Below are 68,666 nucleotides of genomic sequence, written 5' to 3'. Positions count from 1 at the left end.
GATTCGCCTTATTTGGCTAGTAGTGTTGTCTTCATACTCCATATCTTCAAGTGCTCTTCAGCATTGAATAAAAACCGACTTATTTCTTCAGCTCAGGCAGGACGATCTCTGTATGTTTAATAATTTGTATAACCCTTCCCCTATCACACCAATTAAAAATTGATATTTTAAATCTTGAACACATCATCTAACTCCTTGAACACACCAACTTCAAAAGCGGACGTTCTATCATTATTATACGATCTCCGAGTCACGCCTATGCCCCATATAACCTAACACAGGAAGCGCTGTTTACCGCTTAAGATCCTACTTTCACATGATAATCCATGTGAGTAAAAGTTATATGTTACATCCCTCCCAACCTCTGCTTGGTTTTCATTCATATGGTGATGTATTTGACAGCGAAAAGTCCACTTCTGCAAAGGTTTTGACCACTTCTGCAAGCGATCAGCTGATCGTAAAAACACAATTTCAGGTATAACTCGAGAACGGAGCAAATTTGATGGAAGGCAATAAGTAGGAATAGAATAGACACCCCACGGAGTATACTCTAAGAACATGGAGGCCGAAAAATGTCAAAAGTTTCATTTTTCTAAAATTGAAGAAGCGGATATTTATCCCCTATCACACCCCCGTTTTCGGGCCCTCGTTCCGAAAAGGCCCGTATCTCGCTAACGAAGCCTCGCTCATTCCCAGATTTGGCCAATTCGCGACTTGGGAAACGCGATGGGCTCTTAAGGGGGTTTCACCTCAAGTCTTTCCTGCTCTTGTTCTTGACCTTGGAGCGTTCTCTGATTTACTAACTACCAAATAAGGGCAGAAGAAGAACCGTTTTAGCCCTGTATTTTCTTAATTTGACATAAACATTCTCAAAAGGGCTGATATAACCAGTTAAACTTGGAGTTTTTTTGCCAAAATTGCTGTGTGTTACTTTACCGTTATACTATAATATAAAGACTCAGACATAAGAAATTACATTGTATAATGCATCATTGGTAAGCTTTTTTATTGCCCTTTACAATTGTACTCATTGTACTACAATTGTACTCCATTTTTATGATTTTACCTTCATGGGTACTTCATCAACTTTATACACAAACAGATTGTACATAAGAAGTAAAAACTAGTGTGAATACAATGCGAAATATAATATTATAATACACTTACATGTAGCACCAAAAACTCAAAATGGGTGGACAGAAGTCTACCATTATTTTAGAACAGTATTAAATATTCTTAACTGTCATAGTACAGTATAAGAAGCATGATACAGCCCTACTCACATAAAATAACAAACCTATAATGATAGTCAGAACATTGACAAACTACACAAGAATGACTTGAATACCTACAAACTTACATACCTGCAAAATATGGCACTTTAGATATATCTAATGTAAGAGTGACAAACCTGATATAAGAATTGTCATAATCTTAAGCAATTTCTTAACAAGATACTCTTGATTGTCTCACTTGTAAACAATACTTGGCACTGTTTTTGGAAAATATACTGTGAGTGGTAAAAAAATGAAATTGAGTTGTCAATGAGGGTATTGCCCATACATAGAATTTAGCAAAAAGCATGATTGTGGCTGTGCATTGAACATGATGTTAAATAATGTACAGTTGCACAATAAAATAGTATTGTTAAATAATGAACAATGTACACCGTACATGTATGTTAAATAATGTTTTAAGGCTGATATAATATACTTGAGTATGATTTTTTATCAGTGACTAGAGTTTAGAACCATCCTGCATAAAATACATGGCAATGAATAAAACCACCTAAAACCACACTGACCATAGATTAAAATAGATACAGAATACAAAAAGCACCTCAACTCAAACAGAATCCTAATTGTGGCTCCCCCCAACACAGTTTTGGAGACAACAATATAAACCTGAGAGCTAAACATACCCTTGGAATGCTGATAAAACATACAGAAGAGAAAACAAAAGTTAAATAAAAGGCAACAAAATAATACACAGTACGTTTCTAAGCCTTATAACTTCCTATACTTGAATAAATGACCCCCAACCTAGCTTCAACCCAGCCCCTATGTACAGAAAATACTTTGACTGGCCGGCAAGTAACGTTACTAACAGTATGATTCAGATTTCGTTTTACTGGCCTTGTCAGAGTCCGCGTAGACTGGTGTCCAATCTATCGCAGTTGGGCCTATCCTTAAGATATCTCAAGGATACACTGTATCCTGAAGATAATTTCTCAAGATTAAGCTCTGTTTCTTAGGATAACATCTCAAGAATATGTATCTTTAACACAATGCCTCAAGAATATTCCCTATTCTCGAAAGTCTCTTGTAGGTATCTGCAAATGATGTCCCAAGAACATGCCCTATGCTTAAGAGTTTTCAAGCACTTGATTTATCCTTATTATAATAAGATGTCTCAAAATACACCCTCCTCATAAGATCTCAAGAATAAGCCCTATCCTTGAGGCTTAAAGGCATCCAGTGCAGTTTTTAGGGCTTAGCAACATTTTCCAAGCCAATATTCCTGGTCATTTTCAAATTTCTGATGGAATTGATACTGGAAGGGCCCTGGGCTGCTTTTCAAGGTACCACCCTGAAAATAAAGGACTCATCTTGAACCTTGTTTCTGCAGTTTTAAATGTCCAAAGTATGAAATGCTGACTCAAATGTGCTAATGTGGGACAGTATGTGTCAATATCACAAAGATTGCCTTATTCAGAATATTTCCAGTTTTGCTGCCCTGAAATCACATTGGGTGCCTTAAGCTGCTAGAGGACAGGATGCTCTTCTGTCATGTCTCAAAAATACACATTATCCAAATGTATTCTTTGGACAGAATTTTTAGGATATATCTTTAAGATTAAGGATATATCCTCAAGATTATGTCCCAGGAATACAACCTATCCTTTGGATAATGTTCCAAGGATAACCTCCATCCTTAAGCATACGCTCCTTAATCTTAATCTCCTACACGAAAGATTTCCCTGTATCATGAGCACTCGACGATGTTCTGTCCGGCCGTCGCCTCCTCGTACAGGCGGATGTGATAGTCGGTCGCCAAGGTAACGTGAGAGATGCATCCCACGATGCCTCGGGTGTAGTGTCGCCCGGTGTCCATCACAATGTTGTTCATGCCGCCTGGAGGGGGGGAGAGAAAATTGTAGAATTAGCAAACTGACATCAAAAAAGCAAAAGATGGCAGACTTAACCCCCTTACCCTTAGTGCTTTGTGTCCTTTGTGCTTGAGTTGCAATGCTGCTTGTAGTGTATGTTAAAAAACCCTTGTCCTGCGGGGCCCATATATATATGGGTTGTACATACAGTACCATCTATATAGTGCCCTGTATATGTGTGATTTGGGGGTGTTTCTCGTGCAACGCATCACACCGCAGCAAAACGCAACGAATGCGGAAGTAACCACGCTACCACGGGGCAAAAAAAGTTAAGGGTCTGTAACCTGATTAAGACATGAAATTATTTGAAAATATTGTGTAAAAATTGCCAGCAGGACAAGGGTTAAGAATTTCAAACTACAAACATACAAGAAAAAGTCTGGGAGGGGGGTAGCAAAGAGCAAGGCAATTACATGTAGCAGACTTCACCCCTTTACACATACTGGGAAACACAGGGCAATCAGAGATGGCAGAGTTCACCCCCTTACCCACACTGACCCATCTATACTGGCCATTTAAGGGACCTGAAGAAATTATTCACAGGTGGCCACTATAGACAGGATTCTTAATGCTCGGGTCTATGTATAAAATGTTATCTAAGGGAGTAAAGAGACTCTTTTCACATAACCAAGCGTTTTGTTCACAGCCAATATTTCTGTGACAGTCTGTCAGCTTCTTCAGGGCAATTCTGACTGGTTCACATTGCACTGCAGCACAGGTGTTACTGATATAGATGCATCCCCAAGTATCTACTATTCTATAGCAGCGACACCTGTGATGCAGTGCAATGTGAACCAGTCAGAATTGCCCTGAGGAAGGTGACAGACGTCGGCTAAATAAAAGACTTGGTTGTGTAAAAAAGAGTCTCTTAACTCAGTGACTTACCAACCTGATGAAATTATTCACGGAGGTTATCTAAGGGAACAGCAAACAGTGGCTACAATAAGTGAACAAACAAATAAACAAACCAACCAACCTAGGAAGAGTCCTGAGTTGGTGTTGAGCTGCTTGAGTCTGCCTGGTGAAGTTCCGGGGACAGGGTCAAGGTCATCCAGAATCAGCACCGCATTCGGGCCGTCCCTGCATGGGCAACCAAGGTCAGCAGGTTAAAAACGACAAACAAACAAACAAACAAACTAGCAAGGCAAATGCATAACGTTTACCTGGTCTAGCCCAACAAGCTAACTGCACTGTTTATTCTTACTCAAAGTCAAATACATTTCATACATGTATGCATGGTGGGCAGGCTCTCCAGCTGTAATCTGCTACAAACTGTAACCCAACACCACATTGTGTCTGTTACAGCACAATTTACCATGGTCACAGACATCTAGTCTGGGTCATTGACTTTTTTTTGGAGAAGAAGAAACTGAGCAAAAACATGTGTTACAATCTGCGAAGGTAAACATAATATAGGACAACGAGACCAAGGAATGCCTACATGAAGAAAGGACAAACAGCACTTTATTCCAAATGTGTGTATGTGTTGCTGTAAATAAATAGACCTTGTAAATGAATAAACTAAAAAAAAATCCTATAGAATGTTTGAGGTCCAATAAACCCATCCTGACCTTCTGGCCCTGATTTTGTGCCACCTGCCGTCGTTGATGGTTGAGTTGGAGGACAACTGAGCCTCCCCACTACCCAGGTTGTACCTGTGCAAAGGTAAAAACAGACAGACCACTTCACTAATTTAAGAATATTGGATTTATGGATATTTTGTCTCAGAAAATGGTCACAGAAGTGACTGGAAAGAGAGAGTAGACTCGGTCTGGGCTAGCCGCCCGACTTGATGATGATGATTAATTTAGAGTGAACATCTTGTTTTAGTCATTATTGTGCATTTGTCGCAGATTTTGTCTCATACAATCATGCACTTTCCCTCTGATTCCCACTGAAGGAGTAACACACATCCTTATACTATCTATATAGCAAGAAACTTTTCTGGGACCTTTGACCTAACTTTGTAACAACAACAACGATTATAATGATGACAGAAATTTACACTGACCTCAGCACCACAAAACTAACTTAAGGGACAAGAGAACTTACAAAGATCTTTACACAAAAACACTACCTCAGCACCACAGCACCCCCCTCCAGCCCTATGGAGATGAAGTCACGATGTCTGCCCAAACGTTAAGGCACAAACAAACAAACAAACAAACAAACGTTACTGACCTGAGCACCACAGCACCCCCCTCCAGCCCTATAGAGATGAAGTCACGATGTCTGCCCAAACGTTAAGCCACAAACAAACAAACAAACATTACTAACCTGAGCACCACAGCACCACCCTCTAGCCCTATGGAGATGAAGTCACGATGTCTGCCCATCGGAAGTGAGCCGCTCCACAGGATCATGCCATCTGCTGTTGTCGTCTTGATTCGGATCTGGAAATCATTCCTGTTTCCTGACAATCTGGAGAGATGTGTATAAAAGTTGTTTCAGTTGCAAATGGATGTTGTAATGGTTGACAGTAAACCTAGCACAGTATATTTATCATTTCTTGATTAACAAGGTTTTTGATATCAAAATTCGTAATGTAGGGACCAGTTTTTCTGGCCCTATCGCATTAGTCTGCGGAGGATGTCATCCATAAAATTTACTTGCTGTGGCCATATCAGAAATTGCAATTTTAAAAGTAAAATTTGAGTAAGTTTATGTTACCATGAAAATAGAAGGATTGGAGGAAAGAATTTGAATCTGACAATTTTGCTCCCATTCTGACATTGCTCTGGAAGTCACCTCAGTCTATACTCAGATAATCTAGAAACAATTCATTTGTATCAAAAGTTCGATATATACCACTCTTTTATCTATTTCCTTGGTGTCCAGATATCTTGAAGCACAAATACAACAAACAGAGAAGTTTCAAAGGTAACATTGGAGACAGAAAAGTATGAACCCTTACCTTTTCATGAGCTGTGTTCCTGTGTACTGCATGTAACTGTTTCCACTGAACTTGGGCACAGTAACTGGACTTTTCAACTCTAAAACAAAGAGCATAAAAATCAATCAGAGGTTTCACAACAGGGCACAGATGCACTACGATAGGCAGCAAGAGGAAAAAGGCGTGGAAGAAAAACTATGGAGGCTAAAATCTAGTCTGACACTCTGAAAGAGAACATTCCGCATGTTGAGAGTTAGAGAGCACGTCGGCAGAACGTACTGCGTCTGCGCAGAACCCTGTATTTTCATGGTTTTTGATGGATTTTTGGTCAACGTTGCATCAGAATTTTGTCTGTTGCAGAGGATATCTTTTCCAACATAACATTTGGAAACTACAGACGGGATGTTAACCTTATATGCGCAAGTACAAGCTTATATGAGATGTTCTACCGAAGTGCTATGCACAATACATTACGGGTTTCGCGCAGGTGCAGTACGTTCTGCCGACGTGCTGAGTTAGAGGAACATCAGGACTGGAAAGCTGGGGTGACCATCGGATTAGAGGAATGTGGTTTTAGAACATGCTAGTCCTGAGAGATGCGGTCTATACTGCACAGTGTATATGCAGCATTACTTACTGTTAATTGAAATTGCATTCTAGATAAATTTTGGGAGCAAAAGATGTAAAGAATACACGTACATGAACAATGGAATTCACTGTTACAGTAACATGCACATGATGATTAATGTAGATGAAATTTCAGTATAAGTTTTGTCGCTCTTTATAACTTTTCGAATTCAGAGTAATACTAAAAAGTTGAGTCATTAGCAATCCTTTCTTTTTTTTCAACAAAAGGAAAGGAAAAGATAAAAATTTCAAGACATTTATGAAACTGGCATTTTTTAAACCGTGGTGATTGAGAAACTTAATATTTACTTAACTTTTACTAAAGGTAAACATTGAATCATACACTTAAAATTTTGGGTATTGTTGGGCTCCAGAAAATGCAAACTTTTCCCACATCTCTCTCAGGAACCAGCATTAGAACTAAAACCAGACTTGATCCATGGGAATGTCAGAAGGCATCAGTGTGATGTGAAGGTTGGAGAGTACAGCCACACACCACACCACTCCACAGCACACAACTCTTACCCAGGAGAATAATTCTATAATATTGTACAAGCATTATCAAGTCATATATACTACCATTGGCATGCTCTACTGGGATTCTGTATAGTGGGTGGGCAGGTGGAACACCAGTAAAACTGGTGTTTTCATTGTTAATATTAATGGAAAAGACTAACCCAAAGGTTCTTTCTTCATTTAAATCTTTAATATTACTTAAGACTTTGAAGATCTGAATCTTATTATTTTCAGTCAGATATCTAAGTCTTCACTCTGTAACTTTGAAAGTCACAGGTAAGAAATGAAGGTCTGGAACAAACTTTGAATCCAAGAGAGTTATTAATAAACTTTGTACTAAACTTCAAGAGTTGATAACAAGTTTCAGTTGCTGTACTGTAGTTGCAAAATAGGAAACAAACAAACCTAAAAAAATTCCTTCTTTCTCAAAGTTTGCATTTGATCTGCTTTAAAATTTGTGTTTTAAATGGTTTGTTTCTTGTTTCTAAGAATGATGTCTTCTTAATCTGTTTCTTCTGTAGGACAAACAACAGACATTTTTTCTGGATAATTAAAGTTTTCCCTGGTGTTCCATCTGCCCAGATTATTGCCACGTCCCTTTAGTACAATGTCATGTACTTCTAAGTTCTATGGAATTATTAGTTAGGAGAATCACGATGAGGAGGGATGGATATCGGATGGCTGATGGTGATCGTAGTGAGAGTAGTCCGGTGGCTGTTGTACCTGGTGCAGGGGCCGCTAAGGGGTTTTCCGAGTCGTAGGTCAGGTCGTTGTACTGTGTAACCACTACTGGAACCTTAGCTGGGGGGAGGGAGGAACGCCCAGGAGCGGGGTTAGGCCACACCACATACAGATCCTCGGTTCTTGGATGTTTTATGAATTGGACCAAAAGGACAGTCAACAACAAAATTCTAAGATTTACTTGAAGTTTTGCCAAAACACAAAACATTCCCCTGAAAGTAGGAGAACTAATTCTTACAAGACAGATTCCAAAATTTTCAAGAAGGGCATGCTTCTTTAATTATTTGAGGACATTTGCTGTTTTTTAACAGTGTCAGTTATTTGAATTTTTCTGTTCATAACAGATGAAATTTGTCATACCAAAGAATATGTGTGTTATGTGTGAAAATTTGCTCAAACATTCATTCCTTTTGCCTTTAGCCTTCTACATTTTCTTTCTTAAAAAATTGCTATAATGACAAAAAATTAAAACTCGAAAAAAAAAACTCGAAAAATATCTTTGTAGAATTTCCATTTTAAAAAATTAAAAACTCGGCTCCGCTGTCATGTTGATCTACTTGTTTTTATCAGCAATTTTTTTAATCTGAGAACCAACAGACTGCATTAGAGTGGCCTTAGCTCCTGGATTTCCCTCCCACACAATTGTGTGTACAGTAAAGTCATGTCAGAACTGGACACAAAAATGTTAATGACACAGGGACCACAGAAACACAAAAACTACAACTACCAACATACACCTTCATACCTTTAAAATAATTCTGTTAAAACAATATCAGGAATTGGAGGCTTAAGATATATTCATGTACTTTGAAGAACAACATGCAACATTTATATTATAATAATCTAACAATCATTTTCCTAAAAACAGTTCATGCTGATGTTATTACAGTCAAACCTGTATATGAGGCACCCAGAATGGCTGTTTTTTACGGTCTTCACATTGATATAAGGCCCAAACGGTTGACTATACTTGATCAGAAAATAGTTTAACAATAATGTTTTATGATCATATAATTTCTATGAAGGACAGAATTTGGTGAAATTACGACTTCGCCTAGGTGGTCACTTGTACAGGTTTGACTGAAGCAGTTAATTGTACATGCATCTGTTTATCGCAACTTGAGTCTAACCTACCTTTCTCACAGTCCATGCCGTGGTAGCCGAGCGGGCAATTACAGCTGTAGAAATCGTGATCAGGCACACACAGTCCTCCATTAACACAAGGGTCCCCCACGCATGGGTGGTCAGCGTTTGCCACATTCACACCAACAATCGCGCTGGAGATCAGGTCCATAGGACTGTCATTTATTATAATCTGTGGGTGCAAAGTAAAATGGAAACATTAAAAAGGTAAGTCTCATAACCTTTCTAATGCTGTAGAGGTAAGGAATTGTTACTCCAGGGTTGGTCAGCTTTTGCCACATTCACCCCAACAATCGCGCTGGAGATCAGGTCCATGGGACTGTCGTTGATTATGATCTGTGGGTGCAAAATTGAAACAAAAACATTGGAAAGGTAGTCTCATAACCTTTCTAATGCTGTAGGGGTAACAAATTGTTAATCCACTGTGTCTAGGGCACAGTGTTGGAAGACAGAGTCCATCCCTCTCCTTCCACTGCCTTTTACCTCCCCAACTGAAGTCAGGTACCCATTTTACACCTGGGTAGAGTGAGGAAAGAGCAGCAAATTCCCCAGGCATGTTATCTGTTATTTGGCCAATTTCTACTCTTTCCAACTGCTTATGAAGCCTGGTAGAGGCTATGATATAGATAGATAAAGATAGATAAATGTTAATGAATATTACCTTCTGTATGTCTCCATGGAAGGGCTCATAAACCCCCGAGTATTTCGCCACCTCTTCATAATCAGCGACCCCTCCGATGTAGAGGGGGGTGATGAAGCTGATCTGGGAGAACCCCCCTTCGGCTGTGCCTGTAACAGGGGGGTTGTAGTCGACCGTCATGACTCCGTCCCGTGCTGTCCTGGACAGGATGACTCGGTGCCACTCACCCATAGTCACAGGCTCTGCACTCCTGTAATAGTCAGAATAGGGAGGTTTTTCTTTTTACTTTACAGTCTGGATTTCATACATCAACATCCACAGAAAGGCATGTTTACCTGTGTGTGGATGGTGTTCAGCACCAAGGACAGGCGTATTTGCCTGTGTGTGTGGATGGTGTTCAGCACCAAGGACAGGCATGTTTACCTGTGTGTGGATGGTACCCCGGTGCTTAGACAAACAAATAAACAAACAAACAAACAAGCAAACCCACCTGATGATAGCTGGTCCAGTCCCACAGTCAAACCTAAACTCCAGAAAACCGTGATCCAACACAAGCGACAGGAAATCCCCGGATCCATCCGTCCGCAGGGCAGTGTACAGAAGCACGCCGTTTCTGGCCTGAGGTCTGAAAACCACCTCAATCTCGATGAAGGACAGAAACTTTGTACCGAGGGTCGGGTAGGCAGAGTAGGCGGAGCGAGAGGAGTTGAAGAAAGGAATGCTGAGGTCCAAATCTTGAAATAAAAAAATTTAAGTTGTTAATATTAAAAGTGTAAGTTTCAAGATCTAAATTTGTAAGCCTTTCATAAAGACTGGTCTGGAAGAAAAGAATTAAAGCTTACTTGGCTTTGATCTTTCAGACAACATTCTATTCAATAAATTAAAAGCAGAATAATTTTTCAGACAGCATCTATTTTCCAGTCATTAAAAGCAGCTTTGCTTGAACCTACTCCTTGATGCCTAATCCAGTAACCAATAGAGAATTGATAGCCAAATGGCTCTTTCAGTGTGCCAGATGTTTCTGTATCTGTATTGTATCTGTGAAGCCGGTATAACCACCCTTCGGTGTAACACACCAGCTTCAAACAGTAAACAGCACCAGTGCATCTTACTTCTAGATGGACATGACTCTATTGCAGTAACTGTTTTTAATTTAGACCAAACTTAAAGATTTACCTCAAAAGTTACCATAGATATCAACCCCATTCCTTGCTGACTGTCACACTAACTTACTTACCCCGTTCACAGCTGGTCCCAGTAAATCCCAGGGGGCAAAGGCACAGGTGTGAGTCAGCTGACCCGGCCACACACTTGCCGCCGTTCCGGCAGTACACGTAGTCACAGACACCCTCACTGCACTCTCCTGGAGAAACAAGCAGGGACATGAATGGTATTCTTAACTACCTATACATGTACATCATGTAAAAGCTGATGTCAAATGGTCATCATCAACTTGACAAACAACAACATCATGATTTTCAACATATACAAAAAAAATCAGAGGCAATGTCGGTATGCAAAGATCATAGAATATTTTCAAATGTAAAAACATCAGTTTTACAAATACATACCAAGATAACGCATTGTTTAAAATATAACAAATAAATGAAACAACAAGTTTGACCCTAAGAACACTCATAGGTTGACTTATGTTGATTGGCATATTAATTTAGTTTAGTGATCCAAAGGACAAAGATATTAGCCCCTGTTATACAAGTAGATGGAAGGATGCCTACTACTATACAAGTACTGGTTTTGGTTATTATTGTTTCTTGACAAATGTGTTGTATCTTTTACTGTCATCATTATTTTGCTGATTTCAAACCTTTTGTTTGATTTCCATGTCCAAATAAATGAGCATCGACACAATCATCTACACATACATATATAAAACAGGAACGTACCAACATTGATGCCAGACACTGCCTTCCCATAAGGCTGAGGCCTCATGTTGTATCTCTCCTTGTTCACAATCAGTTTCTGCACACAGCCCTTAAAGCCCTCTGCCACCCCCGTGTGCTCTTGGACTAGTCCGAGGTCTGGCACTCCGCCAAGGTATAAGGGAAGCCGGAAGGTGATACCATGATACAGACCCTGGGGGTGTAGATAAAAAAGCTAAAAGTTTTGAAAATTCCCTATAGTTTTTGCTTATGAGCAAAATTGACTATGTGTGGATGGTGTTCAGCACCAAGGACAGGCATGTTTGTGTGTGGATGGTGTTCAGCACCAAGGACAGGCATGTTTGTCTGTGTGTGGATGGTGTTTAGCACTAAGGACAGGTATGTTTGCCTGTGTGTGGATGGTGTTCAGCACCAAGGACAGGCATGTTTGCCTGTGTGTGTGGATGGTGTTCAGCACCAAAGGACAGGTGCGTTTGCCTGTGTGTGGATGGTGTTCAGCACCAAGGACAGGCATGTTTCCCTGTGTGTGGATGGTGTTCAGCACTAAGGACAGGTATGTTTGACTGTGTGTGGATGGTGTTCAGCACCAAGGACAGGCATGTTTGCCTGTGTGTGTGGATGGTGTTCAGCACCAAGGACAGGTGCGTTTGCCTGTGTGTGGAAGGTGTTCAGCACCAAGGACAGGCATGTTTGCCTGTGTGTGGATGGTGTTCAGCACCAAGAACAGGCATGTTTGTGTGTGGATGGTGTTCAGCACCAAGGACAGGCATGTTCACCTGTGTGTGGATGGCGTTCAGCACCAAGGACAGACATGTTTGCATGTGTGTGGATGGCATTCAGCACCAAGGACAGGCATGTTTGCATGTGTGTGGATGGCATTCAGCACCAAGGACAGGCATGTTTCTCTATATGTACTATAGATGGTGTTCAGTACATGACTCACCTTGGCTCTCCCATGTACCGTATCCTTGTTGTCCAAACTGACCCAGCCGTTCCACCGATTTCTGTAGACTGTGAGCTTGTGCCATCTTCCCAGCTGTACTGTGCTGTTGGTTGTGATGTTTGCTGGACCAGTGCCACAGTTAAACCTGCAGTTTGTGTAGAAAAAGAAAGAGGGCACTTTTAGCATCAGTATGAACCGACACACTCTCTGAATTTCTATCCAATTCCTATTGAAGCCAATGAGTATCCAGACTTTTTGTGAAACAGGGACCTTTCAGAATATTTCCTGCACTGTGTCTGTGTTAGATCAACAATGTGTTGTGCGTGGTACTTCAGCAGAATGTCTATGCTAAGAATGCATTTGCGTATATGTATTTAATGATGACATCCAGTCTGTATTGATGTTGTGTGGGCAAAATATCGTCTTCAACAGGCAAAATTCTGGTGCAACATTGACCAATCATCGAAAGAAACCATGAAAAGCTCACGCAGGCAGCTTACATTCTGCCAAAGTGCTCTGTCAACCAACTCTACACAGACTGACAAACCCACAAACTCAGCCACCCAAAACAATACTTCCGTACCTGGAGGTAAAAATCAGAACCACACACATCTGCTTGGAGGTTAACGACCTGACAAATGCTTTCCCATCATCAGCACCCTTTATATCTCTCCTTCAAACTAATAAGTTAAACGTATGTATACAACAATGGATGATATTATGTAAAAGAGTGGATATGTAATAGTAATAACATACATAAACAGGTAAGCGGAACATGGTAACTACTTTTCTATTATGCGATACTATTCTAGTCAGGCTATTAGGGTGTTTGACTAATTCTTCTCAGGAGGCAGTAGGAGATGAATTGTCCGACTCTTTGAAAAATAAATGGGTTGGGAATACTGTCCCATTATCAGAGCCCCTCACACCTCTGTGGTATTTCCTATGTAAAACCTAACAGGGGGAAATGATTTTGTTGTTATCTGTGCAATCTGTTACACCAGATGCAGTAAACACCATCCACGCTTCCTGTCATTAAGACTAAGGCCATGCTAATCTAGTTACTTGGCTCTCAGACATTATCCCAAAAATTCACAGTCACAGTGGTACTTTTGAGTACTTTTTAAGTACAAGTTGTGAATGAATTTTGGAGATAGTCAACTTTTCCAGGGCTCTCCCCAAGCAATGAAGCAATATGGTGCTCCCCTCTCCCAAAAATCCTAGCACCACTCCCAAAATGTTCAAATTTAGTGATTTCCGCTAGTATTTTCAAGTAAATTTGCTGATTTTTCACCTCTACCCTATGAATTTCTGGGGAGACCCGTTTTCAATGAACTTCTAGGATCTTGGCCCAAAATAGCTCTCCAAAATTCATTCACAACTTTACTCGATGGGAAAGTTAAGGTACAAAATATACATGTACCACTGATCCCAAAATCCCATATCAAACTGCTCTAGGGTAATGTTACAGTTTGACTGAAGGCCTGCAAAGCATGCATGGAATATGTTTGACCTAGCCTGACTTGAACCCCTTACTTTAAAACCACTTCCTCAGGAACTGATACTTGCCAAGTTTCTGCCTTAATGTTGGTAAAAACAACACAAACATAATCTCCATGTCCTTTTTTAGTTAAATGAGGAGGGTGTAGGATAAGTCTTTTAAAGCCTTTTCCTCCTTCTGCACTTTGTTGCATTTTACTAGTTCCCCTACTTCCCCTGACATCTGGAGACCTATGAAGATGGATGGGAGGATATTCCACCCTTCAGACTGTCAATTGGTGCCATCTATCTACAGAACTAGCCATGGATTTTCCATATCCCACTGGTTGGAAGGTTGTCGAATATACATGAGTTTAAATCCTCTCGATAACTGAGATTGAGATATAGCACTGGTTGTAGATTTTCTATCTCCCTTAGGTTGACAGGTTGTCAGATAAACATCCATCCAAATCTTTCCAGATATCCAACAATCCGATATTTTACTGTCAGATAACTGAGACTGAGTCAAAGAGGGTGAAAGTTCTATATCTCTGAGGTTGAAGGGTAGATTGATATACAGAGTCACATATTGAAATACAATAACTGTCACAATGCAAAAATAGGTAAATACGTAAAAGACTGTTTTGTCATCAGAAAAATATCAAAACTCATAATTAGCGTATTATATATCATACATTGTACTAAACTTGATGTTTTAGTAACTATGATGTTAAGTTTCATTTTATACCCTTTTTCTTGCTATACATTGTACCATGTACAATTGTCGCGCAATAAAGTTCTTCTGATATACATGTCAGATATCTGATATTCTGATACGGATCATTTTAAATCCCCTTAGCTATCTGTCAGTCTGATATGGATCAATTCAAATCCTCCCAGATATCTGATATTCTGATATGGATCAGTCTAAATCCTCTTAGATTACTGGGACTGATAGAAGCTTTAGGGGCTTTACATGTGCATGTAGTGTTTGATAGGGCAGGACTCAAAATACTGGGTGCATGCGCATCTTAGTGCACACAATTTATTCCTGTGGGTGCACTGGTGCACCCAAATATTTTTGTAGGAATTTCAACATTAGAAGTGTATTATTGATAGTATACTCGATATTCTTGGTCTCTAAGTATCAGAAAAATAATAAAATCTTTGTTGGAGTGATGTTTAAGATTTCGAAGTTTGCTCTCATTTTAGATTCAAGCACAGAAGAGGAGCAGCAAGACCTGCAACTAGGTTTTGTTTCATATAGACAAGTGCACCCAAAAAAATTTTTGTGCACCCAATTTTTTAGGTTGGGTGCGCCTATTCCAAAAAATGAATTTCGAGCCCTGATGAAGATCTAAGGGTGACGGTTATTGGACATGCCTGCGCTCAAGGTTGTCACAGGCTGACAAGAGATAGGCATGGGAGACTTTGCATTTAGAAAGGCAGCAGAATTGTAAAAGAGTCAGCGACAGTGCAACATTTGCAATGTGCTATTATAATGGTACCTTGAATGGGAAGACTTCAGATCTTAGCCTGTATATTTCAGACACTTCGATGAAAATTGACTTTAGTTTTCCATGCACGTATTACTTCAGCCTGAAGTTTTGTTTCTGTCCCTTGAGTCTCCACATGAACTGGTTAGAGCCAATTGAGCAATTGGGAACCCTGTTGAATCAGAACGCTGTTCAATCGTAACAGACTGACAGTTTTTAATGAGTCCAAATCACCAGGACATCATTACAACATCCCTGGTGTTCTTCTACATTTTATGGCCTCCTTTGAGGCACTATCTACAAGATAACAACCTTGTTTTTGGCAGGTTTACAAATCCTTAAAATCCAGCGAAGTCATTTGCAGTGTTATTTTAGGCATCATGTATTGATTGTCTGCATTGTGGAATAAAAATTAAGACAACAATTTAGCTGACAACACAGTTCTTAGACAACTGATTCATTCCCAGTCATCATTCATCCAATAATTCAACCATTTCATCCTCTTTTTCCAACTTCTCTGTTGGTGTCCTAATGACAAGTTATTTTTGGAGAGGAACAAACTTCTGTCGAACTTTGAGCCAGTGTTGACGTCACACATGCAAAAAAATCATTTGTCTACAGCATTGAGTCAGAATAATGATAGCTGAAGGTCGGGGAATTCCTGTCAGTCAATTGAGTTGGAGAACAGTTAAATTTTCATTAGGTAATTTACCAACTCAGATGCCAAGATTCTGCCTCTTACTTTCCTTAAGGTACATCAGTCCTTCAAGCTTCTTAAAGTCTCTCTCACCTGAATTGCACATGTCCGTTGACCAGTGCTAAAGAGAAGAAATCTCCCCTCCCGTCCCGATATTTCCCACTGAACATCAGAAGTCCGTCAAGACTCTCAGCCTCACATTTACTCACTGTCTCTTACTTTATCCAAGGCACAACAAAAAGTTACATTGTACTGTACCTTCAAACTTCTTCTAGTACTTGCATATCTTACTGAACTGCACACATCTGTTGACAAGTGCTATAAAGAAGAAGCTGTCCCTGCCACCTTTCTCACTAGGACACAACAGTGAGGTTTGCCAGGGATTTAAAACTAGAATCTTTTGTTTCCGTCAGTCAACTACCTTAACCACAAGACCACTTTGCCACCTCGATAGAATATCCAAGTAACCCACCTGAACTGCACATGCCCGTTGACCAGTGCTATAGAGAAGAAATCACCCCTGCCATCGCGATATTTCCCACTGAACATCAGAAGTCCGTCCAGACTCTCAGCCTTGAACTCCAGAGAGACGCGGAACCTCATGTTGGAGGCTACAAGCTGCGGGAAGGACAGGAAAGACTCGCCTTGGAACCTGGGGTACCGGACTTCCACCTCTGGGGGAGAAAAATGACATTGTGTAAGATTGTATAAATGAACTTTATTGTATAAATGAACATTTATACAAGGCAAAATGTATGGCGACATCTATCAAACGAAAATGCTACAAGACTCGCCCTGGAACCTGGGGTACCGGACTTCTACCTCTGTAGGGAGAGAAATGATTGAAGAAAAATGTTTAAGCAAGAAGGAATTGCTTGACAACTGTAACGTCTGTGTCCATAATATCACCAGGGTCCATAATATTGCCACCTTGAGAAACAGTGTGCTTAAAGAGATTTTTACTGCAACATACCCTAGGTATGTACATTTTCTGTGTGAAGGAGTGCATACCAAAAGTATGTTGCAGTAAAAATATCTTTAAGCACACTGTTTCTCAAGGTGGCGATATTATGGACCCTGGTGATATTATGGACACAGATGTTACAGGTTGAGGGTACAGTGTAAGAATGTAAGGCAACAACTATCAAACAACAATACTACAAGGCTAATATCGTACATTCTACCTGTTTGGAGACAAGGTAGAATGAGAAAAATGTGAGTGAATGAATGAATGAATGAATGAAAGTATGTAGAAGCTGAATAATATAATATGTGTGAAAATATTGGAGTGTGTACCAGATATATTGAACTGTGTATCTTCAATGCAAAAAATGTACATGCTGTGTATAATGTACTACATGTACCAGTTCAAGTTCTTATATCTCTTATAATTCTAGAACAGTGCTCTTGTATGCAAAGGTGATCAAATCTAGCAAAGCCTTAAGTGAGTCCACATTTCTCTACATTTGCTCAATGAACATCACCTACCTTCTTGACACTGGTATCCTTGCCTGCCCAGAGGACAGTGACACGTTGCCCCTTCACGTCCGTTGAACACACATGTCCCTCCGCCGTAACAATATAGTTCCTGACAGGTGATGACGGGAGTTAGAGGGGCAGGTGGGGGCGTCGCTCTCTCTACACTTCCTGTAGGATGCATCAAATAAGACATTGAATATCCGTGAATAGTTTCATCAGGTTGGTAAGATACTGAGTAAACAGACTCTTTTTACACAACCAAGTCTTTTATTCAGCCAACGTTTCATTGACCGTCTGTCACCTTCCTCAGGGCAATTCTGACTGGTTCACATTGCACTGTAGCACAGGTGTCACTGCTATAGACGCATATGTGTTAATATATTGTACGTTTGGGAATGCATCTATGTCAGCGACACCTGTGCTGCAGTGAAATGTGAACCAGTCAGAATTGCCCTGAGGAAGGTGACAGACGGTCACCGAAACATCGGCTGAATAAAAGATTTGGTGGTGTAAAAAAAGTCTCTTTACTCAATATTCAATTATATCATAATGCAGGGCTCAAAATACCCACTCGATCTTGCACTCGCTGTGCAAGTCATGATTTCTGTGTGAGACTTACTGGAGTGCCAGGTAGCCTGGTGTGAAAGTTACAGCTTCTGAAATAAACTAAGCCAGTTAGTGAGTGATATCTTTACAGGTGGCCTGGCTTATGAGCTCATAAATAATCGTTCAAACAAACTCACTTGTAGTGGCTAGTGTAGTGGGCTGTTGTGGCAAGCTGGAGGCTTCTTCGTTCTCGAACACGATGTCATCGTCCATGGGCTCCCCGATCCCGACGATCACCGTGGGGATCACCTTGTCCGACGTGTCTTGGCCAGCAAGACGTGTGATCTGGGATAAATCATATAAATGATTTAGTATTGATTATTGACGAAATCATCTATAACATCAATGCTTGGTACAGACCCACACCTGTGCCTTGTCTGACATGTCTTGTCCAGCAAGATGTGTGATCTGTAAGAAATAATTATATCAAAATGAATGATTTAGCATTTTTAGCCTCTGTACACTTGAAGAAGCCACAGAGGCAAAACTGGTCGTGTGACAGGTTGAATAAAAGTTCTAAAGGGGAACTATAATATGTATGCGGCTCCAATTTTGAATCCCCATATTTCATAAGTTAAGTCAAGACGAAAATAGTTTCATTCTTATCATCTTCTAGAAAATTCAAGTTACACTACAGTGTAAAACAGTCTTCTACAAATTATTCATTTGCTAAAAGACTTCTAGAATCTTATATCAAGAGGCAGCAGCCATGTTTGTTTGCTCCAAGGTCACGGTTGATGACAAGGTCATCATGGTCCACTGCCATTGTTTGGCAGCCAGTCTCCATCAGTTTGACAACTTGGGCTGCTTTTCCTCATAAACATCAGCTGCACTCTAGATAAGCGTTTATCTGCACAGGTCAGGCCAAGTGAGTCATTGTGTTGGAGTGTTTGTAACAACCGTTGCATTAACATGTCTGAGTACTGACAAAAACATCTTAATGCACATACTGAAGGACCTGAGGGCTCGAATTTTACCTGCACCATGCACTCAGAATTTAGGAAGTATACTTCATGGTGATGTCAGTCAATATAGCTTGGGAAAATACACAGTCATACACCTAGTATATTTGTGTGTAAGGCTGTAAGCCCAGTACAATGTATATGAACAACAACAACAACAACAACAACATATGAACCAGTGCAGGTTAGGTGCAAGTAGACTGTCATCAGAAATACCTGCACAGTCCCAATTTTACTTGCACTAGGATGTATAATTATGCACACAGTATTTTGAGCCCTGAATTGTGTTGTTCTGGGAGTGTTTCTAACAAGAGTCCTTCAACTTGTCCATTAAGATGTCTTCAGTACTGCTGAAACCATCTTAATGCATAGATTGAAGGACGTGTGTTAGAAACATTATATACAGTGTGTTGAAGTGTTTCTAACACAAGTCCTTCAACTTGAGTGTTTATAGTCATGGGCTGTCAGATTTTTTCAACAATGTGACTTTTAGATAGGTTCAATCTGTTTGGGTATGTTTTCCAACATCAGAATCATGTTTATAAATCAGAAAATGTCAGTTTTTCAACATTGAGACCTTAAGGCTATATAAATTTTATTTCTAGGCTCTTGGATTGGAAAGAACATTTCTGAAAGTAGGAAGATCAACAGAAACAGAGCCAGAAACAAAGAGTTTTGAAAAGGAAATACATTGGCGCCATCTTAGTTTGACTCAAGTGTTTGTGTCTTCAGCCTTTTAACTTACAAGTCTTTTAAAGCAGGGTTGTCTCTCAGGTTTTCAACATTGCGTCGAAGTGTTTCTTCCTTGAAGTTCCTCAACATGTACTTGGTAACAGACATGACTCTTTGTTGAACTTAGACTTGAGAGATTTTGTACACAATTCTCACCAGACAGAGTATTTCCTCTAAAGTGTACATGTACAGTCTGACAGTTTCTTACTGAATACAACAGATACAGGGCTTAGACTTCTAGAGGGAAGACTGACATGTTTTGTCCAGCGGGCAACTGATGTGGAAAACAGGATTTTCATGTCAAGTACAACAGAAGGCACAACACAGACAAAAGGTTTCTGCTGAAAGAAATTAAAGTTATGGCCCACAGTTTTTAATTTTCAAATGGCCTCTAAAATAATGTGAAAAAATTATTGCAGTTCCACAAGTATGATTCACTACCACAACAAGATGATTCCAGAAATGTTCTGAGGGCATCCAACTGGGTTGGAAAATTTGCTTTCCAAATTTAGCGTGACAACTGTTTATTTACTGGTTTAGAAAACAGCATGACTTCACCCCCCACAATTAGAGGAATCTTCAACTCAACAGTCTGTCTATAAAAATGTCTTCCCTTTGAGTCTTCATCATTTAAAACTGTCTTCCTTCTAAGAAAGGAGCTCCTCATTTAAGTCGACGTAGTTTGTCATGATGCTTCAACATTGAACAAAACAAATCCTTAGCAGCCACCCTTATGATTTGTATTCTGGGGCTCTCATGGTAAAAATGGGAGATCTGCTTTACAATGAGGGCCTGCAAGGGGGGGTCCCGACAACGCTCTACGCTGAATTCGGAAACCTCTTGATTACGCTTTACGATGAATTCCAAGTGGCTACAACGCATTACGTAGAGAATTAAAGCGCCGAATACGCTCTACGCAAAAATATTAGAGAGGTCCGTCTACGCTCTACGTAGAATTAAAACGGCCGATTACGCTCTACGGAAAAGGGCTTGAGGGCCCCCTACAATGAGGCTTAGTCTCTAGATAGACAACGTTGAAAAGTTTGTTTGAAGAACTAGAAGTATTCTTCCCAGTAGGTAAAGAATGCAGGAAACCTCCCTGTCATGTTTATAAACTCCAAGCCTCTGTAACTCCTACAAACACTCTTGTCAGTCTGTGCAGTCACCTGGACAGACCCTGTTTTTCTTTCTTCGACTCCGATGTTTTCTTAAAACCAAGGAGCCTTCAAGTTTGACAGTCTTCTCTGTCCAAAAAGGCTGAGACAGCAAGAAGATGTTGACTTAAGGAGGGCAGTTTTGAGTTTATGATGTTGACTCTAGAAACACAGTTTTGACTTAAAGATGTAGAATTAAAGGAAAGACAGTTTTAAGAGGTTGATTTGAAGACAGATTTCAGTTTAAGATGTTGACCCAAGGATGACAGTTTTGAGTTAAAGCAAATTGATAGGCAAGGAAAAAAAGAGCATAATACATTATACATTAGCCTAGAGAATCTACAACAGAAGAAGAAAATGCGTATACTATATACTATAAATGTTAAGACTTTAATAAGAGTTTTCTCTTTTGTTTAAATATACAAGTTAGAGGAAAAGGTACGACTTCATAAATTTTCCCAGTGACAACTTGGTTGCAACTTGGTGTAAGTTGTTCCCTAACCCCCATGGGCTCCACAGGGGGGGTCAACAAATCTCATAATGGGACAGGAGGTCAACTCATTACCTGACCCGGAACCAACTCACAGACACAGACAAATACTAATTGTATTATGCATAAAATTTGGGTGTAAATAGATAAATAAACAGTGTAGCACCCCAGCAAGGGCAGGCAGTATGTCACCCTTTAGACTGCCTGTCAAGCCTCAGTGTTCAAAACATCACATGAATAAAGACCTTACTTTTGCAGTTAGATCACATGCAAACTAATTATGATACCTCTTTTCTGACAAAATGTATTGGACAATGGGAATCAAATACAAACACACGCATGCACGTGCACACAAACACAGGCACACACACACACACAAACACACACACATACACATACACAGTGACACACCTACACACACACACACACACACGCACACAAACACACACTCACACACACACACTCACACATACACACACACACACACGGCACATTTAAATTCTTGTGGAGTCCATTGTTGGTGGCATATATCTACTAGACTCGATAATATATATAGCAGCATACAGTCATGTAATACCAGCTGAGTCTTTCTAAGCTTAAAATATCAACCACAAAACCAGGTTTATTTGGCCTTATAAGAAAAACAGAAGTCAAGGCTACACTACTGGCTTTCTTCCAAGAATGTCACAAGGCAGGACACCGCACCTTCACCTCTCAGTTTTCCTGCTTCAGTCAACAATAGCTGCCTTTGTTGTAACAACATGAGTGGAGGAGAAAATTATGTGGGACTGGCCAAGGGTTTGTTTAGACAGGTTTGACTCACATGTGGGGTTTTCAGCTTAAACTAATTTTGAGGTTCAGCGTAGGTGATCCAAAAAGAAAAGTGGTTATGGATGATCTGGTTTTGTGTTCCACGTGTCAGTCTTTGGGTTATCTCCCGCAAAATCTTGCAAACTTGCAAGACGCTATTTTGATACCTGGGGTGTTAGATTCTAGATACCACATTGGAAGGCCCCAATACTTTATTTCTGTGGTTCTCAGACATTTCAAAAGCAAAATTGAAACAAGAACTTAGAAGTCAAAATGAAAAGGAAAGATCTAGACCCCCAACCCTCCATTTTCATGTACTTAACTACTCACTACTACAAAATATACATGTATTTTTACTACAAAGTTCAAAGAACGAAGAAAATAAATTGGTATGGCCGTGCATTGCACAAAAATCTTTGTTCTGACAGAAAGTTTAAACTCTTATCATTCTTTTTGACAACCTACATTTGACAGCCTTTTCCACAACCAAGTCCATCACTATTATCAAGCAACAAGTCCGAAATATTGCGTAGGACTGCAGACAGACCGTGGGTGGATTTAGAGTACAGAGGGCAAGACTGGAGAGAATATGTTCAGATTCAAGTTTTCCTCCCTTAGCCCTCTGTTTTTATATTGTCCTCTTGTAACTTTCTACTTAAGAATATCTAAGAACCAATAAAATAGATTGGTGTGGCCTTCCTAGAAGCATATTAACAGGAATGAAAAATCTTACCAAATATGCCTGGAGGCTTGACCCTAACGCAACAACCAAGTCTATTGATAATTATCAAGCAGCAACAAGTTTTGACATCTAAGATTCCTGCGTAGGCAGCTAGCAGACAGAAGGTGGGTGGATAGAGTAGAGTACAGAGGGGGTTCAGGTGGCTAGGCTGGCATAGATCTGAGACTAGACATTTTAGAAACCTATCACACCTGTCATAGGAAAAGGCAGTCATAGGCAGCTGGCTATATTACACCGATCGTCTTGTTGCACCTAACCTTTCAACATCTAACTCTGAACACCATTTAAAGCTATCAGATTCTGATGATAATGCCCCTACTGTACTTAGTAATAGTAAGTTCCACTCTGCAATAGTGCTAGGAAAGAATGAGTTTTGAACACCTCACTCCTTGTTTGGTACTTGAAGGCATGACTATTTCTTCTTCTTTTCTGATCTGGTATTAGATTGCTGCGTAGGCACTGCAGACAGACCGTGGGTGGATAGAGTATAGAGGGGCTAAACTGGCATAGATCCAAGACTAGACACTTTAAAAACCTCTCACACCTGTCACTAGAAAGAGCAGACATAGGTTTGAAGCTCTTGGTAATGTACTGTAAAGTGCATTTTTAATTTCACCATTTGGTGGTTGTATCCAGAACTGTGCTTTATCCAGAATCATGCTCAGGCACGGTTCTGGATAAAGCATTTCCTAAACCGTACCTAAGGCAAATCTATATTCTTGGATATATACACAGAGACTATCCAGAACCGTGCCTGATTCTAACCCTAACCCATTCAGGCATGGCACTAGACAGGCTAGTCAATAGGGATACAATAGGGCTATATTTTGTAGTAAGGGGCAAACAAAGTTTTAGTGTTGTTTGCCACAAGTTTAGTACAGTAGTAAATTAGTAATACAATAATAAAGGGTTAATGCACTGCCCCGAGTTGTATATGGTGTCATAACTGCATGAGCAGCTGCCATAACCACCGAATAAACCACCGTGTGAGCGAAGCGAACGAGGTGGTTTATGAGGTGGTTATGGCAGCTGCCCATGCAGTTATGACACCATATACAACGAGGAAAAGGCAGTGCATTAAAATTATTATCATATAGCCTATCCAAACTGTCAATCAACACAATTCCTGTTTGAAATACAACAGCTTTAATATATATACATACATAAAAATACATTCGAATATATTATACGCTTTAAAACAAATATGGATAATTTCATTTAATGCAAATTGTAGTTTAAATGAAGCTAAACAAAAAAGTTTATTGGACAGAAAAATGCTACAAAGGTTTACAGAAAGAGTCGCATGCCCCTATACCCTATAACATAATGGTATCAGCCATAACACGACATGTGCTGTTATTCCGCCATAACACCACATGTGCTGTTATCGGGAAATAACAGCACGGGTATCCGGGCCTCTGATTGGTCCACGCCGTCCGGCTATATGATAATAATCATTATCATTATTTGTAGTGTCATGAATTTTCGGTGGAGGTGATCATCACAAAAATAAAACCACTTACAGTATATACCCTATCCCTGTCCTTGGTGCTGAAGTATTTTCAATTCAAATGTCTTTTACTTATTTCTTCATCCCTTGCGAGACACACATCTTAGGAAGTAAAAATAAAACCAGTGACTGCAAGAGTCTCTGCATTTATGTAACTCAGTGTAATACATGATACACAGCCATAATCTTTTAAAAGGTTATCTAATAGTATGTAGTCTATCAATAAGAAGTAAACCTTTGGCATCCATTTTTATGTAACGTACCTTGATATTTCGTTAAAGGTTAGATTTCATAACATTATCTGCAGCTCTACAATGTATGTACCAAGGTACATTTTATAAAAGGTTGGATTTCATAAGAGCACAGTGTGTAGCAAGGTACGTGTAATATTTTATGAAAGGTGATATTTTATGAAAAGTCAGATTTGATAATAAGATTATCCTTCTAAAAGGTTATTTAAGTAATCTATCAATAAAAGGTAAACCTTAGATTACCAAAAAGCATCTAAAATCTTTGGTAAAGATCCATGAACGTTTATGTAATGCAACATGATATTTTACAAAAGGTTAGATTTGATAATAAGATTATTTGTTAATAGGCAGTTATACATTGTATGTACCCAATTTTGACAAGTTACTTTTACTGTATAGATATATAATCTTGTAAAGTGTCACTTATGTAATCTAGATCAATGGAAAGAAAATCCTAGGAAGCCACAAAGCTACTTATTATATAAAACATAATCTTCTGGATGCACCATGATATTTTATGAAAGGTTAGATTTGATAAAGAAGATTATCCATTACATGCAGTTACATGCCCATCATATAATGTTACTTCTGATTTTTGAAGCCACTTGCATTCAATTTGGTTTCAGAGTTTCAGAGTGATATTTCATGATTTGACAGATTATCTGTTAAAAGACATTTACATTAACCCTTATGTAATGCTACTTTTGCAGCCCCTTACATTCAATTTGTTACACACAGTTTCTGAGGGAGTGAATTTAGTCAGATTCAACTTTGTCCCACTCGGAGAACTAAGAATTTTGACACAATAATCTTGATGCTGTTTCCAACTACATTATATTACTGACAACCAAACCAAGTTACCAACAACATTTATCACATAACCCCCTTGGCAGAGACACAAATGTAACATCTGCAGGCAACACTGTATGTTTGAGATACGATTAGAGACACGTGTACCTTGTTAGGGTGTTTGGGGAGTATAATGTGATAGAATTGGCAGGGAATCGCCAGGGCTCGAAATCAAAGGTGGTTCACTGGCAACTGACCACTAAAATTTAGGCTGGGACAACTAAAAAGACACTTTGGGACATTTTGGGGACAATATAAAAATATTCAACATCAGAATGTCAGCCCTTCTTTTGTTTATCAGGCACAAGTCCCCCCAAATTTCCTGTCTGCACTGCAATTATAGTGCACCTGAGAGTGAACATGAGCAAAATGAAGTTGACTTCAAGTTGAAGTCATACAATACTTCCCAAAAACAGGTTCTGACAGTTCATCTTCACTTCAGGACAATTGAAATTTATTTTTGGGACAGTGCTGGGACAATAGGAAGAAAAGTTAATTTCGAGGCCTGAATGGCTCTACAGAAGCTGGGAATGATTCCAAGTTTCATCAAGATTGATCACAAGTCTGCCCAACCTCAGACAAATTGCAGACATTGTGACTCTTACATCTGTTTTAGAGCTTTAGAGAAAGATTAATGATGAGTTCTAACTAGACATGAAGGTTAGGTAAGTATTAGTGTTGGCAAAGCAACAGCATAATAATGTTAGCTCTATTTGACAGTGTAAGATTTTAGTTAGACTGCAAAATTGAATAAAAAAATGTCATATTTCTAAAAATGTAGGGCCTGAAATGTTTAAATGAAGCATTTTATCTGAATGGTTTTGAATGAGCCAAAAATATATATTCTGATAGCCTGAAATGTAGTTTTATATAATTATGTGTGATGTCTTATTTTCTAGGTAGTATCTTTAAGTTCCTTTTGGCAGAATGTCTCATTTAAGGTCGTATGTTGTCCTATCTGTAGTTTTCAAATGTTGTGTCGGAAAAGATATTGTCTGCATGCAACAGGCAAAATTCTGATGAAACGTTGACCATCCAACATCCAACAAAAACAGTGAAATATTCCAGGTTTCGTGCAGGCACAGTACGTTCTGCCAAAGTGCTCCCTTCCCCTAACACCCCCTAAATGCTTCTTTATCCAACAAAAACCGTGAAAAATTTTGCACAGGCACAGTATGTTCTGCCAAAGTGCTCCCTTCCCCTAACATCCCCTAACTGCTTCATTATCCAGCGCAGGTCTAGCGCCGTAGAGTGCAATCCTTCAGCCCGTTTAATCTCGGTTATTTCTGTGCCAACACACGAGAAACTGATTTCTTCAATTTCTGAGGCAGTTAAGTCCACCCATTTGAGTCTGGACGTGGTTTAGATCACAGCCTGACACCCTATATATCTGCTCTGTCAGCTCGGAGTGTCCAGGGTAGAAATCTTCTGAGCCTGGCGATGACCTTGGGCCAAAATAGAACATTCCAAGGTCACGGTCTGTAACGTTACTTCCTGGTGTTAGAAAGCGGAATTTGTCCGTCGATTTCAAGTTCCCCGCCATCAGCCATGGCGTCACCAGCGGCCTCACCTTCATCGTCGCTGTCAGAATTCGGCTCGTCTGACTGCACGTCAGAGAGATATGGCTCAAATCTGTAGGGCATGAGAACTCCTACGACCTCCTCCGAATCTGAGTCCGACTCAAATTCCTCACAGATACATTCTACGGTAGATGAGCAGTCAGAAAAAGTCTCAACTTCGTCAGCGTCCATGGTCGGTGTTGCCATTGTTAAAACAAACAGACAATTGGCAGATAGCGGGTGCGTCCCTTGTGTTACGTCACGGCATCACGTGACGGCTTCTGGAATGGGGCTACTACGCCGGGGTCGCGGCTTTCCAAAAACGACACTTTGAGAAGCTGTATAAACTTTATTTCTCGGTAAAAGTGACTACAAACACTTTTAACTTACTGTACTATATGTATATTTTTGATATCTATGCCTATTTCAGGTACTTTTTGAGGTGGCTTCTGCCCTTTAATGGTTAGTTAGGGGTTGTCAAAATATATTGTTGGACTGAAAGACCACAACAAAAGTTTTGGATTGGTAAAGTTTCAAGCATTTTTCAAAGGCTATTTGGCTACAAAAATGCCTGAAGAATGCTAGGTGCAGTGTACACGCTTTTTTTTTTCTTAAGTGCCAAAACACATTACATGACGTACATTAGGGGTTTCCCACATTTGCAGTACATTCTGCTGATGTGCTAGTACTAGTGTCCTTTTCCTGACATCAAAGCATCTTGTGCCCTGTTCTCTGATACTCCCTACCTCAGAAATTTGTCAACACAATCTTGCCTAACATCTCTCTTCTCCCTTCTAGACTTACACCCTTTTGCAAGGCGATATCATCTCAAGGTGAAACAAATTACTTCAAGGTCACAGGAGCTGTGGCCCCCCTGGGCTTGTCTGTCACTAGTTTTCGATAAGGGCTGCTACACACCATTAGACGCCCATTTTGCTGTGCAATGACACCACTGGAACCAAATGGCACCCAAGACCCCATAGGTTAGGGCCTTAATAAGGTGCATAAGACCCCATGAGGAGTGTAATTGATGCCTGATGAAATTAAACTAGAGAAATGTCAGAGGGAAAGATTTGGAAGGTTCCTGTTTTAATGAAAAGGCAAATCTGAAAGCAGAAGAACACAAAGGCACACATTTTTTAGTCATTCACAAACTAAAAACTTTCTGTTCTTCTAGCATCTCACAGACTTTACCCACAAACAGACAACTGAGTTGCAATAGCCATATGGTTATCTTGCTGAATTTAACTACCGTCTTGGCCGAACTCCAGCAAAACAAGGAGTGTAGAGCTATAAAAAATATCGAAATACCAGCGTTTTTACGTTATACCAACACAGATGCACTTTCATGCTAAGTTTCCAAGTAAAATTTTTCCACACATTTGCCTACAAACTATCAACTCAGTTGCTTGTGCCGCATCATGGTTCAAAGCCTCCTACTGACTTCAACTACTGGTCTTGGCCAGACTCCAGGAAAGGGATTTATGTGGTGCCCTGAACTACAGCAGGGTGTGATGATCAGGAGACACGCAGGTGTTTTTCTGGAACCCTCTGCTTAGGGGAGCAAATTGATACAAGCCCGAGGGTGAGAGGGAGAAAAAACAAGTCAGGAGATTACACTGTGAGTTGGACTCAAGTCAAAAGGGAGATTTCCGAACCAGATAGCTTTCAAGAAACTCTATGGATCATTAATCCTTCATGATTTATCCAGAATTTGAAAATTTGAGCAGACTGATACAAGTGTGAGGGTGAGAGGGAGAAAAAACAAGTCAGGAGATTAAAGTGAGATTTGGACTGAAGTCAAATCGGAGATTTCCTCACCAGATATAGCTTTCAAGAAACTCTGTAGACTATTAATTCTTCGAGATTTATCAAGAATTTGAGCAAACTGATACAAGCCCAAGGGTGAGAGGGAGAAAAAACAAGTCAGGGGATTACACTGTGAGTTGGACTCAAGTCAAAGGGGATATTTCCGTACCAGATAGCTTTCAAGAAAGCCTATGTGGCCCAAGGGCTAGAAGACAGATAGGCACAGCCCATATATACCAAAAGTAATGGCAAAAATTCTGATTAAGATGTTTAAGTTATCATATAGTCTGTCTGGCATAGTCTTCTTTTAAAGTCAAAGATGTGTTTCTAATTCTTATTTCACAGGGATTTGCCCATGTAAGCTGACTCAATTACCTAGTCTAGACTTGAGATGTTCGATATGTGCCGACTCTTGATAATAATGTCACATGGACTGTTTTAAATCTGTAGTCTAAACATTAGTTTTGATGTTGGTCCCTTCATGAGTTAACCCCTGACTTATAGGAATAATTGGTTCCAGTTCTTGAATAAATGGTGCAGGAAAAAACACAAGTTGTAAAACTTGCTTGATCGGGCCAACCCAATTTGACTTCTTGGTACATGGATTTTGCAATAAATGAATGAAGTGAGTGGGGAGAAAGTTAATATAAAACAGACCTAGGCTTCCGGTGATACACCTAAATACTGCCATACAAAGTCAACATGCTAGGCTGGTTTATAATTCAAACAATAGATGTTCTACCTAATTCAAATATCAAATCAAATCAATGCATTGATAAATGGAAAAATTGTCAACTACAAGATCTTTCTTCACCAAAAATATAAGCTCCATTGGAAATCGGAACAAAATGAACCAGGCAAATCTGACAACCAACAAATAAAATTGGTGTGGCCCTTTTCTGGTATTGACTTCAATGTTTTTGACATCGTTCCAACTCACAAACTAACCCTTGACATGTTTTTGTCTACTTCACAGTTGCTTCACAGTTAGTGCCCCAATTAAATTCTTATCAAGAGTCTACAAGGATCTATAGTGCCACTTGAAGCTTACGAATTGTCTGGTTTAAACATCAAACTTTTGACACGCATCCAAATCTGGCTCAAGTCTCCACATGTTTTTCTCTTCTTCAAAGTAAATTGTTCGTGTTCTAATTCAGGAGGGATGACACCCAGTAAACGTGGCGAGTTGTTTTGTCTAGATTTTCTCATCTTGACATCGGTCCAGCTTCCATTTTTACTCCTGGACTCCTTTATCCTTAATGATTCTGCAAAAATATTGCCACATCAACCTCTTGGTGAATTGTTTTGTCTAGATTTTCTCCTCTTGACATCGTTCCAGCTTCCATTTTTACTCTTGGACAACTTTCCTTTTATCCTCAATGATTCTGAAGAAATATTGCCACGTAAAGTTAAACCTCTCCACTATCTGGTCTATAGATATATAGATTTTGACACTGGTCCAACTCCCATTTTAACTCCTGACATTGTCTTTCTCACGTTCACAATAAGATATGTTAGAATTCTAATTCTGGAAAGGGGATTTGACACTGATAAATCTAACTTATAGGAGGCTTTGCACTTGCTTATAATAAGGCCATGACCCTTTATTTCTAAGGGTTCAAGAAAAGAACCAACAAAAGAAATGGTGTGGCCTATAAAAGAAAGTAAGTTTGCATGCCAGTACGTGGCTTTAGCTCCTTGTGACTTTACCTGATGTTGCTCCCAGTATCTTTGCACTTTCTCAAAAAATGGTCCAGACTTTTTATTTTTACATGTCTAAAAAAAGAAACCAGAAAGAAATCAGTGTGGCCTAAAAAAAGAAATTAAGTTTGTGTGCCAGTACGTGGCTTCAGCTGCCTAGTTCACAACTCAAGTTCACAACCTTTCATTTCTAGGGTCCAAGAAAAGAAGAAGGAAAAGAAACCAGAAAAGACATTGGTGTGGCCTAAAAAAAACTCAAGCTTGCGTGCCAATACATGGCTTCAACTCCCTGTAACTTTGCACTTGCTCAGAACAAGTTCGTGACCTTTCATTTCTAAGGGTCAAAGATTGAAAGAAAAGAAACCAGAAAAGACATTGGTGTGGCCTAAAAAAAATCAAGCTTGCGTGCCAATACATGGCTTCAACTCCCTGTAACTTTGCACTTGCTCAGAACAAGTTCGTGACCTTTCATTTCTAAGGGTCAAAGATCGAAAGAAAAGAAACCAGAAAAGTCATTGGTGTAGCCTAAAAAAAATTAAGTTTGCGTGCCAGTATCTGGATTCAACTCCCTGTAACTTTGCTCAGAACAAATTCACGACCTTTCATTTCTGTTTTTCTGGTCCAAAAAAAGAAACCAGAAAAGACATTTATGTGGCCTTAAAAAAATCAAGCTTGCGTGCCAGTACGTGGCCTACCCTCCCTGCGACTTTGCACTTGCTCAGAACAAGGTCGCGACCTTCTGCCCTCCGTTTCACCTTTGGCCATTACTTAACCCCGTGTTGGAAGACTTGAGTGCCATTGCAAACGTCTCAAGTTCCCAAGACATTCATCATCAAGTCTTTAAGTCTTTGCCGTGATGGACAGGGCCCTTCCCACACATATCATGTGGATCCCTTTTCAGGACATGTAAAGGAAACAACCCAGCTCTGGTTCCTGAGAAGTTCCAACAGTTGACCACTAATCTAGGCCACTTCTGAAAGTCCTTGAATGAAATCTTTAAGTTCAAAACCACTGTGGTTCAAAATCTTAAAACTAAGGGTCCTTCCAACACATATCATGTCGATCCCTTTTCAGGACATGTGAACTTAAAAGAAAAGAAAACAACCCAAGTCTGGTTCCTCTTGTCTCTGAGAAGTTCCAACAGTTGACCACACATCTAGGGCACTCCTTGAAGTTCTTAAAATCTTTAGGTTTCAAAACTTAAAACTCTTAGGAAGCATCTCAGACCAAGCCTCAATGTCAGGACATGTACTTTAAACTCTCAGTACCACCAGTCATATCATTGGGGTTGAGAACTTGAACAGATTGAGGACAACACTGTCACTGACTTAGATTATTGTTATACGGTAATGATCTACTTGTTTTGGTATAAGCTTTAGTATCATACTATTAGCTTATACACAGCTATACTGTCATGCCCGTAGCCAGGGGGGGTTCGGGGGGTTCGGAAGAACCCCCCCACAAGGCTCAAAGGTCCACTTTTTGGTCCACTTTTTATGGAAAGGTCCACTTTTTGGTCCACATTTTATGTAAAGGTCCAAGTTTTTTCTTGAAAAGATGGACTGGAATCGTAGAAAAACTGCTCTCTTTGTCATTGAATAAAAATTTATCTCTGGTTTCTCTTGGAAATCCTGTCAAAAATGCACGAAATGACATTTTAGAAGGTTCATTTTTCAAAATTTTCCGGGGGAGCATGCCCCCGGACCCCCCTAGGAACCTCGCGCCTTCGGCGCTCGCCTCGCGCCTACGGCGCTCGAGGTCCACTCAAGCAGTGGGACGAACCCCCCCATTCAAAATCCTGGCTACGGGCATGACTGTTATACTCCAACCTGACTGTAGGAACTGTATTTAGTTGTCTACGGGTTGAATTCCTTCTGACTGTGTTGGTGACATAAAACTGGTGTTGTCAGTTTCCAAAACCCTGACCTTAGACTGGTAGAGTGATAGAAGCTTATACACTCAGTCAGGCTACAGAACTGAAGGATATGCCCACACCAGTCTGTTATCATGTCCTGCTTAGTAGGAAAATTCTTAAGCCATAAAGCTATAATTGAAAAGCTTAAGACTAAAAGACTGAGTAGGAACAGGGAATGGACTGTTATATTTCAGAGCCAGACATAGGGCAATGATGGAAACAGGCAGAAACCAGAGAACAGACTGTTTTTGTCATCTCAAACCCTTCCCTTGTCACCAGCCCAGTGGGGAAGCTTTCAGGCTAGCTGTTCCCAGAGCCCTTCTGGTCTTTACCTGATCTGCAACTTAGGTGATGATACTGATGGATAGCCAAGGTGCAGACAGGTCTACCAACTGTCAAAGCTGGTAACAGGTAGACAGCTGTGTACATGTAATGTGGGGTTTTTCCTTCTACTCAGTGACAGTGACTAGTATACATTGACAAGTGGCATTATAAGGAGAGTTTTTCACTAGCACTGGTTATGCAATAGATTTGTGGCTCAGAAAAATTCTTTTTTTTTTTATGAAAAAAATTAGTTTTTATGATCTCTATTCTCAGCTGAGAACTGGCCTTTGGAGATGACATTTGGAAAGGTTGTAGTCTGGAAACATTGGAGTAAAATTAATGTTCTGAAAGCAGAAGATTATGCAAGTTTCCCAAACCATTTTTTCATGCTGTTTGTTGTAAAAAAAAGACTTGCACAACTTTTCAAAACCTCCAAGTTATTCACAAGTTCTCTCCAGATTTTCCTCAGGTGAATCCCTGAGGGGGGTTCCCAGTAAAGAAAAACCTACAAGAAGTCTGGAAGTAGGCCAGCAGATGGACCTGCTGTACTGAATAAACACAGCCTGTTGGATCATTAAGAAGTCCCAAATGTGTACAACTACAATGTATTCCTGTGGCTGAAATAAGTCTATTCCTTGATTCTTAGACACTCACCAGAAAGACAAGAGCATGTGTGTGACACACATGCTTTTGTCTTTCTGGTTTTCAAAGACATTGATGCTCTCTACCACTGGATAAAGAAGTCCCAAATGTGTACAACTATCCCTGAGGCTAAAATAACTCTAATTCCTTGATTCTTAGCCATACATGCTTCTGTCTTCCAGGTTTTCAAAGACATTGATGCAAACTATACTGGATAATTATGGAGATTATGTCCAGATGTTTTGAGTGACATCCATCACTCTTCTTTAGAATTAGTCAACACTTAACAAGTATCAGTTCATTTAGTGATGTTGAATTGACTGACTGACTACGAAAGAGTACTTAAGGCCCCATAGATGCCTACATAATCCACCTGTCCTGACAGAAAGATTCATTACTTTGTTCATCATCACTGATGTTATCTCTACCCTACAGGAGTTTCCTTATAAAAAAAGTTTGGCACAGCCAAGACCCCATAGATGCTTGTCCTGACAGAAAGATTCATTAGTTTACACTGTTCATCATCATTAGATTGTTATCTCTACCCAACAAGAGTCCCCTTGAAGTTTTGGCACAGCCAAGACCCCATAGATGCCTAAAGAATCCACCTGTCATGACAGAACGACTTTCTGTTGATCATTGCTGATTCTTATCTGCCTCTTCCAAGGATCTTCCTGAAAACTTGGCACAATGAAGACCCCCTAGGGGACTAGCTAATCCTGCCTGATAGGACAGTAGCTGCTGATTATTCTACCCTGTTCATCTTCAATGATTGTTATCTGACTTCTGAGCTGTCTTCCTGGCACAGTAAAGGCCCCATAGGGTGTTAAGGAATACACATGGCTCATTAAGTTAATCTGCACTGTTTATTATTGTTGATTCTTATCTCTGTCTAACTAGGGGTTTTCTCCAAACTCTTGGCAGGACCAAACACCCTCTGATCACTGAATAATCCGTCTGGCATAGAAGAAGGGTTCGTTAAAATAATCTACATTGCTCATCACAGTTTTGTCACTACCTCTGCAAGGATCCTGATGATAACCAAAACCCACCTTCCAAGAGACATTTCAGATCCTAGATCTTGTATAAGAAACAGGAGGAGCGAGTAGAAACAGGTAAAAACCCCTGGTCCCGGGCCGGGGATCAAACCCCGGCCAAACCCGAGGACCAGTTCACATGCTGACCCTCTAACCACTTGGCTGAAATTAAGGTCTAGACCCAAATAGAACAGGAGGGTTTGACGTGTTCGATCAGGAAAGGTCCACTACACTCTACGTTGAATTAGAGCGGTCTGTCTACGCTCTACATAGAATTAAAACAGCCAATTATGCTCTACGGAAAAGGGCATGTAAGCCCCTGTACATGGCTAAACCATCTTATATACAGATACGACATGAGATATATGATATAAGACCTAAGATATATATACGTTATAAGACACCAAACTCATTCAGTACACACAAAGTACCACTCACCAGTGTGTCTGCGTTGGCAATGACTGCGTAGTCATCCACAGCCTCCGCCGCCACCCCCCCTCCCTCTGCGTCAAACGCCCCCTCCGAGTCGTAGAACCCATAGTCCACTCCGCTGGCCCAGTCTCCGGAGCTGTGCCACACTGTAGGGGAAGAAAACAACAGAAAATTAGTTCATACAATTACGTCAAGATATATTTTAGTCATTAGCCATTTCGCTGAAGCACAATCCCACAATCACTGGAGAATTGGTAGTCAAATGGCTACTTCAGTGTGCTAAAGGTTAACCTTCTCCCTGCTGCCTAACCCTGTAACAAGTAGAGAATTGGTAGCCGAAGGGCTACTTCAACACTAGTATGCTAAAGGTTAACCTTCTCCCTGCTGCCCAACCCTGTAAGCAATAGAGACTTGGTAGCCAAACTTTATTTAGTGTGCTACACTGTATCTTTAGGTGAATGAGTTGTAAACTTGCCCTGTATCTGAACTCTGCCAAGGAAGCTTGTAGTTTATATTCACAGCTTGTCGCCTTGTACTTGTGATCTATACACATCGTAAAGAAACAGGGTTGCAATTTTGTGTCTAGTATTGATCATGATAAAACTGCAGTAGTGGCTGTTACGCCTGGATACATACCATTAAACTCAGGGGAGATATCACCAATCAAATCTGTAAGTTGGTTCTCAAATTTGAAAATAAACAAGAAAGTTCCACTGCAGTTCCAGAACAAGCTGCTAGGGGCCCTAGCAGGGGCCCTGCTAGGAGAACAAGCTGTCACTTCTTCCCTAGCCCAAGAGCTATTTACCACCCAAAATTCCTGACCTTAGCATGTCCAGATCACGAGATATCAAAACCAGAAGTTCTGCTGCAGTACCAACAAAAGCCGCTAGGTGGCCCAAAATCTAATCATTTTGAGGTCTCAGAGAACAAAGGAAAAAACTGAATCTACATAATGTAAATGTACGTGTAGATGTAGAGACCAATGTTAAATGTGTATTAGACTCTTAAAGTAACTTTTGTGAATTCTACAATGTAGTTTCATACAATGGCCATGCAATGTTTACGACTTGTTATATAGTCTGGCCAATGTCCATTTTCTAGAATTACAAAGGAAGCTACAAAATAAGGCCGCATCCCACCCAATACAGTGCTAGTAAGATGAGCCATTAACTTTTGTGGGGCTGCATGAGTCATACTAAATGTAGTGTTTTAGTACGAAAGTTAGTTTGGTACATTTTGTATGTAAAGCCAGCAAGGTGTGCCTTAGGCCACACCGACTTTTTTATGGATGACATCCGCACCCGCATTGATTTTCACCTGTCGCCCTAAAAAAAAAAAAAGATCACGTCCACCGAGGCTCTGGCCTGGCCCTAGGCGTAGGTAGTCCATGGTACACTGTAGTTAGCAACAATACGGAGCCGGGCACCCAGGCTACCGAATTCGAAGCTCCACGACTCAAGAACTCAGTACAGTACAGTAACAGTTCATAAATTCCGCAAAAAGTTTGTATGTGCCGGCTTGTCATATGCGTCGCTTAGTACTGCCGCGAATTCACAATACAAGCTTTGTCAAGTTCCTGTGGTCTAGTAGCATTTTTATTTTTGGCCAGATTTGTTTTTTATTCGCCCGCGCGCACTAGTTTGGGGGTCCTCAGAGGATGTCATCCATAAAATTAAGACGGTGTGGCCTTAGTTTAGTATGTAAAGCTAGAGGGTGTTCCTTAGTTCATGCATGGAGTGTGTTTGATGTCGCAAGGCTCTTTGAAGCTTTGGAATGACTCTGCAATGATAGTTAATGGCCTGCTAAGCCCTCATTATAGTTCTGTGTGGGTGGGGTGGCCAAGTGCAAGGTCAAAAAGGTCTAGAATCATCAACTGTTGCCCCATTGAAGCATCTTGTCTAATAATTTCAGTAAAGCCTTATAGTATTGCCACAATAGCTCAATTGGTAGAGTGTTCGCTTTGTAACCGGGAGGTCGTGAGTTCAAACCCCGGCCGGGTCATACCAAAGATGGTACATACTGCTTTCTCTGCTTAGCACTCAGTATCTATGAGAAAGAGTATGGGAAGGTTAGATACACAACACTACCAGCCCCCTGCTGTAGTGCTCATAGAACTGGGACATATATTACACTTCACACTTGTAGCTGCAATTCATAGCAATAAAATTAATCTCTCTGAGTGTTCCCACTGTCACACTATTACAAATGTTGGAGTGTGCAGCACAATTTAACAGTTACTACACTTTGAAACCTATTCATTCACACCCAATTTCTGAGCATGTACAAATCTCACCGAGCTGATGTACTTTATCACAAATCACGGTGATAAAATGTTGATCTCTCTGAGTGTTTCGAGTTCCCACCACCAATTTGAGGTCAGAAATGCCATTAAATGTTATACACATTTACACCAGAGTGCTGAACACGTTAAAACTCCCACATAGAGATCTATGCAGCACTCTTTCCCGCAAACGACCGCAATAGAAAACGTTGATCTCTCTAAGTGTTTCGGGTTCCCCGGCACCAATTACCGAACAGTCCACTCAACAACTTCGCCACACTTGCACACTCGTCACTCCTGATGTAGCGGTCTGCGGCACCTGTATCGATCTTACCACCGCCTGTGGCAAACTGGGTTTATAAATCGCTACATCCCGTCCCCTAATGTTTCTCCCTGCTAGGTATTTTTACTACCCGGGAGGCCAGAAGTGCCATCCAGCCACTTAACGACCCATTTCAGAGCAATCAACTGGTCGTTTATTTGGAGCCGTGGGGAGGAACAACTGTGGATCCAGGACTGAGCGTTTTCTCATTAATTCCTGGGAGGTATAAAAGCCTGGACTTGTGGAATACTGAATCAGATGTTGTTTTTTACTAGATTCTATGAGACCAATCTGGATTGCTTGGGAATTAAAAACAGACTCCGTGGGCTACAACATGTATTCCTATGGCTGGCCAACTCCTCTGGCATTTGCCCAATTTCTACTATTTTATTATGGCAACCCATTGAAGTCTGGTTGAGATTGAAATTCTACTAGTCTTTTTGAGGTGGTAGATATAGAGGCAGTGGGTTGTTAATCCACTGGAAGTCGGAGCCCATCCCTCTCCTTCCACTGCCTTTTACCTCCTCAACTGAAGTCAGGTGCCCATTTTACACCTGGGTGGAGTGAGAAAAATTGTAAAATTTGGAACTGAGCCATCCAGTTGTTTGAAAGTGCAGTCATAGTCTCTTAAGACTGACTGACAGTTGTTGTTGGAGTGAGGAAAGTCATTTAAAGTGCCTTTCCAACTGACGCAATATCGGAATATCAGATTCTACTCTAGCCAGGAATGCCAGGAATTGAACCTGTCACCTCTTGAAGTTGAACCTAACCTCTCGGCCATTGGACGCCACTGTGTGATGATATGCCACATACTTTGGCACCCCAAGACGAAACACAGTCAAGAGCAATACTGTAATTCACTTTATGTTCACGGTAGCAAAAGTTCACGGCCTGAGAAAAATGGACATGCTCACCGAAATATATGTTCACGGTAGCGACAGGTGCAGGAAAAGGAAAGTCCAGGAATTATTTGTTAACTGTAATGATAAGTTCACGGTAAAGAAGTGACAGTGAAAACAGTGAACATAACAGTACAGTGCAAAAAATCAGGAATTACAGTACCTCACTTCAGTTCAGCCATGATATCTCTGCTCTATCTGACCAAGTGCAATTCCATGTCACGACCTTGTCTTGACCTTGTCATTCACAGTTAACCTTGGACAGCTCAAGGTTGAACTCTGACAGCACAAGGTTATTGGAGACTAACTTTAATCATGACATCATAATTAACCTTGTGGATATAGAGGTTAAACATGTGGAAGTGGACAGAAGGGTAACACCTGTATGTTCTGACGACCATATATAGCCTCTCCAGATTGGCAAACAGTACTCCTTCAGTGGGCTACCTCCCATAGCACACAGGACACAAAAGTATCTCAGTGTGCTCACTGAGATACATTTGTACTTTGTGTCCTGTGTGCTATGGGTCTGGCACCCAGGCTACATGTAGCTCCCTGGCATGTTATATGGTCATTTCTACTCTTTCCAGCTGCTTTGGAATCTGAAGCCTGGTGGAGGCTACGAATTGTATGACAATCAAGAATTTCAAAGTGAAAATTATTACACCACTTCTACATTATGTGTAACAGACCAACTGGCCAATTTGACCACTTTTTTGTGATACTTTACAGGACTCAAAATTAACTTTTTTTCCTATTGTCCCAGCACTGTCCCAAAAATAAATTTCAATTGTCCCAAAGTGAGGGTGAACTGTCACAACCTGTTTTTCAGGATGTGAACTTGAAATCAGCTTTATTTTGCTTGCATTCTGACTTCCAGGAGCGCTATAATTGTAGAGTAAAACAGGAGATTTGGGGTAGCTTTTTCTGGAGCCAAACAAAAGAAGGGCTGACATTCTGATGTTGACTGTTTTTTATTGTCCCAAATTGTCTTTTTAGTTGTCCCAGCTTACATTTCAGTGGTCACTGGCCATCGGGACACCATTAATTTCAAGCCCTGCCTTAGATCATTTTTGCCATTCACACAAGCCTTAAATGTGACCACCATCTTCTGGCAGGCACCCAACTTTGCCAGTTTCCCATGACCACGTCATGTTGTGTGCCTGATTTGTGGCAGAGGAAGGACCAGACATTAGTGCTAGTTACCGACCATAGCAAGGAGAACTTTGAAGCTACCGCTGCTGCATTCGTAATGTGGGAAGGAGCTTTATAAAGTTCTATCTGGTAGCTTGTGAGGAGGGAATAAGTCTTAGAAAAGTATATTGGGACCCTGATTTGTGGCAGAGGAAGAACCAGACATTAGTGCTAGTTACCGACCATAGCAGGGAGACCTTTCAAGCTACCCCTGCAGCATTCATGATGCTTGTGAGGAGGGAATAAGGCTTAGAAAAGTAGTACAGTAACAGTTTTTAGAAGGTAGGTTTCCGGGACTTTATTTTACAGGAGGGGAAAGGATGACTGTGTCTTACCAAGAAGGTTACACTGTCTGGCTCCTTGGTCTTACACCCTCTTTCCATTATAGACTACAACTTATGAGTAACCAATCATTTGAACAAGTTTGGTGTGTGTGTTTTTTTGTCAATTAAATTACTGTATACTTAAATTGTATCGAACATCATATTCAAAGTATATATGATTATATAATCAAGGGTCACACAAACTGCGACAAATCCAATATCAGTCACCTAAAGTGATTACTATGAGGGCCTAAGTTAAAAATTGATCTTTCTAATTTTAGTGACCAGTGTCAAGCTATCATAATCGCTCTGTCTACTTTTCCTTAGACGTTCACTTCTCCATCATTCAATGTCCTTGTTCAAGGTTCACTCTTCCATCTGGGTTCTGTCTGACTTTAGAGAACTGCCTGTAAACTGGACATGACATTCAGTTGACAAATGTCAGATCCATATAAGGCATTTGACTGCCCCACCCCTACCCCCATGTCCAGGCCACTAATTTGTGAGCTCCTATTTTTGAACCTGTTACTTCAGTGTTGAGTAAACTGAGGTCTGGTACTAGGGAGAGTTGTTAAGGTGCTGGGCCAGAGAAATACAACAAGTTGTTTCTGTATCTATATCGGTATAGCCTGTATAACCGCCCATAGGGGTAACACACCAGCTTTAAATTTGCAGGCACGTGGTGCGGCGGCAGCTGGCTATATCACACTGAATGACTTGTTACACCTAACCTTTGAACATCTAACTGTTTTATACTGTACAATATGGTATGGTTTTACAAGGACAAGATACATGTATATTTCCAAGTTACAAGTAAAATTTCTAACAACTCAGAAAGAAATCAAGTACTCCTAGCCTTCAGCAACTTTTTGAAGATTTTTATATGTAACTGTATCAAGAAATAAAAAATTTCCGAATATATCAGATTTGACCTCCTAGTGTGGTTGTTGTTACAAAGCAGAAGATGTCATATATATATATATGTTGTACCTTGCAATTGTATAATTGTCAGGCTGGGAAATAGTTGGGCTTCCTTTCTTTCTTAAGAGATAAGCAAAAAGATAATTGCTTTTAAGAACTTCACATGATAGTCAGACTCTAAACATCTATCACAGTCCTCCTCTGAAATTCTAGCTCAAAGACATTCCTGATGCCTTCCCTGTGAAACAGTGAGTTTGTTTTTGCGAGGATGGGCAAATACACCGCGCCTCGAAGGTCATACTGTAAGCAAACAGGGCACTGGCACTGTCAAATACAGCCTGCAAATACAGACCTACAAATCTGCATGGTCTGATTCTTAAGTACTTTCCTGAGAATACTGTAAAATATCTTTATTTTTTGCATATCTTATTACCTGGATGTCTAACCTTCACCGATGTACCGTAGATTATGTCATAAGAAACCTATGATCAAATGTTGTCCTTTGAGTGTCTGTGCATAGCAGCAGCCGGTTTCATTTCAGACTTTGAAAGAGAAAGACCCTAAAAGGAATTGACATATCATCAGGTGTTATGCCATGAAAAAGGGATATTATAAAATAAAAAAAGAAACCCAGCCATAAAGCCTGCTACGGAGGCTGATAACACAGTCTGTCTAATCTCCAAGCAGATCCTAGGGTGGCAAAAAGACAGTATCAAATTGGCCAGGCAGTATCCATTTGCCAGAGGGGGTCCATGTGCGACCCAAGGTGGGGTAATGAGAAAAAAAAGGGGCCATACATGTATATAAAATTGGTAACAATCTTCCCCATCAACCTCTGCTTGGAGAGTAAGTCTGTCCAAGTTCTAGGCCCACTGTTAGGACTGACCAGGCTGCCTGCTGGTCTGAGGAATTCTGCCGCTCTGAAAAAGGGTTTCTCTGCAGGGAGAAGGACCTATTTCCAGCAGGGTAAATTTGTTCTGTCTCTCAGCTCTCTGACTCACTAGGAGACCAGTGCCCTCCTGATGTACCAACTCAACTGCCTAGGGTACTGTGCAGACAAGAGGACCGTACCACTGTAAACTGTGAAAATTTTGCAGCAAATTTATTTGCAGTAGAGGGGAAATGGAGGTTTTTGTGGTGTTTTAAACTTGTGGGAACTCTTAAGAAACTCATTGAGTCTAAAACTGGTCTGCGAATGCCAGGTGTGTGAGGAAGATGTGTTTTCTTGTTTTAGGTGCCTCTCTTTCCCCCCTCACGATGACTGGCAGACTGTACTGGAGTCAGAACTTCACTAGCTGCATCTCATCAGGAAGAATGAAGAAGAAGAAGAAGAAACTTGTGGAAGAAACAATGTTCTATAGCAGAGCAGGCATACATGAAAGGTTTAATAAATTTGCAGGGGAGAGGTTACTGTAAAAATAAAATCACTGTAAATGTTTCTAGTTTTACAGTAGCTCAGCCTCCTGAGGATATGTCCAGACATGAAGGCAAGGCCAAGATGATTTCATGGATGACATCCTCACATCTGATAAGCTTGGCTTCAGGTCCCAAGTTGGATTACTTTCTATGAAGCTCAATGCTCTACTAAGGCCTAAGTTAGGTTTGACTTTTGGCACTTCGTGCTTTAGAAAGACATTTCTTTCATTACTCTTGTAGTAACGTTACATGTACATAAGACCATCTCTTTGATTGTGCCAATAAATTCACAAAAATCCAGAATGATACAGTTGTGTATTTCCCTGAGGTGCTGCTTTACAAGAGTTTCCACATGTAATAAATGATCATGGCTCTAAGCCACTCAATATCGATTTGCAACAGCTCAGTGACCTATAAAATGCCAGAGAATGGACAAAATAAACTAGTACATGGCTAGATCCACAATTTCATTAGCATCCGTAGCATGCCAAAAACTGGGGGTTTGGGGGATCTTCAGTGTCTTTTTATTATGTGCTATTTTCTGATTGCATACAGACAACATAGCCGGCCTGGTTGAATTACCCCCATTTTTTCTAGAACTGGGCTAATCAGAAAACAGCCGAAGACCACCAAACCCCCAGTTCTATAAGCCTGCTACAGAGGCTACAATTTTATAGTGTTTTATATGAGCTTACACTTGCTAATAACTGATGCCTCCCAGCAATTTATTGATTTGAACCACTTGTTGAAGGGAAACGACCACTGCCATGGATCAGTGCCCAATCTTTGATTTCTTTCCAAACCGTTTCAAGCAACAGTCAGGCCAAAATCAATCAGTTGGTAGTTGTCATAAATATTCAGTAATAACCGTCTGATCTTTCATTTCTTCAAACTTTTATAACACATCAGTTTTACAGATCTCTGCCAAGTTTTCCCTTGCTCTCTTGCTTATACATTGTGCTCTATACACAATAATGTTAATACAATCTTTTATTGCAAGTTCTTCCCTATATTACAGGACTATACAATCTGTATCTGTATAGCCGGTATAACCGCCCTTCGGCGTAACACACCAGCTTCGCAGGCACGCGGCGCGGCGGCAGCTAGCTATATCACACCGAACGACTTGCCACAATGTAGTATTGGATCATCTTTTTCATTGGGACTTTTCAGTTGGGTTCTGGAATAATCTTGACAATTCTTGAAGCAGCTAGCTATAACTGGCACAACTCCAGAGGGACATTTCTCCTAAAAGACAACTTCTAAAGTAGCCACACTTAAAGAGGTTTATGCCTCCCCTGTGGAACATAAAGAATTCCCCTATTGGAGTCAGTGACAGGGTTATGGATGGGAGATGGAGCCTGGTGCTGATTCCCTGGCAGTTTCCCTGGCTTCCAGCCAATCTCACAGACACACAGGATCATTTATATCCAGGACCGGACTCAATATGTGTCCCTGGCAGCTTCAAAACATTGATCTGGTGATGCAAGCCCATCAACTACATTGTACATAGGGTTCTGCTGTCGTGGAAACAGAACCTTGAGAAGGGTTCCGTTGTCGTGGGAACAGAACCTTGAGAAGGGTTCCGTTGTCATGGGAACAGAACCTTCAGAAGGGTTCCATTTGATACAGAACTTTGGAACCCTTGTTTCTGTTGTCATGGAAACAGAACTTAAGAAGAGTTCCATTGTCATGGGCATAGAATTTTGGAATCCATGTTCTATTGTCATGGAAACAGAACTTAAGAAGAGTTCCATTGTGATGAAGGACAACAAAGTTGTCAACTTTAGACATGGTAGATGTTCATATAGCAATATTAATAATTAAAAATTTTGATGTTATAAAGACTTTGATATTGCTGCTTCTATCTGATTTTGGAATACAATATTATGATTTTGCCAGCATGTTTTGTTTCCTTACTCCTCATCAATAATTTTTTTCATTTATTAATTTCCATTTATAATTCTCAGTTGAGGATGACAAAAAAGAAGAGAGAAGAAGACAAGGCAACTTTTGAAGAAAAAACATCAAAACTTCATTCCCTTGATCTGTGATAGGAATCTCAACTGGTAAGCCTGTTAAAAGTTTCTGTGGGACTGTAGGAAATTGATCAGTGTTGGCCTTGAGGGTCTGTAATAGGCAATATTAGGAGTAGTTTGGGCCCCTGCTGAGGAGACTGGATGGGAAACAAGCTGGTGTGTAATCTGTGTGTGGGTGGACCATCAGTTCTACCATGCAGGGCTGCAGCAATGTCTTTCCTTGGTTGTCAGAGTGAGACATGTAAAACTTTACTGAAACTGTGAAAGTCAGACATGTACACCCAGGAAAACTAGTACCAGGTATGTTGTAGAATATAACGGGGGGTGCCCTAATTCCGTGCTATGTTCCATGCAAACGCACAGACCTTTGGTAATAGTTTATCTGACCAAAAACCCGCGCAAGATGAGATATAATATTGACAGATAAAGATCACAACGATTAAAGCTGCACAGCTGTGTATTTCACTTGAGTGTAGCGGCTTGCACCCAATCGTAATAGTTCACGAAACGCACGGCAGTTTTTTGGTCATTTTGCCGGTGGAACGTTCTATCGCAACAGGGGTGCCCTAATTCCGACCTAGTGTTTAACACAGGTCGATCTGAGAAGAGAGTTTAGAAATAATAATACACAAATTATGACTAAAACTATCTACAAATGTTTTCTGTCCCAAACAAGTCCTCTTTTTACGATTACGCGACTTGCTCCAAAGTGGCTGTTTGAAAAGCAAAACCTGCATTTTTGACACGCTCGTCAACCCCCGAACAAGTGTCGAATTTACCCAGATTTTTCACTCGTCTGTTGTCGGAGTGTAGGAACTAAAACAAACTTTGTGAGATTACCGATATCAATACAAAAACATTGTCAATTCTTGTGGTTATTTTTAGGCACGTGCTCCCATGCATAACGCCGCAACAAGGATTTTTCAAACTAGTTCGGTATTAGGGATGGGTCGGAATTAGGGCACCCCCCGTTAATGTTAGACGTAGTCCCTCATACCATTGGATGAAACTTTCTGTAAAAGAGCGCTCTAAGCAAGAGGACAAGATGTTACTAAAGAGCATGTAACTTAGATTTAAGATATCTACTCTATGTTATAGGAGTAGTTTGAGCCAAATTGCCCCTGCTGACAGGACTGGATGGGAAACAAGCTGCTGTGTAATCTGTGTGTGGGTGGACCATCTACCATGCAAGGCTAGAGCAATGTCTTTCATTGGTTGTCAGACATATCAGGGTTCTCACCAAATCATTTTTGTGGGGCTCAAGATCACTTCATCCTGACATACTGATAGACAGAGGTTAATATTTAGCTGACAGACACAACAAATTATGTCAAATCGAGATTGGGCCAAGGTTGGTTCAGGTGCACTGGACTGTTATGGGAGTGATCTGTTTTGTTATCGGAGTCGATGTGTGATTATTTTCCTGCTAAAATGGAAGAGTGACTGTTGGAAGATATCAATGTAAACGTTAGATAAACTGTGCTTGCTATTATTGTAAAAAAAAAAGTGAATGAAGAGATCTTGAACCAGTACTATTTCTGGTGCCCTACATTTCAAGCATCAGAAAATTTTGTGCAAAGCATTATCATTCAAGTTTGTGAAAATTTTGTCAATACAGATTCTTTGAAGAGAACTGTAATATTACCAGTTGTCAACGTCATTCTGACTTCCCAATCTACACATCAACTCTTAGCAAGAGGATAAAATGTTACTAGAGAGCATGTAACTTAGATTCAAGATATCTACTCTCTGAAACTTTGTGTTCCAAGCAAGGTACAGACACTTCAGACTCAGTTACACAAGTGTCCGCAGTTTTTATACAACAACCGTTGTGCAATTAATTGGCTTCTAGTTCTACTGTATCAGGTTTTTGCCTGGGTCTAAATCGGTTCCAATTCCCTAGCAGGTGTTCTAGCACCTGGTACACCAGAAGGCTCGTATATATGGACAGTTTGGGACAGTTTGAGTGGGATACTTGACAGTTGTGCAATTAATTGGCTTTTAGTTCTCAATCAGGTTTTTGTAGCCTCCATAGCATGCCAAAACCTGGCGGTTTTGGGGGGTCTTCAGGGTCTTTGGGAGCTTTTATGTGCTATGTTCTGATTGCATATAGACAACATCCTGATTGAATTACCCCGTTTTTTTGTCAGAAAACAGCGAAGACCACCAAACCCCCAGTTCTATAAGCCTGCTACGGAGGCTAAAGTTTTTGCCCAGGGCTAAATCTTTTCTAATTCCCTAGCAGGTGTTGTACCACCTGGTACACCAGAAGGCTCGTATATATGGACAGTTTGGGACAGTTTGAGGGGTACTTGACAGTCTTGGACGGCTAAATGGGCCAGAACTGACAGAAAACAGACAGGTGTGGGACAGGTGTGTTGGTTCGTGAAATATTTTAGGGCTGTCTTCAGTGCTAAATTTTTGTTCCTCCCACAAGAAAATTTTTGAAATCCCAAATCTCTAAATGCTGTTTCACACTTTTTCAGAGCTAATTTTTCATTGAATTGAGCTTCAGTGCTAAATTTTTGTACATCCTACACCGAAAGGCGGTTATACCGGCTATACAGATACAGATACAGATCCTACTTATTCTTTGGGTGACTCTCCAAGGACATTTTGGACAAAAGTAAAGAGTTATAATTTTTCTTAAGTCAAAACTTTGAATGTAGTGACAGGCAAAAACCTTATTACACTTCCACTAAGTCTTGTTACAGGAGTACAGCATTAGAGTATCACATGTCAAAAGAACTCTTCTAAAGTTCTGTTTCCATGACAATAGAACCATGTATTCTAAAATTCTGTATCAATGACAACAGAACTCTTCTGAAGGTTCTGTTCCCATGACAACGGAACCCTTCTCAAGGTTCTGTTTCCATGACAACGGAACCCTTCTCAAGGTTCTGTTCCCCTGACAACGGAACACTTCTCAAGGTTCTGTTTCCATGACGACAGAGCCCTTGCATGTGGCGGTTCTGCCACTGTGACTTTTACGACCTGGAATGATCTGGCCGCTGCCCAAAGTGACCCCTCATCTCGACCTCCGACCCCCTGGCAGCCACATGTGGGGCGAGACAGTGACAGGATTGATTCTGAAGGTCGCAGGGGTCAAGACAGAGCAAATAGGGCCTGAAGTCCGGCACGGAATGTGGCGGGAGGGGGGCACTCACAACATCTCTGCCGCGTTCCTGTTTCCTGACTGAGCATTTTTACTGCAATACCACAGGGGTGAGGAATGCGTAGGAAGAGGCTGGAAGTCTGAAGTGTCTCCGCTGCAAGTTTTGACTTGCTTTGAGGATGTTTTCCATTACTGAAACCCTATATACTGTGTATATATCATAGACTATGGTCCTTGTACTGTCAGTTGTCTACTAGATAAATAATGGCACAGTATGTCTTCATTAGGACAGGTAATGGACTCAATACGGGACCAACTACTGAGGTTCACATGTGGTCATATTAAAGGCTGCACGATATGATATCTAGGTGTGACTGTATGTTATTAAAGGCCTTCTTCTAAAGATCAGATGAAATGCATAAGGGAATGGTGCCGGTAAGTCACCCTCTTACCAACCACTAAGTATCTGATACCAGCCCAGAAAACAACAAGAAACAGTGCCTTCAAATATCAGAGTTATCAACCAAGAATTGAGGTATTCAAAAACTCGTATTTCCTCAGAACTAACGTAGACTGGAACTCATTGCCACCAAGCACAGTTGGGGCATCATCACTAGAAAACTTTAAACAACTCCTGCAATCAAATGTCCAAAGATTGAGTGTAACAAGCCATTCGTTTTGATATAGCTAGCTGCCGCCGCGCCGCGTGCCTGCGAACCTGGTGTGTTACGCCGAAGGGCGGTTATACCGGCTATACAGATAGATACTCTGTGAAGGAAATATCTAGACCTTCAGGCACTGACGAAGGCAGCTGAGGTGTTTCTGAAATATTGATCAGGGCAATTTTACAAAATACGTATTTTAAAAATGTGTATAAATTGTTGTATGTTTAGTACTTATGTGGTTTTACGTTTGTACTATGGGGATAACCTGAAATAAAGTCATTCATTTACTCAGGTTGTGTCACTTAAATGTAACCTTTCACAATACAATATTAAGTTTCAGTACAAGTCCTTGCTTGTGTCCTCATGTGAAGTAACAAATCTCTCAATGAGTTATTTCTGTACAAACATTTAGATAGGCCTATTGCAAGTTATATTTCTATTACTTACTAGTACTAGTAGGGCAGGCAGATTCTTGCATGAGGTGCTCTATCTACTCTCCTTTTGGGACCAAATTTGTATGTTTCGTTCCAGGTTAGAGACTACATGTGCCTCCTGCTATGACATCTCCATGGCTCCTTCAAGATGTGAATTGGATCAGACATGTCTTCAGGGGGTCCTCAGAAGTATCCAGGGGGGTTCTTAGTCTTATCTAAGGGTTCTCTGTAGTCTGGGTACTGGTAGTTTGTAAGGACCAGACTTGGGCATGACAGACTGAAGATGGCAGGAAGAAGGGAATCATGGTCATCGGTCACAAAACACATGGTTTTGAAGGTTTCCTTGTTTCATACACATTCTTAAGTAAATATGAATCAAGCTGTCAAGGTGAAATCATAAGAAAATGTGCATCTCCAAACCTAGAAAGTGAAAAGTTATTAAGGTACAGACTTCCCCTTCAGACTTTCTGATAATATTTTTGTCTAAGATCTAAGAACCAGCAATTTTGATTGGTGTTGCTTGATAAAAGTTGAATAACTCTTGCTTAGACTAACTCATGAGCAGAAAAATGTCATAAAATTTAACTTTTTGTGTTTTGCTTAAAATTCTGCAAGGATTTTTGTGTCTAGCAGAATTTGCCAGAAAATGCTGGCAATGTGTTCGCAGGACAGTTTGCTATTTCCAGTATAAGTGAGAAAAATGTCGCGCCCACAACGTTCTGTGCCATTCCAATGTGGTGCGAAAGCCTTCGTTAGGCCTTTGAAAATTAATGCGGTGTTTCAGATTAATAGTCCAGAAAAAAAATAGGGATTGTCTTATTTTAGATTTCATCTGAAGTGCTGCAACAAGTGCACTTAAAAATATTTTTATAACAAGCTGATTTCATCCGAATCGCATTCAGGACAGTTCAAAGGGTCAATTTTTAAATTCTTAAAAAAAATTTTTTTTTGGTAGGAAGAAGCCGCCAAAAGCTCAAGTCAAGTAGATGCAATCCATCAATTATGACTTTCAATCCCATGAGGCCTTGGGCAGCTTTCTCCCCATTAATGACCTGCTGGGGGTTAATGGCCCGAATAATCACCCAGTCAATAATCATTATCCATTATCAAAAAATTCCCTTTTCAGTTTTCTTTTGTAACAATAGAAGAACAGGCCAAAAGCTAAAAGTCAAGTAGAAGCCATCCATCACTTATGACTTTCTATCCCATGAGACCTTGGGCAGCTTTCCCCCCATTAATGACCTGCTGGGGGTTAATGACCCGAATAATCACCCAGTCAATAATGATTATCCACTGGATGACTGCTGTGTGCTGTGGGACAGATTCGATTACTGGGCAATTAGACAGACCTGCAAATTGTTCTGGGAAGACCCTAACTCAACAGGAGTCAGTTTACCAACCACCAATTAAGTTCAATTAGCAGGGATGGTCTGGTAGACAGGGAGGGTGCATGGAAGGCACAACTGTGTGTGTGTGTGTGTGCATCTGTTTATGTATGACTGTAGTGCCTATGTATTAATTCATTTCTATTAATCTTTAGTGTCTAGTTTAGTAGAACTTAAAGATTTATTTTGTATTTTGTATTTCTATTTTGTACTACTGTAGTTGACTATACAAAGTCTCTGTACTCTTAAACTTTGTTGTGTCAATTGTAATGTTGGCTATCATAACTACAATGTATTAGATACCACAAGGCCGCCACATTAAAAAGCTAAAATATTATCTGTCTATTTGACCAATTTCTACCCTTTCCAGCCACTTTGGAAGCCTGTCATGAAGTGGCATAAGGCCACCAACATCTAGAAGAAAAAAGTAATTGTAAAGATATCTACAAATACAACATCAGTTATCTCAAAGGTAATACTGTGTGCGTACTTAGGTATTCAAGACATCTTGATTGCTAATATACCAAGTTGCATTATGAGACTTGGCAGATAACGTGTGTTTATGTGGGCAATCATTGTTGTAAAAAGACTGATTTAGTTACAGACATAACTGCAGTACTCAGCAGAAACCAGTTTACAAATCAGCAATTAAGTCTCAATTAGCAGTAATGCTCTAATTATGTAGAGGGGGTCTGTATTGGGGAAACAACTGTGTGTATACAATAAACGAGTGTATGGAATGAAGGAAGGAAGGATAAAATGATGAAAGAATGGAAGAAAGCGAGATACTGTTGTATGGAGGGAGAGACTTAATTATTGGCAAATTAGAACATAGGCCTACATGTACTTTGCTACAAACAGTGATTGACATTTCTAGTGATGTTTGGATCCAGATGCAGATCTAGGAATGTCTATTGTTAACATCTGAAAACCCACAAATTATAGAAAAAGTGGGATCCTTTGTCTTCCTCTGTCTTCAAAAAAGAAGTCAAACCCAGTAGTTTTTACCAGTAGTTTCTTAGTAGTTATCAGTAGTTCTATATGTACTAATTGTCTGTTTTTATACCATGTTTCTTCTGTTCCTGCAATTAGCCCTCGGGCAAGAATTTGCAATAAACAAACTTTCTACTGTTTCAGGACCCGTATTTCTTTTAGAATTGTTGTTCCTAAATTAGCCTACTTTCCTAACAAACAGGCTATTTCTGTACCTGCATGAAATCTCAATGGAGCGCAGGAAAAACCTCCTCTGAGCTCTTAAACCCACACTTTCTGCCTACACTGCAACTGGAGCATGCACATTCTGTGCTGCCAAACATCACCGATGGCCACATGAATGTATTTCTTTGGTTCTGATGAAACTAGTGGTCTGAAAATAAAACCTGACATTGAATAAAACTTCCATCTGACTATATTCAATCTCCGAAACTGTGTGCATGTACCAAGGTAAGTTCCATTGACAATTTTATCCTCCAGGTTACTTGTACCTTAAATGTACATACAGTGCATTCAAGAGATTTCTATGCACAGTTAAGATATACAAGAGTGCATTATACTGGGGGAAATTGAATTGGAGACCTCTTTAGATGCTTTTTTCAGGGTGGTGGATATAATATAATATATATCACCTGGCAGAATTATGTTTGTAGATGTTACATATATTTTCTTTCTCTGTTTTCATGTTACATGTTTTCAGTTCAACATTTTAAATCTGAGAACCAACGAATTCAATTGAAATGACCTGACAAGACACACAAGACATTTGTTCACTTTTAAAACCGGAGGTAACCAACGACTATCTGTGTGGACAGCAAACACATCAAACACATTAAACAAGAGAGCTTTTCACCGAAGTTTTGCAGAGGCGGCAGCTAGTATATTGTACCAGAAACAAAGCTCTACAATTAGTCATTGTACATCCCTGAGTGAAGAGACTGTTTTTACACAACCGAGTATTCAGCCAACGTTTCAGTGACTGTCACCTTCCTCAGGGCAATTCTGACTGGTTCACATCGCACTGCAGCAAAGGTGTCGCTGCTATAGATGCATTCCCAAATGTACAACGTCAGCTGAATGAAAGACTTGGTTGTGTAAAAAGAGTCTCTTCACTCAGTGTCTTACCAACCTGATGAAACTATTCACGGATGTACATCCCAGAGTTAGCTTTTTGGTTGGTTGAAACCTTGAGCCTAAGTTTAGACCACATTCCCTGTCCTGTGTGTCTGGCCTAAGCCCTTAGGTCAGGCCATGAGGGCACCCGGGGTCACATTTCAGACTACCTGGGGAGAGTAAACCACACTCTGGACTTGGAGAGACCAAATACCAGGTCTGAGGAAAGTCTGTATCTATACAATGTATACCTGGCATAACTGTAATTCAGTGTGACACACCAGCTTCTGTATCTGTATAGCAGGTATAATTGCCCTTCTGTGTAACACACCAGCTTCTGTATGATGTGTATCTGTATAGCCAGTATAACCGCCCTTCAGTGTATCACACCAGCTTCTACATCTGTATAGCTGGTATAACTGCCCTTTGGAGTAACACACCAGCTTCTGTATCTGTATAGCCGGTATAACCACCCTTTGGCGTAACACACCAGCTTTGCAGGCATCTGACACGGCAGCAGCTGGCTATGTTATACCAAACAACCTGTTACAGTTACACCTAACCTTTGTACATCTAACTGCAGGCATTGTTTAAAGCTATCTAGTGATGCCCCAACTGTACTTGGTGGCAACAAGTTCCACTCTCTACGATATTTCTCGGAAAAGTTTTTGTTAACACCTCAATTCTTGGTTGTGTACATTGAGTACATTTCGTACAAAGACTGTCTAACACGGACACAAAAATCACTACTGTTCTCGCGCCTTTTCATCATTATACCCACATGACACAAGACTGGCAACTGTGAGCACATCGGCAGAACGTACTGCACCTGCGCGAAACCCATAATGTATTGTGCATAGCACTTTGGTAGAATGTCTCATATAAGGTCGTACTCGAGTATATAAGGTTAGCACTCCATCTGTAGTTTCCAAATGTTATGTTGGAAAAAATATAATCTGCAACACGTTAAATTCTGATGCAACGTTGACCAAAAATCCAACGAAAACGGTGAAAAATGTGGGTTTTGCGCAGGCGCAGTACGTTCTGCCGACATGCTGCAACTGTGTGGCCTAGAAACTATGTTGACTCCTAACCGAACGCTATTCAGAAAGTGTTTTGGCAACCAGGCAATTCAAAGGACAGCATCTTTGTGGAATCCCTTTAGAAATAACACTGGTGGAAGAGTAAACAATGATATCACAATTCGGCTTCGCGTAGCTCAAGTCTTTTGCACCCAAGATGAAAAATGAACCAAAATAAATATGTTCTATTTAGACTGGATTTTTCTTATCTTTTCCAATTCATTGGTCCGTCATTCTAGCTTGGTTAAAAGATTGAACTCTTAACTATCGGCTTTCTTACACATATTTAGCTAATTAGTCCCCTGAAACTAGTAAATAGAGTTTGAAATTGAAGGTCCACAGTCAAATACATACTAGTGACCACCTCTACATAAGGACCTCCTGGCCATTGATATACAGTCAAACCTGTACAAGTGACCACCTCTACATAAGGACCACCTGGCCAATGATATAGAGTCAAACCTACATACAAGTGCCCACCTCTACATAAGGGCTTCCTGGCCATTGATATACAGTCAAACCTGAACTAGTGACCACCTCTACATAAGGACCATCTGGCCATTGATATACAGTTAGACCTGTACAAGTGACCACCTCTACATAAGGACCACCTGGCCAATTTGACCACTTTTTGGTGGCCCCTTTGATACTTTTGTCCGTAGACACATTAGCATTCAGAGTCCAGTCTGTAGTAGTCTGTTGTCTACTACAACTTTTGTTCAAGTCACTATAGTATAGACAGGTTTGAAGTCAGTTGCACAGTGTAATTTGGCTATTGACTTACATTGTACTTGAATTTGGCTAAATATCATATTACAAAAGCAAAACTTTACAGGATAGACGTATACAAAATGCGGTAACGTTTAATCTCAATTTATCAGCAATTTATATGGTTTAAGAATGATCAAATTTCTGTATTTTTGGTCCACCACCACCAGTGATGTGACCCAGACATGTGTCTGGCTGGAATGTGAGAAGACTGTTGCACAGAAACTGAGAACATCTTCTGATGTTCACTTCTCAGATTTCCCCCTATCCAAACACAGAACTGACTCATCACCCATGGCTCTTGTTAGCAGGATCCCAGAACAGTAAACGATACCTAGTCTCTACCAGAATACAAAGGGCAGTTGGTAAATAGAAGAAATTTGGAAACTGAATACTATGTGTCTGTACTTGGGGATCCTATACAGGGACCTCCCTGAACAATGGAGCAGTGGAGCTCCTCCACCCAGTCCTTATCTCAGCTCCACCCTGTTAATTTTCAAAACTAGTGTTTTTACACCCTTTTTCAGGGTTCTTTGGTCAAATTTACCGATATTTCGCACCCTCCTCCATTCTGTCCTAAATTTCTGGGGAGATCCCTGCTATACTATTGACTGCAGGTGCCAAATAATCCATAGTGAATATTATGTCCTGTAAATTGTAAAATTGTAGTCAAAATGAAACTACAGTGTATTTAAGATTTGCTGAGTACCATACACGGGTCCCATACTTGCTCCTATAAAGTATGGGATCCTGGTATACAAATAATAGGATGGCACTCAAACTACTTTTGACTACAGGTGCCAGATAATGCATAGTGAGTTCTGAGTAAAATCCAGTATGTGTGTGTATAATTAATATTCCTGAGTTTTGAACCATTTGATGACTCGTCTAATTTTACAGCAATGAAACTGTCATAGGTTTGCATCAGATCTGTTTTCTGTATTTGAGAATCTTGACTATGGTACTATTGACTACAGGTGCCAGATTATCCACAATATAAGTTCTGGGTGAAATCCAGTGTTAGTGCAAGGACAGTTGATATTCCTGTTCCTGATAAAACTTGACCGGGAGGGCAGGGAGCGCCGGGATCGATGTCAGGGGCAGAGGGGCCAATTTCACAGCACAAACATCAGGACCTAAATGTGCTAAAGGTGCTACGAGGTACACAGATAAGGCCTAGGGAAAAAATGTTGTGTTTCCTGTTTCCCGACTGACCCTAGAAAAAACTGCTAAACCCCTGCAAGGGACATGAATTTTCGAGCTTGTCGACCTTTTCTATCTCCATGATTTGACACCTGAGTGATGAAACGTTACATAATCTATTTTCCAACATTCTCATTGAAAATATAAGTGTCCTTATGCAGGCTTTACTTTGTTAAACTATATTGTATAACTTGGATCACTAGAGATCGCCAAAGTAAAAAAAACAACTAAAATGTCAATAGTAAACACAAAAGCTCTTAGATTTTTTTTCAGTCTGCAAAATTACAGGTTGCTTAATTTTTCTTCTGCAATATTGAAAATGCCTCTTCAAAATGCAGACAGGTACAATGTATTTCTAACACTGTGTGGCCACAATTAGCTGCTTTGAAATATTGTTCAATATAGCTGAGGTTATTACCTAAGGCCTACGTTCCTTCTGTGAGTGTGGGGTTATGAGAAAGTAATATCCGACTACTCTAAAGTGATTTATGACTCCACTTACAAAGAATGGAAGATTAATACGAAGGCTCAAGTTTGCTGAAATGCAATATGTTTTTACACGGCCTGGGGCTAGACTGTACATAATTCACACACACATCCTAACTCAACATGAATGATTTATTAAAGCTTGTACACTGTTCGCAATGAATAACTGAAGAAGTTTATTGCAAATCCATGCCCGAAGGCTAATTGCAAGTTACAAACATAAAAGAACTATGAAACAGAGTATAAAATAACTTCAAAATGTACATAATGAAATCTAATTGTCTAAAACTATTGCTATGTCTAAAACTATGTCTGAAGGGTTTGACTTCTCTATTGTAAACCATGGAAGACGTAATGTCCCACCTTTACGACAAATCAAACCATACCTACAGATGTACTTTCATATGTACCCTGTCAGGCTTAAGCACTAGCATACAAATATAGAGGTAGTAGTAATATACTTTGACAATACTAACCTAAAACATAGGTTCTCTAACTACTGGATGTTTCGCTTCTTCATACAAATTGGCAAGGAAAATTGTATGTAACACTATAAAAGTTGTTTCAATACTCTTACTCTGATTTCATTTTAATATCTTAATTTTTGTTGCTACCCCCCCCACACACACACACAAAACCTCTGCTTGGAGAGTACCATTTCCTATCCATCCAACAATTTGAATGTTTTAAATTAAGTATAAGCTTGGTACTACTAGTATTATCTTTTGTATGACTACAAGTTAGCATGGTAAATGTATGTACATGTATGTATGAAATCTGTATGTTTAAACAGAGCACTGTTATCAACTGAGTACACAGTAGTTAGTACTGTATATGTGTACAGGTGACACTTGACTTTTGTACACTGGGGCATGTTTCAAACAATTGGGTTAAACAAACCGACGTGTTTGACAAACTTTCTCTGGCCTGTTTCATACACATTCTTACGTTTTGCCTCTTTTGTCCTGTAATATTCTCTGTCAGACTCCAGAAGTTAAATACATGAATAGTTTCATTTGGTTGGTAAGTTAGTGACTGAGTGAAGAGACTCTTGTCACACAATGACGTGTTTTATTCACAGCCGACATTTCGGTGACCGCCTGTCACCTTCCTCAGGGCAATTCTGACTGGTTCACATTGCACTGCAGCACAGGTATTGCTGCTATAGATGCCCCGAGGCTAGAATTGCCCTGAGGAAGGTGACAGATTTTTCAAGCCTTTAAAAATGCAATTTCCCACATTTTGAGAGACAAATCTCCAAGCAGATCCCTTTCGGTGGCAAGACAGTGTCTATTATAGCCAGAGAAGGTAGCGGTGGGGGTAGCGACAAAAAAAAACAGCCATATGATATAAAAAGCTAACAACCATTCCCCCACAACCTCTGCTTGGAGAGTAGTGGCTCCTGTGCCTTGGGGCCAAGTTGTTATCAAGGCTTTTCAAAACAACATTACTGAGATGCCGGTGCCAATTGTGCATGAATTCCCTGTGCTGGGTACAGACAGCTGTAAGCCAGCCGCTGTCAGAGTGCTCAGGACAAAATGGCAGGAGATTGAAGACTGACACCTTATCTAGTCCTTAACTTCCCCTTATCAGGGAAAGGACTCTGATATCAGGACTGGGCTTAGGGCAGAGACTACCGGGCTTTTCCAAGCTAGCAATGACCAACAGAATTTAACTGTTCTTCTCAGTCACAGTACATGTAACGTTAATTACAGGAATGCTAGGAAAGGACTCTGATATCAGGCCTGGGCTTAGGGCTGAGACTACCAGGCTTTTCCAAGCCAAGAGGATGGAATAAGATGACCAGCAACTTTTTAAAAGAACTAACACAAATGTGTTATAGGTAATTCTAGGGAAAGGACTCTGATATCAGGACTGGGCTTAGGGCAGAAACTACCAGGCTTTCTGTAGAAGCTGAAATAAGATGACCAAGAATGACAGAGAATGACAGAGAAAAAACTTGAAATTCACATGTATTGAAATTCAAAGGTCCATTGTATAAACAATGAACTTCAACTTGGCGAGTGAACCATGTAGATTCACGTAAATCCATGGACATTTTATCTACTGTTTGTAATTTCAACCAGGCTACTGGGATTTTTAGAAGACTGATAAAATAACCACTAAGCTTTGACTATGGACACCTTATCAGTACGTAAAAAAGCGTGAAATTCATGTCTTACTTTTACAGGTAATTCTATTATATATAGAGCATGTAAATGCTGCTATAGAATAGACTCTGTATGAAGTGTTGCTCCAAAAGGGAGTCAGGTATCATTGTTTATAGGAAATTCAACTCACCGTGTAAATACCAATGCCAGTAAACCTGACAATGACGTCAATGAATGAAACTTTCACTTGTTGACCGACTGGTCTTCTTAATCTCTATATGTAAATACAGCACTACAAACCTAACCAGGCTAAGAGCCGGACTACCCTAACTGTAGTAGCTAACCAAGAATGTTATACTTAAAGGGGCTCCTTGAGCTAACTCAAAGATGAAACCCTAACCAGGCTGAAAGCCAGACTATTCCATGCTGTAGCCAACCCAATGATGAAGCCCTGTGCTGTAGCTATGTGCTGTAGCTAGCCCAATGATCAAACCCTAACTAGTCTGAGAGCCAGACTATCTCATACTGTAGCTGACCCAATTATGGAGCCCTAACAAGGCTGAGAGCCAGACTATCCTACCTTGTAGCTAACCCAATGATGGACCCCTAACCAGTCTGAGAACTAGACTATCCCACACTATAGCTAAGCCTATGATAAAGCCATAACAAAGCTGATGCCAGGCTATCCTACTGTAGCTAACCCAATGATAAAACCCTAACAAGGCTGAGAGCCAGACTATCCTACACTGTAGCTAACACAATGATGAAGCCCTAGCCAGGCTGAGAGCCAGACTATACCAAGCTGTAACTAACCCAAAGATGAGGCCCTAACCAGGCTGAATGCCGGACTATCCTACACTGTAGCTTAACAATGATGCCACCCTAACCAGGCTGAGAGCCAGACTATCCTACACTGTAGCTAACATGTGATGAAGCCCTAACCAGGCTGGGAGCCAGACTATCCTACACTGTAGCTAACCCAAAGATGAAGCCCTAACCAGGCTGGGAGGAAGACTATCCCATACTCTAGCTAACCCAAAGATGAGGCCCTAACCAGTCTGAAAACCAGACTATCTCACACTGTAGCTAACCCTGGTAGCTAACCCAATGCTGAAGCCCTAACCAGGCTGAGAGCCAGACTATCCTACAATGTAGCTAACAGGATGATGATACCCTAACCAGTCTGGATGCCAGACTATTCCCAGACTGTAGCCCATCCATCCATCAATGCTGCAATCCCCTGAAAGCACATCTGCTGAAAACCTGGGGGAAAATCAGGTAGCACTTCTCTGTCACATTCAGACAAGTCACAGGGTATCTGTATCTCTGTCAGATTCAGACAAGTCACAGGGTATCTGTATCTGTAAAGCTGGAATAACTGCCCTTAGGCATAACACACCAACTTCTGTAGCCAGTATAACTGTCCTTTGACGTAACACACCGGATTCTGTATCTGTGTAGCCGGTATAACCACCCTTCGGCACAACACACCAGCTTCTGTACTTGTATAGCCGGTATAACTGTCCTTTGGCGTAACACACCAGCTTCCGTATCTGTAGCCAGCCAGAGTAACTGCCCTACGGTGCAACAAACCAACTTTGAAGGAATGCAGGTGCAATTGGCTATACTGGTATTACTATTACACTATGATTTGCCTGCAAATCTATCTCTGTAAGCATTTAAAGCTATCTACAAATCTAGTAGATAACTTTGGTACTTGAAGGCAGGACTGTACAAAACTGGCTTTAAAAACAATGGCAAAAATTCTGCCATTGTATGCAAGGAGAGAGGGGATAATTATTATTCGCAATCGGTGGTGAATTTGTTATTAAAACAAATTATGTTGTAATTGTTATTGTTGTCGATATCTTCAAAACAACATAAAAGTTAGCTATTTTTCATTAAATTCTGCCACTTTCAAATAACTGTTGCATTGACAAATAATAATTACTTAATTCACCTAGCCTCCATAACATGCCAAAAACTGGGGGGTTTGGGGGTCTTTTGGGTCTTTAGGAGCATTTATCTAATTTATGTGTTATTTTCTGATTGCATATAGACAACATAGCCGGCCTGGTTGAATTACCCCCGTAGAACTGGGCTAATCAGAAAACAGCCGAAGACCACCAAACCTCCAGTTCTATAAGCCTGCTACGGAGGCTAGAATCTTCCCCCTCCTTTTTTTCTATCATCATTTCCCCTTTTAACTCCCCCAGGGGGTAAGCTTGCCAGTTTGCGGGGGGGGGGGGTCTAAGGGCGGAGTAATGAGATCATCCCTACACTGGTAGCACGCTGTGACAATGGAGCGCAAATTAGCCCTGCGACACCCCCAAATTTGTGCAGTGAACACAAGCCACAATGGCATCGCAAACAGTGGGGGTTTGGTGGCAATCTCTCCAAGCAGAGGTTTGGGTTTTTGGCTTATTTTTGGAGCATTTTTAGGCTTTCTTTTCTGAGGGTTTCTTTTTTGCACTGGTATTTTTCTTCAAATTAGGTTGGCATAAAATAACCTCAAAATAAGTCAAAAATTGGCCCAAAATAAGCCAAAAAATCAAAACTCTGCCACAATGGCAAGGCAAACAGTCCACTGTGTGTTTGGTGGCACTCTCTCCAAGCAGAGGTTCGGGTTTTGGGCTTATTTTTGGTACATTTTTAGGCTTTTTCAACAGGGTTTCTTTTTTAGAAATAGAATCTTCAGGTCAGGTATGACATCAGTCTAGCACTGGTATCATTTTTTCAGGCCAACATTAGTTAGGTTAGCCTAAAATAAGCCAAAAATTGGTGTTTGGTGGTACTCTCCAAGCAGAGTTTTGGGTTTTGCCCTATTTTTGGCAGTTTTTTTATTGGGCTTTCTTTTTTTTACTGGTATCTTTTTTTTACTCCAACAATAGTTTGGTTAGTGTAAATCAAAGCCAAAAACTGAGCAAAAATAAGCCAAAACCCAAACCTCTGCTTGGAGAGTAGAGCAAACAGTGGGTGTTTGGTGGTTGATTATTCCTACCCTACCTTCCCACTAAGGACATTAGATACAAAGCCTCAAAATCAGCCACAATTTAAAGGAAACAAACTGCAATATTTAGCCTGTATCATCGCGTATAAAAGCACCTTTGGGAAGGCTACTGTGGTAGAGTGACCTACCGAGATTTCTTTACTCTCCAAGCAGAGGTTTGGGTTTGGGGTTATTTTTGGCGTGTTTCAAGGCTTTTTTATCGGGGTTTCTCTTTTGCACAGGAATCTTATTTCCACCCAATCCAGTGCAAAAAAGAAACCCCGTTAAAAAGCCTAAAAACACGCCCAAATAACCCAAAACCCAAACCTCTGCTTGGAGAGTTGATTTCGCCAACAAAGTCAGCAAAGCCTGTAGATTTCTAGGAGACTAAAGTCACTGTAAACTACCGGTGTAGCTTGTATCAGTTAGGCCTAAAAGTCCCTTGTGGGTAAAAGTTAGGCTTAAAGTACTTATATTTTCTTGTACACAGAACGCACTTCAAGGCCTCTATACCGACAAGACTCCACCACAAAATCATAACATACCCAAGCCTTATAATTTTAACCCCCCCCCCCCCTCGACCACTAGCTGTACTTCTTTTAAACACTTGGATTATGATCTTAAGACTTTAAAATTGTAAGGTACATACCTTCAGCTTCAACTCCTTGGCCGCTGGCTCCTTGAAGAAAGAAGAGAAGGCAAGCCAAGACGATTCTTGCGACCGATTCGAGTCCAGATTTCTGCGGGGCTAGCGCCATCTTTCCACCGACTGTTCAACTCACTAGGTCCGGTTGGGTTCAGAAAATATCCGCAAGCGGGCCGCGGCCTCGAAGGCAAATGTTTACAAAGGACAACCCGAGACTGAAGGATGGTTGTGTGGACACTCTGCTGTCCCTTCTAGGCTCCGAGGTCAAGCATTCAGAGACTGTGGAACCCGCTAGAATTACGCTCAATCCGAAATCACTGCACTGTGCAAGCAAAACCTTCGTGTAGCGCCACCGCAGATATCGTATAACGGTCCTCCTCAAACACAACAAGAGAAAGGATAGGATGTAGAGCTAGAAAAATGGGTCTAAAAACTCCTCTGCGTGCTCGCTAAGCTTTAGCTGCGGTTTCGGGAGCACACTGGAAGGAAGTTTAGCACACAGACAGGAACATAAACATCCTGAAAGAGAGAGGAAAGGGGTAGGAACTGGGCCGGAGCGTGGCGGTGTTGTCCCGAACTGCGGGCGGCCTGGCAGCACACACATGCACTGTCAGCTGGAGACCACGGGCGGGCGGGAACAATGCAGTATTTTGTGTGCCGTAAGCTGGGGTTTTTTTATTTATTTATTTCAGGGGTGCCGGAGTATACAGTGCACGTTTACGTAATACAGTACAATTTTAGTTGTATACAGTGCAATTTTAGTTGTATACAGTGCAATTTTATGGAATACAGTGCAATTGTACGGAATACAGTGCAATTTTACTAGTATACAGTGCAATTTTACTAGTATACATATTTTACTAGGCTGGGCAGTATCAATTTTGTATATAGGAAACTGCGAAATATATGATGTATTATGCAATGCATGTATAACGTTAACTTGTTGGCATCCTCTGTTATACAATGCATGCATAACAGTAGATAACAGATATAGACAGAAACTTTCAGAAAGACAGACAGATTTGTATATTTTGGAGGCCCTGTATATTTTCGGTGCGGTTTCCTTGTGGGTTTGTTTGTTGAATGTGGTCACGTTAACTATAGTAGTATTATAAATAGACGTTTTATAGTACATGTATTTGCTAATGGTGGGGAACGGTATGGCTGACCGCAGAACTAGATCACGCTGCACTACCAACTAAAACCGCAAGGGCGTTTCACCAGAAGGGTGCAAACGCTTTTCACAAAATGATTCTGTTCTATTTTACATTTTTAGCCTCTACCAGGCTTCGGGAGGCGGCTGGAAAGAGAAGAAATCGGGCAAATAGAGAGATAACATGTCAGGGGAGTTTGTCTGCTGGGAGAGAACATTTTGCCGCACCCGCACTCTTTCCATCCGCCTCCCGAAGCCTGGTAGAGGCTATTCTATCTAATCAAGGAGGTTAAAAATCATCTTGTATTTAACCTTCTTGATCTAATGAACTTTTAAATTATGGAAGAAATCACGAGTGGGGCGGCTCAAAAGGTGTGAAAATCACACAAACAACGTAATCCGTTTCGCACGCCGAAACAAAAAGACAATGAGAGACATGTTTAAACACGAAAATTAGCACCAAACAGTGAACTACGTCGATAGGAGGACCGGGTCTGTGATGTCCAAAAATAGCCTGCTCTCAACAAAACACAGACTATAGGTGACGACAGGGCTGAAGCTTTTATTCCCGGGGGCGGCTATCTCAAGTGACACAGAAGACATGGTGACAAAGTCAAGAAACAATGCTAAGAACGATCAAAACGCAGCTTAGCTTCTGGTTTTGGTTAACACATTCTTGCAATTCTTGTGGTGTGTGTGGTTTGGCTATCACGAGTAGCGTAGGCAGACCTGTATACTGTTCATTTCTTCCTAGATCTATCGAAAAGATTATAAGATTTTGACCAAGGAATATGCAATCCAATAAAGTGGTGGTGGGATATTCTTGATCCGTTGCCAGACAGTCTAGGAAATCACAACAACCTAAAGCGCCAGCATGGAAGGATTTGTGTTGCAGTGACGCCGCGCATGTGTTGGGTTTGTAAAACGATGGTTTTAAGAGGATTAGACTTTTCTTTAATCTCTTATTAACGGATTTTGCGAGGGGTCTTGAAGACTTACTGGGTTGTGAAAAGGGCGACTAGGCTAGTAGCTTTGTCACCATCATAGTGTAGTCACTGGGCGGCGTTAAAAAGTCATTTTTCAAGTCAGTATTCTAGTCATTTATCTACATACTGAGTTGAAACCGCACCATCCCAATGTATATTGACCCTCATGGCGCAAAAATTCCTAAATTCTGACAGAAAATGGTGACTGGAAGGACCCTGGGCTGATTTTTAGGGTACCACCCATAAAATAAAGGACTCATCTTGGTACTTGTTTCTGCAGTTTTAAAATGCCCAAAGTATGAAATGCTGATTTAAATGTGCTAATGTAAAGCAGTATGTGTCAATATCACAAAGATTGCCTTATTCATAATATTTCCAGTTTTGCTGCCCTGAAATCGCATTGGATGCCTTGAAGTTTTGACCGTGCCGTGACGACGGAAGATGAAGGCCAGTAGCTGCAGTACCTTCAACCGTCACTGGGCGGCGCAAAATCAAGGCCGTGTCTTGCTTTGGTGCCTCCTGATTATCCAAATGATAAGGAAGAGATATAATTTTCTCAACGGACAAACTCCGTTGGCATGCTTATCTCTCTATTTGGCCAATTTCTACTCTTTCCAGCCGCCTCCCCAAGCCTGGTAGAGGCCTTCAACGTTCAGTTATTGCTAGCCTCTACCAGGCTTGGGGAGGCGGCTGGAAAGAGTAGAAATTGGCCAAATAGAGAGATAAGCATGCCAACGGAGTTTGTCCGTTGAGAGAACAGTTCGCCGTGCCACAGCGTTGCACATGTCCGTGCCAGGATCTTTTGTGGCTCGTGGGATTTTTCTGTAATAACATTTTTGACCGCTAGACGTCGTTTTTGAACGATGAAAATTATATCTCTTCCTGATTACCCAAATAATAGAAATTATGTCAGTCAGATGAATAAGCCATCTTTTATTTCGCTAGTCTAACTTTTCTTAAAACGTTGTTATGAGTGAGTGAGTGAGTAAAATAGATTGGAACCGTGTTAAGTTTAAGACAATTTATTTCAAACAAGCGTTGCTCATCAGCAATCTTTGGCAACATTTGTACATGCGTAAATACAAATGATGGGACCGATTGCCTCCAGAACATGGTGATCTAGCAGTGAAGTTTTGGTTATGTACAACTGACCATCCAGTTATCAGGAATATTTGAAATATTTGTATCACATGGGCCCACCTTTTAATCGTTCTTCTGCTCGTAATTTTTAACTGTTGTGGTGTGGTTGTAGTATGTGTAATTATTGGTCTATGTAGTCTTTCTAATGACTTTGTATTTTAACTTCCTAATGACTTTGTATTTTAACCTCCTGATAACTCTGAATTTTGACTTAATTATGTGTAATACTATAAACGCTTGATTTTAGAATAATGAAATGTACATTGATTCGCAATTCAGTAACTTGTATTAAGGTTACTGCCAATAATTCTTGAGTCTTGAGTCTTGAGCAGTGACTACAGACGTTACAGTGCCAACTCTCTATACACATCTGACTGAAAACTGGTCCAGACCACACCAATCTTACAGCTTGGTTCTCACATTTCTTTCAGATTCCCAAACTACAATCAATAATAATAATTATATAGTAATAATGATGATGATGATGATAATGATAATGATGATAATGATGATAAGAATAATAATAATAATAACGACAATGATAATAATAATGATGATATAACAAATAATCAATAACAATCAATTATAATCAATTACAATCAATAGTTAGCAATGATAATACATGATAACCAAAAATGATACATGATAATCAATAATAATAAAGCATAATGAATAATAATCAATACTCATCAATAATAATATTTAATAATCAATTATAATAAATGACAATCAATGACAAGCAGTTGCAAAATGAGCCAAATATAAGCCGTAAGTAGTGCTGTCCTCAATGTACATGTAGGTGGCAGCATAAAAAGAAGTTGAAAAAAACTTGTGTATGCTGTCACCACGTCTTGTGATTACATATTGCAATTAAAAAATGAAAGAATGAAAATCCCTTAGAAAAAAATACAAATGACGGGGCCGATTGCCGCCAGAACATGGTGATCTAGCAGTGACTACATACGTTACAGTGCCAACTCTCTATACACATCTGACTGGTCCAGACCACACCAATCTTACAGCCTGGTTCTCACATTTGCCAAATTCATTTCTTTCAAATTCCCAAACTACAATCAATAATAATAATAATAATAATAATGATGATGATGATGATGATAATTATAATGATAATGATGATGATGATGATGATGATGATGATGATGATGATGATGATAATAATAATAATGATAATGACAATGATAATAATAATGATGATAATCATAATCGATGATATCAATAATAACAAATAATCAATAACAATCAATTATAATCAATTACAATCAATAGTTATCAATTATAATCCATGATAACCAATAATGATACATGATAATCAACAATAATAAAGCATAATGAATACTAATCAATACTCATCAATAATAATATTTAATAATCAATAATAATCAATAATAATCAAGGATAATAAATGACAAAGCAGTTGCAAAATGAGCCAAATATATGCCTTAAATTGTGTTGTCCTCAATGTACATGTAGGTGGCAGCATAAAAAGAAGTTCAAAAAGACTTGAGTATGCTGTCCCCACGTCTTGTGATTACAAATTGGAATTAAAAAATGAAAGCATGAAAATTCCTTAGAAAAAAAACCTGCAACCCCGAGCGAGTGTAGAAATATGAATGGTCGAAAAGCTTCATTTCCGTTACTCTCCAAGCAGAGGTTTGGGCGTTGGCGTATTTTTTGCATTTTTTGTGGATTTTTCTTCGGGCTTTCTCTTTTGTTCTGATGTCTTTTTAGTGCCAGAATAAAAAAAAAAAAAGATACCAATACAAAAAAGAAAGCCCAATAAAATAAGGAAACGCCAGAAATAAACTGAAGCCAAAAACTTCTGCTTGGATTGTAAATTTCCGTCACTTACTTTCGGTGGAACTCGCATATGAAGGGTAGTTTGCGGGAGCATGGGGCGTCCTTCCAATAGTGAGGTACACCGCGGGCTCGCGAGTAAACAGCGCAATCTGCACCGTTTTGATCATCTGGCTGGTCTTTGCCCCATCTCTGAAAGGCACCAAGCGGAGTGCCGTCCACCCAGACGAAATGCCCTTCTTTGTGCTGATCGTGCAGACCAAACCAGAATTCGACGTTGCAATTGACAAACCTGCAGAGCCTGGCGGCTATACGTGCGCTGGAAAAACGGTCTCGTGGCATGGCAAGGGTACCGCCTTCTCGGCAACAGGTCTCGGCCGCTGTGTTGAAGTCTTCGCGGTGTCGGTACGACTTATAGCAGGTTTTATAACCAAAAAAATGACATGGTGGAACTGGAAAAGTACAAAATAGAAATGATATTAAAACGACACCGTTAAATATTGATTTGCAACTCACGCGAAAACGTATGAAGGGGTTTTATTGTATTTGTAAGGTTCATGTATTTGATGAAAAAGGCTTCTCTGTGGGTCATACAAATGCCATTACAGAAATTGGAACAATATATTTGGGATTTCCGACAAGCCCAATTTCGCAATCAATCATACATTTTATTGCTTCTCTAATAAATCACTATCAATAACACCAACCTTTTTTTGATGCTTGGCATCCAATCCCCTTGGGCACATTTTGTCCAGTTGTACCAGGAGGCCCGGCAGACACAGGGCCAGCCGGCCCCATGGGTCCCTTCTCTGGCCCAGAACGTCCGGTAGAACCAGGCCTCGGAATGCTTGAAAAGCCGGTATCCTCACCCCTAAGAAAAGAAACATACAACCCAAGCGTTTGTAAAAGTGAATAAAAAAAACACGTCAAAGATCAGCCAAAGCCGAAACGTCTGCTTGGAGGGTAGATTTCCGTCACTTACTTTCGGTGGAACTCGCATACGAATGGTAGTTTGCGGGAGCACGTGCAGTCATTCCAGCAGCTAGGATGTCCGCCTGATCGCCAATAAGCAGCGCAGTATTCACTGTTTTTATAGTTATCTGGCTGGTTTGGAGCCCAACTCGTAAAGGTACCAAGCGGAGTGCCGTCCACCCACTCGAAGTGCCCTTCTTTGTGCTGATCGTGAAGACCAATCCAGATGTCGACGTTGACAAACCTGCGGCTGTGGAGCATGGAGGCTAATCGTTTGTTGGAGTAGGCGTCTCGGGGCATGGCAAGGGTACCGCCTTTTCGGCAACAGGTCTCGGCCGCTGTATTGAAGTCTACGCGGGCGTTGAACGATTTGTAGCAGGTTTTAGAAACCCGAAAATGACATGGTGGAACTGGAAAAGTACAAAATAGAAGTGATATTGAAACGACGCTGTTTATTTGTCTATAAGATCTTCAAACAGTTGGGTGACTCATTCAACTCTGTCAATGAGAAAACATATGAATGTTTTTTTGTAGTTATAAGGTATTTGACTAAAATGCTTCTCATCGGACCATATAAATGCCATTACAGAAATTGCATTTTCAAAAAGACCAATTTCGTACAAATTCACATTTTATTGCTTCTCTAATAGATAACTAATAACAAAAACCTTTCTTCGATGGTTGGCATCCAATCCCCTTGGGCGGCCCAAGATGCCCGGTAGAGCCAGGCTTGCCAGCATTTCCCTTAGGACCAGCCAGCCCTATGGGGCCCTTCTCTCCTGGGGGCCCAGGCGGCCCAAGAGGCCCGGTAGAGCCAGGCTTACCAGCCTTTCCCTCAGGGCCAGGCGGCCCCATGGGGCCCTTCTTTCCCGGAGCTCCTGGGGGCCCAAGAGGCCCGAGAGATCCAGGCTTGCCAGCCTTTCCCATGGGCCCCTTCTCTCCTGGGGGCCCCCAGGAGGCCCGGTA

The 68,666-nt window shown here is 40.5% G+C and overlaps 2 protein-coding genes across 2 annotated transcripts; both read right to left on the bottom strand.

The window, feature by feature from the left end:
- Nucleotides 1-2,664: 2,664 nt before the first annotated feature.
- Nucleotides 2,665-18,610, bottom strand: LOC109483498 (pikachurin-like). Its single transcript, XM_019786527.1, has 16 exons — nucleotides 18,468-18,610; nucleotides 17,734-17,892; nucleotides 16,718-16,919; nucleotides 12,574-12,718; nucleotides 11,634-11,823; nucleotides 10,967-11,092; nucleotides 10,220-10,463; nucleotides 9,751-9,979; nucleotides 9,081-9,261; nucleotides 7,929-8,006; nucleotides 6,084-6,162; nucleotides 5,447-5,590; nucleotides 5,351-5,401; nucleotides 4,741-4,824; nucleotides 4,146-4,249; nucleotides 2,665-3,134 (listed from the first exon to the last, which is right to left on the bottom strand). The coding sequence occupies exons 1-16, from the start codon at nucleotides 18,541-18,543 to the stop codon at nucleotides 2,986-2,988; spliced, it is 2,241 nt and encodes a 746-aa protein (XP_019642086.1). The 5' UTR covers nucleotides 18,544-18,610; the 3' UTR covers nucleotides 2,665-2,985.
- An 8,707-nt stretch (nucleotides 18,611-27,317) lies between these two features.
- LOC109483497 lies at nucleotides 27,318-62,257 on the bottom strand. The gene is made up of 3 exons (XM_019786526.1): nucleotides 61,638-62,257; nucleotides 35,249-35,395; nucleotides 27,318-27,532 (listed from the first exon to the last, which is right to left on the bottom strand). The coding sequence occupies exons 1-3, from the start codon at nucleotides 61,744-61,746 to the stop codon at nucleotides 27,318-27,320; spliced, it is 471 nt and encodes a 156-aa protein (XP_019642085.1). The 5' UTR covers nucleotides 61,747-62,257.
- Nucleotides 62,258-68,666: the final 6,409 nt, after the last annotated feature.

This window comes from Branchiostoma belcheri, unplaced genomic scaffold (assembly GCF_001625305.1).
Source record: "Branchiostoma belcheri isolate BF01 breed outbred unplaced genomic scaffold, Haploidv18h27 scaffold65, whole genome shotgun sequence".
Classification (NCBI taxonomy): domain Eukaryota; kingdom Metazoa; phylum Chordata; class Leptocardii; order Amphioxiformes; family Branchiostomatidae; genus Branchiostoma; species Branchiostoma belcheri.
Note: the sequence above shows the minus strand (reverse complement) of the source record. Positions and strands in the feature narration are given on the sequence as shown.

What these genes read in the sequence shown, in the direction of transcription:
- LOC109483498 (XM_019786527.1), bottom strand. Translation starts at nt 18,543, where the DNA reads ATGGACGATGACATCGTGTTCGAGAACGAAGAAGCCTCCAGCTTGCCA. An exon ending in AGTGTCTGGCATCAATGTTG is followed by an intron (nt 11,093 to 11,633) that starts GTACGTTCCTGT and finishes TTGTTTCTCCAG; the next exon opens with GAGAGTGCAGTGAGGGTGTC. An exon ending in TCCATGGAGACATACAGAAG is followed by an intron (nt 9,262 to 9,750) that starts GTAATATTCATT and finishes TTGCACCCACAG; the next exon opens with ATTATAATAAATGACAGTCC.
- LOC109483497 (XM_019786526.1), bottom strand. Translation starts at nt 61,746, where the DNA reads ATGGCGCTAGCCCCGCAGAAATCTGGACTCGAATCGGTCGCAAGAATC. An exon ending in CCAAGGAGTTGAAGCTGAAG is followed by an intron (nt 35,396 to 61,637) that starts GTATGTACCTTA and finishes CTTCCCCTACAG; the next exon opens with TGTGGCACAGCTCCGGAGAC. An exon ending in CGCAGACACACTGGTGAGTG is followed by an intron (nt 27,533 to 35,248) that starts GTACTTTGTGTG and finishes CATCTACCGTAG; the next exon opens with AATGTATCTGTGAGGAATTT.